The sequence below is a fragment of the Borostomias antarcticus genome, assembly GCF_949987555.1.
Source record: "Borostomias antarcticus genome assembly, chromosome: 8".
Classification (NCBI taxonomy): domain Eukaryota; kingdom Metazoa; phylum Chordata; class Actinopteri; order Stomiiformes; family Stomiidae; genus Borostomias; species Borostomias antarcticus.
The window spans coordinates 1010944-1077769 of NC_140241.1; the positions used below are offsets into that span (position 1 = coordinate 1010944).

A 66826-nucleotide genomic window follows, 5' to 3' on the forward strand; every position below is an offset into this window, starting at 1 on the left:
GCGATTTAAACACGTAGGGAAACACTTGTACTAAAACACTTGTACTAAAACACTTGTACTAAAACACTTGTACTAAAGCACTTGTACTAACCCATCTTGCAGACTTTTAGTCGAAGGTTCAGGATCCGTTTGCAGCAGCTTAGTCTCTCAACGGCCACAGGAAGGAAATGTGCGTGTTTTTGGCAAGATACAGTAATCTATCCTCCTGTCTGTCCTCTGATCCCAGACCTGCTGCGCACGTCCGCCTCCTCCACGAGGACAGTAATCTATCCTACTGTCCTCTGATCCCAGACCTGCGCTAAGCACGTCCGCCTCCTCCCACCGATCCCACCCACCGGGGGACTTAGACTAAGCAACTTCCACCACCAGGTTCAACATTCAAGGTTAATATTTGTTTACAGCTCAATACTGTCCAAGCCAGATTAGATACAGTGCATCCGGCAAATATTCACACCAAGCCTTATTCCAAAATGTATTGTTTCCCCCTCATCAATATCCTTCACACAATACCCCATAATGACATAGTGAAAAAAACATTTTTAGGGATTTTGCAAATGTATTAAAAGTAATCCATGAATATGTCAAAAGCATTCAAACTTTATTCAGAGTCGACTGTACACAGACTGCAGCACCTGGAACACGTGTCCAGCTTCAAGTAGGTTACTCTATTCATAAAAATAGCTTCTGAAAAGTCACAACACATGTTTTGAGAATCACTGTGACATAATTCATAATCTCTTGATTAAGTCCTAACTGGGTGGGAGACATCCAATGCCCAAACTCATACTAATAATAACATCTATGATCTATTACTGACACTGTTGACAACGGAAGACCCTGGTAAGGGATCAGACACACCTCTTCACTGCTGAGCACCGGAGGTGAAGAGAGAAGTGGAATGGTGTCTGTCTGCACACTCAGGATCAAATCAGATTCATTTATTTGACTGAGCTTTCGGTCCAAAGAACTTAGTCAGAGCAGAACACAAAGACAGAGGGTCCGGTTAGTCAGAGCACTCAGTACCAGAACACAACGCAGAGATGGCCTCCAATCAGATATAGTAACCCCTGCATCTAAGATCTGAACTGATCAGATATAGTAACCCCTGCATCTAAGATCTGAACTGATCTAAGATCTGAACTGATCAGATATAGTAACCCCTGCATCTAAGATCTGAACTGATCTCAGATCTGAACTGATCAGATATAGTAACCCCTGCATCTAAGATCTGAACTGAGGTAAATCAGCGATCAAACATTTCCACAAAAGGTGCCCGAAACAAGAACATCTTTTTTCCTTAAACATTTTTTGTAAAATGTCAGCATATTTTTACATTATTATTTTTACATTAACTCACAATGTTTAAATACTACAAAATAACAAGCACACTTTAACAGGTACTGGAGAGCAGGAAGAGCCTCAGGAAGGAGGTCAAACAGGAAGAGGGCTCCTGGGTTAGGGTTAGCGGGCGTTGGGTTGAACCAACGTCAGGAGTCATGACAGCAAACACCAGGAACCAGGGTTAGAAGGACACCAATTAAATCATAACGATTATGAAAGTATGACTCCAAAAAAGTTCTTCTTCTCCACACCCCCCCCCCTCTGGGGGAGGGTTGGACTCTTCCATGCAGCAGTGACTGTGTTCTGGTCGGGTCTGACGAAGGTCTTTAGATCAAACGCTCAGACAAATAAACGGACTTTCCCATCTGATCCTGAGTGAACAGAGACACCTTTTCACTTAGTGACACTTGAGACCTGTAAGAGGTTCATACTGGGACCGTTTACTGGGATGGACTTTGATCTCCTGGTGGAGGAGACCAGGACGTTCAGCTGTGAGAGAGTGAGGAGGAGGACCAGGAGAGACCAGGAGAGACCAGGACGTTCAGCTGTGAGAGAGAGAGGAGGAGGACCAGGAGAGACCAGGACGTTCAGCTGTGAGAGAGAGAGGAGAAGGACCAGGAGAGACCAGGAGAGACCAGGACGTTCAGCTGTGAGAGAGTGAGGAGGAGGACCAGGAGAGACCAGGACGTTCAGCTGTGAGAGTGAGGAGGAGGACCAGGAGAGACCAGGAGAGACCAGGACGTTCAGCTGTGAGAGAGAGAGGAGGAGGACCAGGAGAGACCAGGAGAGACCAGGACGTTCAGCTGTGAGAGTGAGGAGGAGGACCAGGAGAGACCAGGAGAGACCAGGACGTTCAGCTGTGAGAGTGAGGAGAAGGACCAGGAGAGACCAGGACGTTCAGCTGTGAGAGTGAGGAGAAGGACCAGGAGAGACCAGGAGAGACCAGGACGTTCTGCTGTGAGAGAGTGAGGAGAAACACCAGGAGAGACCAGGAGAGACCAGGACGTTCAGCTGTGAGAGAGTGAGGAGGAGGACCAGGAGAGACCAGTAGAGACCAGGAGAGACCAGGACGTTCAGCTGTGAGAGAGTGAGGAGGAGGACCAGGAGAGACCAGGAGAGACCAGGACGTTCAGCTGTGAGAGAGTGAGGAGAAGGACAAGGAGAGACCAGGAGAGACCAGGAGAGACCAGGACGTTCAGCTGTGAGAGAGTGAGGAGGAGGACCAGGAGAGACCAGGACGTTCAGCTGTGAGAGAGTGAGGAGAAGGACCAGGAGAGACCAGGAGAGACCAGGACGTTCAGCTGTGAGAGAGTGAGGAGGAGGACCAGGAGAGACCAGTAGAGACCAGGAGAGACCAGGATGTTCAGCTGTGAGAGAGTGAGGAGAAGGACCAGGAGAGACCAGTAGAGACCAGGAGAGACCAGGACGTTCAGCTGTGAGAGTGAGGAGAAGGACCAGGAGAGACCAGGAGAGGAAGACAGTATTACCTTCTCTATGATCCATCTAGCATCTCTATCAAGCTGCTCCGCCTCACGTATCTCCTCACCTCACTCATCTCCTCACCTCACTCATCTCCTCACCTCACTCATCTCCTCACCTCACTCATCTCCTCACCTCACTTATCTCCTCACCTCACTCATCTCCTCACCTCACTTATCTCCTCACCTCACTTATCTCCTCACCTCACTTATCTCCTCCCCTCACTCATCTCCTCACCTCACTCATCTCACCTCACTTATCTCCTCACCTCACTCATCTCCTCACCTCACTCATCTCCTCACCTCACTCATCTCATCTCACTTATCTCCTCACCTCACTCATCTCCTCACCTCACTCATCTCCTCACCTCACTCATCTCCTCAACTCACTCATCTCCTCACCTCACTCATCTCCTCACCTCACTCATCTCCTCACCTCACTCATCTCCTCACCTCACTCATCTCCTCACCTCACTCATCTCCTCACCTCACTCATCTCCTCACCTCACTTATCTCCTCACCTCACTTATCTCCTCCCCTCACTCATCTCCTCACCTCACTTATCTCCTGTCATAGTTGGATAGATTAATTCTCCTCATCATCAGAATCATCAGTTTTTTCATCAGCCTCCTCTATATAGTTCTCATCTTTATCATCTGTCTTTTCCTCATCCTTATCCTCCATTTTGTCACCGACCTCCTCTATATTGTTCTCATCTTCATCATTCGTTTTTTCCTCAGCCGTATCATCCATTTGAGCCTCATCCATTTCCAGAGTTGGTTGAGGTGCTGGATCCTCGTCCTCCGGCCTCCCGTCTCCCTCCCTGTCCTCATCCTCTCCGCTCTGCGCGTCGTCCTCCTCTCCCTCATCCTCGTCTGTTTCTGGCGCCGCCGCCACCTCGGGCCCCAGCACCTCCTGGGCCAGGGTCCTCCGCAGCAGCGCCCGCGCCTCCTCAGGGCTCTGCGCCTCCTTCTCCTCCTCCTCCTCCGCGGGGAGCAGACCGGTCAGGAGGAAGGAGCGGCGGAGCAGGTCGGGGCGCTCAGCCAGGCGGGTCAGAGGCTCGGCCAGCCAGCCCACCAGCAGCCGGACCAGCGACGCCCGCGACGCCCCCGCCAGCCCGCCCCCCTCCCCCGCCCAGCGCGCCCTGAGGAGGCGCATCAGCGCCGGGCGCACGCACGCCTCCAGCGGCTGCAGGCGGGCGGAGCAACCGGCGGGGACCACGGCGGGCAGGGTGGCGGCGGCGCCGAGGGCGGCCAGGAAGTGGGGGGAGGCGTGGTCGCGGTGGCCGTCCAGGATCAGCAGGGCCTTGTCCCCTGCCGCCGGGCGGCGCCGCCGCTGCCATACGCGAGACGCCCACAGGTCCAGCTCCTCCTCCCCGGTCATGCGCTCCGCCCTGGCTTCCAGGTGGACGACGGGGCTGGACAGGTCGGCGTCCGGCAGCGGTTCCCGCGCGAGGACCAAGGTGGGCAGCAGGGTGCCGTCCGCCAGCGCCGCCAGGTAGACGGTGAGCAGAGGTTCCCCGCCGCCGACCAGCCGGAGGGCGCCGTCCCTCCCCGCCTCGGCCCCGCCCGCCAGGCGCTCCAAGTCCACGAAGACGGACAGCTCGTCCATGGCTGCCACAGCGACGCGGGGGAGCTTGTGATGGTCGATGCTCTTGCGGGTGAAGGTGGTGAAGCTGCGGACGCTGTCCTCCATGTAGCGGTTCAAGCCGCCCCCGGCGCCCGGGCCCAGGCCGTGCCGCAGCATGAAGTCCACGGCCCAGTGGTAGGAGATCCGGAAGTGTCCGCTGAAGCCGCCCTCTCTGTGGATCTGGGACACCTTCTGGAAGAGGCTCTGCTCGTCCACGGGCAGCTGCTGCTCCCGCTGGGCCAGGACCCACTCCACAAGACGGTCCGTGGTCGTCGCTGCCTCGCTGCGTTCCTCGCCGCGTTCCTCGCCGCGTTCCTCGCCGCGTTCCTCGCTGCGTTCCCCGTCGTCCTCGCTCCTCAGCAGCCTCCTCTTCTCCGCCAGCCACTTGCGGATGAGCCGGGGCGGCGTGGAGAAGTCCGCCGAGGCCCGGCGGATCCCGGCGCACAGCGCCAGCAGGGCGATCCTCAGCTGGCGCGCAGAGAGGCCGTCCTCGCCCTCTCTGACCACCGGGGGCGCTGCTTGAGCGGGACGCGGCGGTGCGGGCGGCAGTGGTGGAGGAGAACTTTCCTGATGACGCGTCTCCTCCTCCTCGCCGCCTTCGACCGAGTCCGTGTCCACCTCCTCCACGGGGGCCATTCCCATGTCCAGGTCGTCGTCCTGGTCGTCGGAGGGGAGCGAACGGCTGCTTCTGCCCCTGTCAACAGACACATGGAAGAGACTTTCAAAGCTGGGAATAAATCTGATCAAAAGTGCATTGGTCTCTGGGATTTTTGCCAGGAATGTCACACAGACAACAGGATTTCAAACCTGTCATTACTGCAGATGGAAAGTCTTTCTTGAATGGGGGGTTTAAATCCAACTTTAAAGATGTTTCCTGTTGAATACAGTTCACAAAAGAGTTAAGATTATAGATTAAAACCATTCATCATGATCTACTGAACACACACAAACACACGCGTGTTGAGAGCGTCTGACCTGGGGTTCCGGGCGGGAGGCCGTGGTGTTCCCAGAAGCAGCTGGCGCGCTTGCAGAGGTTGACCTTGCAGACGCTGCAGCCGTACACGCTCTCGTGGCGCAGGTTATTCCGGTGGCAGGTGCGGCACCTGCGGGTCTTGGGCGTGAGCCTCACCATCCTGTGCGTCAACGACGACTCTGCGACGTCTCCCTGCGGACGCCAGGCCGACACCTCCTCCTCCTCCTCCTCCTCCTTCACGCACGCCTTCGGCTGCGCCTTCCTGGGCGCCGCGTCGGCCTTCTCGGCGGAGACGCGCGCGCGCCTCTGGGCGCTCTTCACCAGCTGGTTCCCCAGGCGCCGGCGGAAGGTGGCCTGGGCGAAGAGGCCGTCCTGCACCCACAGCGGCGGGTTGTCCTTGCGGCCCTCCCGCAGCACGATGAAGGCGTTGACCACGCTCAGGTTGACCAGGAACCAGAAGAGGCTCTTCCAGTGCTTGTCGTGCTGCAGGCCCCCCAGCGGGTTGCAGGCCAGCAGCTGCTTACAGATGTCCACGCCCCGCATGTTCTCCTGGAGGAGCCGGAAGGCTTGCGGCCGCTCGAGGGGGCTCAGCTCGCCCACCTTGGTCTGGGACTTCCTCCACACGGTGTCGGGGTCCCCCGGTTTGGCGTTGGTCGACAGGCAGCCCATCTCTTTGGCGTCCATCCAGCGGGTGGCCAGCAGGGGTCCGTGCTGCCTCTGGAGGAAGTCCCCGGGCTTGTCCAGCCCGCCCTGCTCCCAGAGCGCCGCGGGCAGGATGGGACTCTGCGCGGGGAAGGAGCTTGACGAGTAAACGCCCTGGTCCAGGAGCTTCTGCATGAGTGGCACGGAGGTCAGGGAGCTGGCCAGGAAGAGCTGGTGGTGTTTCTCCTGGAGGCCCTCCACCAGGGGGAGCACCACGCTGAAGCCCAGGTCGGCGTCCTCCTCCGCCCCCCTCTGGATGAGGAACCTGTGGCAGTAGCCCGACTTCGAGTCGCAGAGCAGCCACACCCGCGGGGGTGGAGCCTTGGGGTGGCCCTTGGAGGAGCCGGACTTTTCCTCCAGGCTGGGAAGCAGGGCGCGGTCGATGGCGAGACACCGCTTGGGCCGGTACGCAGCCCACATGGCGTCGCCCAGGACGCCGAGCACGGGTCTGAGGACACGCAGCCGATCGCCGCTGCTTTTGCCGCTGCGCCTGTCGGCAAGTAGACTCCCTATGGAGAGGTTCTGGGAGATCTGCTGGAAGCGGCTGATGGACATGGTGCGGAAGAAGATGTGGCAGCTCTCATTGTGCTGCCAGGACCAGTAGTGGGTCAGCTCCGGAAGGTTCTGGAGGCCCATGAGAATGCTGAGACCAACGAAGGCCCTGATCTCATGGACGGTGACGGGAACCCAGTTGAGGTCGTGCCGGCCCAGGAACTGGCAGGTCTTGACGTGGGCGTTGGTCTCGTAGGCGATGAGCTCCACCAGCTCTTTGGGGAAGAGGAGGTTGAAGTAGTCGATGGCGTCGCTGTTCTTAGATAAGCCACGTTGAGGGCCGGAGCTCGCGGTGAAGTTATGGGTGACGGGTACGGAGCCATCGACACCAGCGGGTAGAGGTTCTGTCCAGCGTTCTATTGAAGACCAAGCGGGCTTCTGCAAGTCGGCGTTCTTTCCCGGTTCCCCTTGTTCTTCATTTTGGCAGAACTCGATGTCAAAGCCCTGATATTCGGAGAGGTAATCTGAGGGGAAACACAACTGTTAGTCTTCTACTTCCTTCTGCCAAGATTTCACAATCTCTTTCTCATAAAACCATTTTCTAAAAGGTGTTCCACTAAGGGGTCCACTTCTACAGACATAATGTATGTAAACATAAAACCACATAACCAAACAGCATTTCACATTTCAGCACAAAATGAAAACATCTGCGCTAGAGTCTCAGGAGTCCGTTTGTCTGGTCCTATTTCCTGTGGAAACAGTGCTGTCTAGAGAACACGCTGCCAGATACTAACCCAGTTCTGGGTGAACTAGCATGGAGGAAAGACAGGGATCAGTACAACTTCATTGCTGAGGGGGGATTTTTAGCACAAACACAAAATAGCACAAAATACACAACTTGCAATTACAATAATCATACAATACATAAGCGTGCCAACATGCACATGTGATAGTAGGCAGTTATTGTTTGAACATGAACATGTGATAGTAGGTAGTTATTGTGTGAATATGCACATGTGATAGTAGGTAGTTATTGTGTGAATATGCACGTGATAGTAGGCAGTTATTGTTTGAACATGAACATGTGATAGTAGGTAGTTATTGTGTGAATATGCACATGTGATAGTAGGCAGTTATTGTTTGAACATGAACATGTGATAGTAGGTAGTTATTGTGTGAATATGCACATGTGATAGAAGGTAGTTATTGTGTGAATATGCACATGTGATAGAAGGTAGTTATTGTGTGAACATGCACATGTGATAGTAGGTAGTTATTGTTTGAACATGAACATGTGATAGTAGGTAGTTATTGTGTGCATATGCACATGTGATAGTAGGTAGTTATTGTGTGAACATGCAAATGTGATAGTAGGTAGTTATTGTGTGAATATGCACATGTGATAGAAGGTAGTTATTGTGTGAACATGCACATGTGATAGAAGGTAGTTATTGTGTGAACATGCACATGTGATAGAAGGTAGTTATTGTGTGAATATGCACATGTTATAGTAGGTAGTTATTGTGTTAATATGCACATGTGATAGTAGGCAGTTATTGTGTGAACATGAACATGTGATAGTAGGCAGTTATTGTGTGAATATGCACATGTGATAGTAGGTAGTTATTGTGTGAATATGCACATGTGATAGTAGGTAGTTATTGTGTGAATATGCACATGGGATAGAAGGTAGTTATTGTGTGAACATGCACATGTGATAGTAGGCAGTTATTGTGTGAATATGCATGTGATAGAAGGTAGTTATTGTGTGAACATGCACATGTGATAGAAGGTAGTTATTGTGTGAATATGCATGTGATAGAAGGTAGTTATTGTATGTCCATTGTTCAAGGTGCCTGGGAGGACACTCACCATTTCGTTCACAAAGGCTTCTGCCGTGGTTAGGGAACTGGACCAGGTGCTTGGCCATGAGGTCACCAGTAGAGGAGATGAAGCCACACCCACAACACCGTAGTTTAAAATAACTTTAGCGAGGGAGAGACAGTGAGGGAGTGAAAGAGAGAAAATGTTTGTAAAGAATTGACCTCTCTGTGAAAAGAACAGACATGACCAATACCATAACGCTCTTACCAGGGGGGCGGGCGTTTATGTCGGGGAAAGGATCTGAAGTCTGTCTGAGGTACATGGTTACTGCAAGAAAGAGAATCCACAATGATTTAACACTGCAGGTCAAAAGTGCTGTTGAGTCTCTGGGATGAAGGGGAGGGGTTTACATAATACAGCTGAGTCTTCCAGTTTGCCATTTCACAGGGCGAGGTGGAACTTCCCTCCATACACACACCCATACAATCTCCTCAGAGCAGAGGGCGATTTGGGCGGAGCTCTGGGACTCACGTGATCATGTGGTGGATGGAGCTCTGGGACTCATGTGATCAAGTGGTGGGCGGAGCTCTGGGACTCACCTGATCATGTGGTGGGCGGAGCTCTGGGACTCACCTGATCATGTGGTGGGCGGAGCTCTGGGACTCACCTGATCATGTGGTGGGCGGAGCTCTGGGACTCACCTGATCATGTGGTGGGCGTAGGAGCGCGAGCAGCAGGTGCTGTAGGGACACAGCAGGCACTGGACAGAGGTGGGGTAGTGGTCGGGGAAAGTGGACACCACCGTGCCGCACTCCATGCACCTCCGCTTGACCACATGGCCCACGCTGGGGGGGTCAAGAGACCGGTCAACCATTACATTAGTTATTTAGCAGATGCTTGCATTAAATTAATTAATTTAATTAAATTAAATTGTATTTAATGTAGAAAAAGCCAGTGTACTACTACTTGCCAGAACTCACAAGTGCATCTCCTTTCTGAAACAAGTGACTAAGAGCATAAACTAGTGCTGAAGGCAAAGTGCAAGAATAGCAAACTGAAATACAATAGGTGCTTAAGAGTGAGGATCGTTGTAGTTCTTCTTGAAGAGATGAGTTTTGACCAACCAACTTCATATACACACAATAATCACTAAGATCGGGCTAGAAATCGACACGCACACACACATGCACACACACACATGCACACACACACTTTCAACTGCCACACAAGCAGAAGTTAGGCGCTTTATTTCACCTCTCATCCTGGAACTTGATCAGCAGGTCCAGCGTCTTGCTGACGGACGTCTTCTTGCGGAGGACGAGGTCCAGGCCCGTCGGTCCAGCCTGATTGGACGCCAGGCGTCTCTGCTGTGTGGTGGTCTTCTGGCCCCCCAGGGGGCGTTCCTGGACGGGTTCTAGGGTTCTATGGAGCACCGGGAAGGGAGGCGGGAACTCTGTATCCAGAGGCATGAGGGGGTTCCTGTTTGCCCTGTTTAAGCTGGTTCCCACCCTGATGGTCACCTGAGTGGAGGAACAGAGAGACCATTCAATACAGGGTTCTCTATTCATTCAATACAGGGTTCTCTATTCATTCAATACAGGGTTCTCTATTCATTCAATACAGGGTTCTCTATTCATTCAATACAGGGTTCTCTATTCAATCTAACAATCTCCACCAATCAAAGTGTTCTTGTTCAAATGTTCCCTTCTCGTGTTAAGGAATGGCACACTGCATTATGGTCGACGTTCTTAAAGCCATCCATGTATTACGAAGGTGTGTACATTATTTCCTGCTCCACAAACAATGTTGACTTGCACACATTTAGAATTTGAACAATTTCAATTAGCTCACCTTGGCCCCGGGGGGAGGCCCTCAGGTGTGTGTTACAGGGCGTGTCTCACCTTGGCCCCAGACACCAGGTGTGTGTTTCAGGGCGTGTCTCACCTTGGCCCCGGGCGGAGGCCCTCGGGTGTGTGTTACAGGGCGTGTCTCACCTTGGCCCCGGGCGGAGGCCCTCGGGTGTGTGTTACAGGGCGTGTCTCACCTTGGCCCCGGGGGGAGGCCCTCAGGTGTGTGTTACAGGGCGTGTCTCACCTTGGCCCCGGGGGGAGGCCCTCGGGTGTGTGTTACAGGGCGTGTCTCACCTTGGCCCCGGGCGGAAGGCCCTCTAGCTGGCGCGGCTTGCGGAGCGTCTTGTGGTGCAGCGTCTTGTGCTCCATCAGGTCCTTCACAAACACAAACTGGAGCCGACATTTGTTGCAGTGGAAAGCTCTGCCCCTCTGAGAGAAACGCCACAAAAACAAGAATGTGTTTCAGTCTTAGGGTCACATCCGCATCTATTCAGTCTGTGGAAATATAGTTCAGTTCAGCCTACACCCTGCCATTTCCTCTTTTAAACACACACACACACACACACACACAATATATATATAAGGGCTGTCAAAAAAAATTCGAAGTTCGAAAAGAATTCGAATAGATTTTTTTTAAAAGGAGTTCGAACCTAAATTTGAGGGTTCGAATATTGTAATATCAATAAATAATATATTATTTATCAAAAATTATGCAGCGAATCGTGTTCATGCACGAAACGTTCATTTCCCGCGCTGTCAAAAACACCTCAGCGAGGAGTAACAGTGTTCACAGTACAATATTACAGTCAAGGGTTATTTTATTAGGCTATTATATTCATGAAAAATCTTTTCTTTTTTTTAAATACATATAAATTCGAATATCGTTCGAACTCTACTAAATTAATTCGAATATATTGAAACTCAATTTGATGGCACTTTTGACAGCCCTAATATATATACAGTATACTATACACACACACACACACACACACACTACATATATACACACACACACACACACACACACATACACAGACACACAGACACACACACACACAACGGGTAGTTCCGACCGTGCGTTGTGTTTGGACAAGAAGCATTCTGGGCCATTGGTATATATGATTTACACACAGTTTAAATGGTTAAACGGCCTGGGTGGTATTATAGCACCTCCTATTGGATGTATAGGGTCACCATTTGAAACTCCATAGCCACATGACAGCTTTAGGAACTAATTTTCTTGGTGGTTTTCACTAAAATCAATATACTGTAATAGACGTTAAAATAGTCGGTATTTATCTTACATCCGATGATGTAAACTGTTGTATAAAAGCAATAACACACAAGAAGTTGTGCTACATCATGGATATCAGAACAGCTGCTGCGGGCTTAGGCATGAGAGCTCAGCTCCAGGACCCAAGCCAGCACACACACACACACACACACACACACACACACACACACACACACACACACACACACACACATATATATAAAATTGTACTTTTTTCTATACGTGTTTGTTATTGTTCACCTGGTGTTGCAGGAAGTGCTGCTGGTAGGAGTTGTGGTTCTTGCTGACCTTCAGACAGTAGAAGCAGAGCAGATGGGTCGTGTCCCGGTGGCTCTTCAGGAAGTGGTTGTACACCTGCAGGTAGAAGGAGGAGCTGAACTCGCACACCTGGGGACACAGGGATGGGGGGGGGGGCGTTAAGGGACATGGAAGTCATGAATTTGGTAATGAAACGGTTCAGTCAGAGCGATAGTCTGACTGCTATACTCAGTCATGTATCAGGCTGACGGGAGGTCAGGGGTCACTGACCTGGCAGACGTAGGGCATCTCTCCTGGTTTGTGTGTGGCCTTCATGTGAAGCAGGAACACCGGCTCGCTCTCAAACACCCACTCACAGATCTTACATATACCTGAGTAGACAAGTTTGAGTTTTATGTGATCAATACTTGATCTGTATGTGATCTATACTTGATCTGTATTACATCTGGATTACACTGGGTCAATTTAAATCCATTTTAAAACAATATGAAACCAATCCTCTTATGTATCTCTGTATTGTCTGTTATGTTTCTTTTATTGCTGTAACTTTGTTTCTGCTTCTTTCTTGGCCAGATCGCTCTTGAAAAAGAGATTTTAATCTCAATGATGCCTATCTGGTTAAAATAGATTTTAATCTGAATGATGCCTATCTGGTTACAATAGATTTTAATCTCAATGATGGCTATCTGGTTAAAATAGATTTTAATCTGAATGATGCCTATCTGGTTAAAAGAGATTTTAATCTCAATGATGCCTATCTGGTTAAAATAGATTTTAATCTGAATGATGCCTATCTGGTTAAAAGAGATTTTAATCTCAATGATGCCTATCTGGTTAAAATAGATTTTAATCTGAATGATGCCTATCTGGTTAAAAGAGATTTTAATCTCAATGATGCCTATCTGGTTAAAATAGATTTTAATCTCAATGATGCCTATCTGGTTAAAAGAGATTTTAATCTCAATGATGCCTATCCGGTTAAAAGAGATTTTAATCTGAATGATGCCTATCTGGTTAAAAGAGATTTTAATCTGAATGATGCCTATCTGGTTAAAAGAGATTTGAATCTGAATGATGCCTATCTGGTTAAAAGAGATTTTAATCTGAATGATGCCTATCTGGTTAAAAGAGATTTTAATCTCAATGATGCCCATCTGGTTAAAATAGATTTTAATCTGAATGATGCCTATCTGGTTAAAAGAGATGTTAATCTGAATGATGGCTCTCTGGTTGATGGAGGATGTGAGGTGACGGGGGTGTGGTCCATGCTCACGGCTGATGTCGGCGGGGCCGTGGACCGTGTCCATGTGGCAGGTCCACTGCTCGGGGGAGGAGAACTGGCGGAAGCAGTAGTGACACGACCTCAGGGGGCTGCTCTCCCTCGTCTGGAGCACCTGGTTAGAGTGCAGCCACATGTGGCTCATCATGCTGCCAGGAGAGAACACACACACACACACACACGGGCGCACACACACCCGCGCACAGACACACACGCGCACAAACACACGCACGCGCACAAACACGCGCACACACACGCACACACACACACACACGCATACACACGCACACACACGCACACACACGCACACACACGCACACACACACGCACACACACGGACACACACACACACACACACACACACACACACAGAGCAGTGTCTTAGTACTCTTGCGAGACCAGTGCTATATAGTAATAAGGTAGTAGTGTGTATATAGTAATAAGGTAGTAGTGTTGAGACCAGTGCTATATAGTAATAAGGTAGTAGTGTGTATATAGTAATAAGGTAGTAGTGTGTATATAGTAATAAGGTAGTAGTGTGTATATAGTAATAAGGTAGTAGTGTGTATATAGTAATAAGGTAGTAGTGTGTATATAGTAATAAGGTAGTAGTGTGTATATAGTAATAAGGTAGTAGTGTGTATATAGTAATAAGGTAGTAGTGTGTATATAGTAATAAGGTAGTAGTGTGTATATAGTAATAAGGTAGTAGTGTGTATATAGTAATAAGGTAGTAATGTGTATATAGTAATAAGGTAGTAGTGTGTATATAGTAATAAGGTAGTAGTGTGTATATAGTAATAAGGTAGTCGTATGTATATAGTAATAAGGTAGTAGTGTGTATATAGTAATAAGGTAGTAGTGTGTATATAGTAATAAGGTAGTAGTGTGTATATAGTATTAAGGTAGTAGTGTGTATATAGTAATAAGGTAGTAGTGTGTATATAGTAATAAGGTAGTAGTGTGTATATAGTAATAAGGTAGTAGTGTGTATATAGTAATAAGGTAGTAGTGTTGGTGAGACCAGTGCTATATAGTAATAAGGTAGTAGTGTGTATATAGTAATAAGGTAGTAGTGTTGGTGAGACCAGTCCTATATAGTAATAAGGTAGTAGTGTGTATATAGTAATAAGGTAGTAGTGTGTATATAGTAATAAGGTAGTCGTGTGTATATAGTAATAAGGTAGTAGTGTGTATATAGTAATAAGGTAGTAGTGTGTATATAGTAATAAGGTAGTAGTGTGTATATAGTAATAAGGTAGTCGTGTGTATATAGTAATAAGGTAGTAGTGTGTATATAGTAATAAGGTAGTAGTGTGTATATAGTATTAAGGTAGTAGTGTGTATATAGTAATAAGGTAGTAGTGTGTATATAGTAATAAGGTAGTAGTGTGTATATAGTAATAAGGTAGTAGTGTGTATATAGTAATAAGGTAGTAGTGTGTATATAGTAATAAGGTAGAAGTGTGTATATAGTAATAAGGTAGTAGTGTTGCGGTACCCGATGTTGTCGATGAGCGTCATGTTGCAGACGAGGCACTGGAAGGTGGTGGTCCGGGGGCTGCCGCTGGCGGCCCGGTGTGTCCCCTGCCTGCTGCCGTAGTAGAAGTCATCCACGATCATGACCACCTTGGGAGCGCCCACCGGGCTCGGAGCTGAGGGGGTGTTCTCAGAGGCCGCAAGGCTGGGGCGGACCGCGGGGGTGCTGGTCTTGGTGCTGGTCTTGGTGCTGGTCTTGGTGCTGCTGACCGCGGGGGTGCTGGTCTTGGTGCTGGTCTTGGTGCTGCTGGTCTTGGTGCTGCTGGTCTTGGTGCTGCTGGCCGCGGGGGTGCTGGTGCTGACCGGGTCAGGACAGCAGAACTAGGGCAGGAGGGGAAGGCCGTTAGAATCCAGCCCTGGTTCTGCCCTGGTTCTGCCCTGGTTCTACGCCCAAGCGTACGCGTGGAGTACCGTACCTCCACAGCTGCGGACAGTTGTAGTTCTGTTTATACTACTACTACTTTCTGGGATCCGGAAGAGCGCAGGAGAACATGTTCCACACATACGCAGGAGAACGTGTTCCACACATACGCAGGAGAACATGTTCCACACATACACAGGAGAACGTGTTCCACACATATGCAGGAGAACGTGTTCCACACATACGCAGGAGAACGTGTTCCACACATACGCAGGAGAACGTGTTCCACACATACGCAGGAGAACATGTTCCACACATACGCAGGAGAACGTGTTCCACACATACGCAGGAGAACGTGTTCCACACATACGCAGGAGAACGTGTTCCACACATACGCAGGAGAACACGTTCCACACATATGCAGGAGAACACATTCCACACATACGCAGGAGAACGTGTTCCACACATACGCAGGAGAACACGTTCCACACATACGCAGGAGAACGTGTTCCACACATACGCAGAAGAACGTTTGAAATGAACAAATGAAATCAGCGGCAGCAGATCGAAGCATAGCGGCAAACAAGTCCACCGCTCACAGAAGACCTGAGGCCCGGACGTCTGGGCGGAGCCAACTTAAACACCCCCTGATGAAGAGATGCACATCAAGCGCACCCTAGCAGACTGAGTACAACCAGGGCTTCAGTATCAATCTAAGATGTCATCCAATAAAGGGACACAATTAGAATGTCTTAGCAATGATGATTTAAAATGCTCTCAGTGCAACGCTTGATGTGAGTGGGACACACACACACACACACACACACACACGCACACACGCGCGCACACACACACACACACGCGCACACACACACAGCTGCCTCAGCCTGCAAGTGAGCTCAACTCATCTTCTGACAACCTGGATTATATCTTTCCAACATGAGTGTGATTGTTGGTTTAATGGGAAGTTCTGTGGCTAACTGTGTTTGATTCCAAATATAAGATGATATTGAGGTTAACAGAGATATAGAACATATAACTGTGTTTGATTCCAAATATAAGATGATATTGAGGTTAACAGAGATATAGAACATATAACTGTGTTTGATTCCAAATATAAGATGATAGAGGTTAACAGAGATATAGAACATATAACTGTGTTTGATACCAAATATAAGCTGATAGAGGTTAACAGAGATATAGAACATATAACTGTGTTTGATTCCAAATATAAGATGATATTGAGGTTAACAGAGATATAGAACATATAACTGTGTTTGATTCCAAATATAAGCTGATGGAGGTTAACAGAGATATAGAACATATAACTGTGTTTGATTCCAAATATAAGATGATATTGAGGTTAACAGAGATATAGAACATATAACTGTGTTTGATTCCAAATATAAGCTGATATTGAGGTTAACAGAGATATAGAACATGTAACGGTGTTTGATACCAAATATAAGATGATAGAGGTTAACAGAGATATAGAACATATAACTGTGTTTGATTCCAAACATAAGCTGATAGAGCTTAACAGAGATATAGAACATGTAATACTTGTTTCTAATGAAACAGGTGAAATCAGCAGGGTTTATGGTTATAGTCTACACTTGTCTTGAAATTAGAGAAAAGCATTTGTAAGCGAGCTACTGCGCTTGATGCAGGTTTTACAATAATTATAATCGTGATTACCATTACATAATAACAATCATTTAAACATGCAAGTTTGAAGTTGATAATTGCTTTAAGCGTCCTTACACACAGATGTCCTTGGAGAGCTGCTTGCATTTTGAACTGAGTTCCACACCGACAGGGACAGACACGCTTCTGCTCAGGAGACGGAGAAACTGGAAAACAAGTCAACACCAGGGACAGTTAAACAGAAGTACTAGCAGTTCTCCAGGCCCATCTCAGCTAGCTCCTGGTTCATCTCAGCTAGGTCCTGGTTCATCATCCATGCCAACACACAGGTCACCATCCCCTGTACTGCTCTGCTGGTCAGACGCTGGTGAATAAGGCGGAAGGACCCGGAGACCCCCTGATCTAGCGATCCACAGATCAGTCTGGCCTTTTCCGTGAGAGATTCTGTTCACTTGTTTTTCTTGTTAAATTGTTGTTATTGAGTCTCTTTCTGTAATACTGCACTTACGGATGTGTTCATTCTACTAACATCAACATTACCACCTGTGCTTCGGGAGACTGTTTTGCCACGGGAACCAATCAGGGGCTGCGTTCTACTGGGGGGCAGAACAGCAGCTAGAACACAGTCCCTGATTGGCCCGGGCATAACGTAATGGGAGGATACTCGATGGAGATGGGGGAAGTCCAGACTGTGAAAGTGAGCTCGCCAGATCAGGATGGTCACACGAGGCCAAGGATACTTATCACCAATACGAGTGTTCAGACCTCACCTGTGTGGGTGTTCAGAGCTCACCTGTGTGGGTGTTCAGAGCTCACCTGTGTGGGTGTTCAGAGCTCACCTGTGTGGGTGTTCAGACCTCACCTGTGTGGGTGTTCAGAGCTCACCTGTGTGGGTGTTCAGAGCTCACCTGTGTGGGTGTTCAGACCTCACCTGTGTGGGTGTTCAGACCTCACCTGTGTGGGTGTTCAGACCTCACCTGTGTGGGTGTTCAGACCTCACCCGTGTGGGTGTTCAGAGCTCACCTGTGTGGGTGTTCAGACCTCACCTGTGTGGGTGGTCAGAGCTCACCTGTGTGGGTGTTCAGACCTCACCTGTGTGGGTGTTCAGACCTCACCTGTGTGGGTGTTCAGACCTCACCTGTGTGGGTGTTCAGACCTCACCTGTGTGGGTGTTCAGACCTCACCTGTGTGGGAGGTCAGGTGGGGGGCGGCGGTGGGCCGGGTGTACGTTGTGGTGGTGGTTCTGGTCAGAGTGGCACTGCTGGCCAGGCCGGACTGGCTGGTGTGGAAGGTGAGAGTGGCGGGAATCTTGATGGTGGTCAGGGTGGTGCTGGGGGGCACGAGGGCAGAGGTGGGTCTGACCTGGGGGCTCTGAAGCTGGGGCAGTACCTGGGCAGGCTGGGGCAGTACCTGGGCAGGCTGGGGCAGTACCTGGGCAGGCTGGGGCAGTACCTGGGCAGGCTGGGGCAACCCCAACGCAGATCTGAACAACTGGCCATCAGGAAGACCTATGGGAACCCAGAACAGGTTCACAGTTACCAACACAGAACTAATGTCATCGCAGTGTCTAGAAGTATACAGGATGTAAACTAGAACTGCTCTCACATCTACAGAAACAATATGATTTTTATATGATTCTAACCATTTAAATCTCTCTATTGGGGCTGTCAATTTAACATGTTAATTACATTAATTAATTATGCAAAAAGTAATACAAATAAAAATTAACGCAAATAAATCGCACCATGGAAAATGTTGAAAGTTAGGAAGAATTTTTTATTCAATCCTGTAGGAAACAAGCAGCCAGTGCAAAGATGCCAGGATAGGGGTGATATGGGTTCATAAGAAATAATGGGTTAATAATAAATTATAAAGTATTAATAAAACATTTGTAAGTGTTAATAATAACAAATGTTTGTTAGATTCTAAGACATTTATAAAAAACTCATTAACAGTTTATAAACTGGTTAAGAACGTTAATAAAAGCCTTATTTGTTTCTTATACACACTTATTAGCTGTTATGCACTTATTATGCACGTTATTATGTATTTTGCAGCTACCGGATATAAAGTGAGAACAGTGCCTCTTTAAGATGAATAAACCCTTTATTATGCATTTGTGACCTTGTCTGCCTTGTGTATTTTTATTACACAGTTGAAATGGTTAAAACACCTCAGTTTATATGTAATAGGTTTCCACAGGATCCAGGCTATGAACATTTATTTTTTTCCTAAGGCTGGCTTTACACAACTTTCACGCAACTAGTTGCAGGTTGCAAATTGCATAAAACATAATTTCCATGCAACTTGACAGTTACACAAAGCAATTAAAAAAAGAATCAGTCTCATGCAACTGATTTACCTAGTAGTTTATTTCACGAAACATTAGCTAGCTAGGTCATTTTCATCTGTCAAATTGTTTTCTCGCTAGATAGAGTAGTAGTAGTAGCAGTAGTTTATAATAGTAATAGTAGTAGTTTATAATATATAATATATAGTTTATATATTATTGCCTTTTCGATTTAGCTAGTTTGTCGAGTTGAAATCGGTTGGAAATGATTTATCAATTGTGACATCATCATCGGACACGTTATATCAGCGTTTTGATTGGCTGTTGCGTGAAACTAGTGCGTTGCAGAGGGCTTTACACCATGCAACTCAATCGCAACATAGTTTCACCTAAGTTTCAAGCAACTAAAGTTGAAGCGTGAAAGTTTCACAGTGTAAAACCAGCCTAATAGTGAATGAGAATTCACTTTGTTTTCTTTTAATTCGTGTATCCGCCCACCCACCCCTCCACCGAGTTTCGTGAAAATCGCTCTGGTAGTTTTTGTGTAATCCTGCTAAAGAACGAACAAACGAAATAACTAACACACACGACTGAAAATATATACCTCTGCCTCGGTAGTCCCCAGACGCAGAGGCAAAAAAGCATTAGCGTTTTGAATTTACCCTGGCAGACGGACTTCTCCCTCAGAGCCAGTTCGTAGAGCAAAAGCTTTAAGAGTTTGTCTATTTCGTGAATTGATCTGTTCTGGTCACAAGACTGTTCATTATCGTTCCAGCACAGTCTACCCTCACCTACAGAACTACAAAAGTAACTGTCTTAAGTTGAATGGGGAGAACTATTAGTGCCAGGCTGGCTTACTAAGTGTTCAACAGTGTACAGCTCTTTAGACAAAGATGGTGATGAGTTTGTGGGTTTAATGAAAACAGGTAATTACCAGTGAGCAGAGTGAAGGGCTGGAGGGCTGCAGCCTGCTGCATGTTCAGCACTAATCTCAGGGGGCTGACGGTGCTCTGGGCAGAACCCACGGTCTGGACCGGGAACCCCTGGGGGAGAATCAGGGTTCTTCATTTGAGGAAATGTTTCTTAAGTTTGCTCAACAAGAAGATACGAAATAAGATAAAAAATATTGTCCCACTGATTAAGTTTTAAGTTTAGTTTATTTAGTTTAAATGGGACAGCGTGCAGACATTGATCATTTCGTGGAAATAAAAAGATGGGTGCACACCAGATTTAGCAGGAAGATAATTTCCATCTGTAGTCCTAGTCATATTCTTCATTACAATGAGTATATTTCATTGGTTTGTAGTCATAGAAAGTATTTTTAAACATTGGTTGCGAGGAATTGAATTGAATGTGAGGAAGTGAAAGAAGGTTGATACCTGCGTTGTTAAGAAGAAGGGATGGTTGATGGCCGGGTGTTCGCCAGGGTTGAGCGCTGGCAGCAGGATGGTACCCAGTCCTGCAGGGGTTTGGGTCAGGATCAGCTTCTGCCCCGGGGCCATGCCTGCCGGCACCAGAGAGACCCCCGTGGGCAGGGGGGCCGAAGACACTACGGGGGCCATGGTGGTGGGCTGCACTGATACAGTCACAGTCACAGGAGCTGAGACAGCAGGGGAGAAGGGTGGTGAGGAAATAGTCACTCTTCCACAACTTAGTGTGAATTACAATCTAATAGACAATATTAATTAATTAGTCAAATAGTCAATGTTCGATTAGATTAGATTGATACTTTATTGATTCCCCTGGGGGGAAATTTAGTCATTGTTCGCTGTTGTCATTAGAAGTACACAAACTACGCTGTACTCACATGATGTAGTGGAAAGCAGTGTTGTAGTGCTCCCTACAGACAAGCAGCTTGCATTAAAGATGGTGGCCTGGGCGCACTGTGCAGCCGGTGGAGTGACGGAGGACACACTGACATGTGAAGTCTCAGGAGGAGATGGAGAGGCAGCACACCCTACAAGAGACACATGTCGTCTTTTAGTACTGCTTGAAAGGTTGAAATGTGTGTGTGGAAATCTCTCACCGTGGCAACAGTCAAACATTAACTCACTATTATCATTGACAAATATGACATCATCATCTTCCTCTACTTCATCATCAACCAGTTGCCATGGCTCCAGCTCCTCTTCCTCACACTCCATAAATAAGTCTGTGTCCATGTTGCTGCAAAGGAAAAGAAAAATCAAATATATACTATATTATATTTGGCCTACTTTTGCACCCTTCGGTTTTAACAAGTAATAATTGCCAATCTAAGTAAAAAATATGAATATGGCGCACATGTGCAGAACGGATTGAACAGCCGGTGGGGAATGGGTCCAGCCACCGCGTATGCACTGGGTGAGCAACAACTTTCACTGGAATGAATGAGCCGCCATCTTTGAATGCCGCGTACAGCGTTTAATACATCCATGATATGATATTGACGACTAATAGAACCAGCCCGATCTCACACATCTGGTTACAAATTACATGACCTTGCAGCATGCAATGCATAAGGTCGAATTCTGCATGCAGGTGATACGCCAAGACCAGGTTGCATTGTGGGTAGCAGGCACTGGGCAATGCTCCAGTATGCGGAGCGCATGCACTGAGGCCCCAGCTACACGGACATGGATAAACCTAGTATTTTCTCTGCGTTTTCACCTCCTGTCCACACAAGCAGAGATTGTTTTTGATTTGGGGAACTGAAAACAGGTTTTTTTAAACTTCCAATGTGGAAAATCTACCTCCCCCATGTGTCCATGGTGCTTGTGTCCACAGTGACACTAGCAAGTATAGCTAGAATGGTAGCTAGCTTGTAAGAACGCTAGTTAACAGCTAGATAGAACGCTAGCTAGCTAGTAAGAATGCTAAGGTTAGTATGAGCACTATCCAGCTAGTAGAACGCTAACTATAGCTAGCTAGCTAGCTAGCTAGTATGAACACTATCTAAATATCTAAATGTGCACCTGTGTGTGGTCCTGTCAGCTATCACGATTCAAGAAAACAAACAATTCCCAACTTTGATTTGTGAGTATGCATTGCATGCTCTAAATGGTTTGGGCATATTGCGCGCTGTAAAGTAGTGTGACTTGACTGGACAGGATTAATCTCCACACTTTGTTTATGCTGTGCTGTGCCAGAGCGGGAGAAGGTCTGGCTGGTCTCATTACCATGCGGAGATTGGGCGGGGGCGGGGGGCGCTGAATTTCCTTCAACCAATCAGAATGGTTTTGGGCAGAGCTATTGCGTCACGCTGTGAAGGGAACTCTGAAAACAGATAGCAGAGGGGGAGGAGTCTGGATTGAATCATTGTGAAGGATGAATCTGATTGGGCAGGGAGAATCTCCAATCGCCTAATAATGTCTGTTTATCTCCAAAATCTACATCTGGTGAGTGCGGACAGAAGAACGTAGGCTGCTCGCCAAATTTCCCAATAATCAAATTTCCCATTGTAACCGCTAGGCAAATTCAAAAGGGGCGGGGATAAAGTAGTCCCTTGCATGCAATGAGGCAGACTGGATAAAGTAGTTCCTTGCATGCAATGAGGCAGACTGGATAAAGTAGTCCCTTGCATGCAATGAGGCAGACTGGATAAAGTAGTTCCTTGCATGCAATGAGGCAGACTGGATAAAGTAGTTCCTTGCATGCAATGAGGCAGACTGGATTGTTAACTTGGGCCGGTTGATCTGTTAGTTAAATAAGTGATACTTTGTGGACTCTTTGTATCATATTTAAACTCCCCAGCATTCCAGAACACTGAACTCCCCAGCATTCCAGAACACTGATCAAGCCTCGCGAGAAACAACGAGACAACTTCCGGTGGAACCGCCGTGCATGCGCGCGCACTAACACAGCAACTCGCGTGTTGCGTGTCTACAGCCAGTGATCAACATTTCTCGTCTTACCCATAATTTATTAATACCTTTTCATGCCGAATATTAACTAATGTAGACGAGTAACTGTTAACGTTACAAACTCACCCTTCTGGATCCTTCTGGACCCTTCAATCCCTCAACCTCGGAGAAACAAGAAAAGTGTGAAATTCTACGCGCCAGTAGCAGAACCCATTTACTGATGACAGAGATGGAGAGGGGCGGGCTTCCCTTCTCTTCCAGGAGCACACATTGGCTGAAATGACTGTTGTCTCATTTCCGGTTTTCCAAGCATGTTCTGATTGGTTGTGTGCAAAGGAGCCACTGAGAGGCGGGGCGAGGTTTCAGAAAACACGGAAGTAGCTGTCCAGAGACAACATGCGACATTTGTCGAAATCCAGTGATAATAGTCTGTGCAACAATGTTGGAGTTTTTGCTACCTATTAAATTACTAAAAAAAGTTCTCCAGATAATCATGTTATATGTGCTGTAAAAAACAAACAAACAAATATCTTTTCAGTACTACATTTTATGCAAAAGCATACATATAATGCAGTCATATATTGAGACGTGTTGTGCCTCCATGGATGTTGCCTCATGCCTTCATCCTGATCTCGCGAGATCAGGGTGAAGATATTCTCGAAATTCTTTGCGGAATTGAGGCTAGTTAATACATGGACATTTTTGATATTGGACTTTGTCATTGCCCATACATACATGGATGATTCCTCAAGGCTACGATGAAGTCACTGTCAATTACCATTGATTTGCAGACCACATTGATTGTCACAATTGAATATTCAAAATCTGCCAGATATATACATTTACAGTATCTATAGTCTATTGATATGTACTGTATATTCACACTACAGGATGGGGATATGATAAGCAATACAGAGGCAAGAAAAAAAGTATACCATTATTATTATTATATGAAATGAAAGGTTGTTAAGTATCGTCTGCTCTTGCCATGATATGCGGCGTCCATACACTTTTATATAATATTATAAGGCAAGTTTTCATGACATTGAATGTTACGCCTATCATATTAACCTCCTGGTCCTGGACCTCCCTCCTGGTCCTGAACCTCCCTCCTGGTCCTGGACCTCCCTCCTGGTCCTGCATCCTCCTGGTCCTGGACCTCCCTCCTGGTCCTGCATCCTCCCTCCTGGTCCTGCATCCTCCCTCCTGGTCCTGAACCTCCCTCCTGGTCCTGCATCCTCCCTCCTGGTCCTGAACCTCCCTCCTGGTCCTGAACCTCCCTCCTGGCCCTGAACCTCCCTCCTGGTCCTGCATCCTCCCTCCTGGTCCTGCACCTCCCTCCTGGTCCTGAATCCTCCCTCCTGGTCCTGCACCTCCCTTCTGGTCCTGGACCTCCCTCCTGGTCCTGGACCTCCCTCCTGGTCCTGGACCTCCCTCCTGGTCCTGAACCTCCCTCCTGGTCCTGCATCCTCCCTCCTGGTCCTGAACCTCCCTCCTGGTCCTGCATCCTCCCTCCTGGTCCTGAACCTCCCTCCTGGTCCTGCACCTCCCTCCTGGTCCTGCATCCTCCCTCCTGGTCCTGAACCTCCCTCCTGGTCCTGCATCCTCCCTCCTGGTCCTGAACCTCCCTCCTGGTCCTGGACCTCCCTCCTGGTCCTGAACCACCCTCCTGGTCCTGCATCCTCCCTCCTGGTCCTGCATCCTCCCTCCTGGTCCTGAACCTCCCTCCTGGTCCTGCATCCTCCCTCCTGGTCCTGCATCCTCCCTCCTGGTCCTGCATCCTCCCTCCTGGTCCTGAACCTCCCTCCTGGTCCTGAACCTCCCTCCTGGTCCTGAACCTCCCTCCTGGTCCTGCCTCCTCCAGGGCCCTGAAGCAGGCTAGAGAGATTGTGCCTGACCCCTCCCACCCCAGCCACAATCTCTTCATACAACTCCCCTCCGGCAGGAGGCTGTGGTCCATCAGGAACACGACCCGCGCCACAGACAGCTGCTTCCCCACGGCCACCAGCTTCACCCACATGGCCCATGTCCCCGGCCCGTGTCCCCCCACTGTCCCCCGCCCGTGCCCCCCCCCCACACATGGCCCATGTCCCCCGCCCGTGTCCCCCCACTACCCCCCCCCCATAGCACAGGCCACATTCACATATCACTCTACTGTACATAGCACAGACCACATTCACATATCACGTCACACACGCTGTATACATTCACATTACACACACTGCGCTTTGTAGACTGATCACACTCCTTTTTTGTATACTGTTTTCTTTGTATTTGTATGTTGTGCTGCTCTTTGCACTGTCCAGTCTCATCCATGCACCCTGTCCAGTCTCATCCATGCACCCTGTCCAGTCTCATCCATGCACCCTGTCCAGTCTCATCCATGCACCCTGTCCAGTCTCATCCATGCACCCTGCCCAGTCTCATCCATGCACCCTGTCCAGTCTCATCCATGCACCCTGCCCAGTCTCATCCATGCACCCTGTCCAGTCTCATCCATGCACCCTGTCCAGCGTTGTGTCCATGTTATGCACCGTTGACCGAAACAAAGTCCTGGCAAACATGTTTCTGATGCTGGGTTCAACCCAGAAACCGTAGAAAAACCGGTTTCAGATTAACTTAACCCATTAACGTAACCCATCTGTTTCAGCTTGCCCAGGGCGGGGGGGTTAGAACGCTGACAGTTGCACCAACAGGGACGTCCCTCACAGTTGCACCAATAGGGACGTCCCTCACAGTTGCACCAATAGGGACGTCCCTCACAGTTGCACCAATAGGGACGTCCCTCACAGTTGCACCAACAGGGACGTCCCTCACGGAGGCACTGTCAGCGCTCCTTTGAGGAGTGAGTTTCCTCTCTCGCGTCCCAGTCGGTCACACGCACGCGAGGCTACATTACTTTTTGACAATTTATTTGGGGGCGGGAACCAAGCTAGGCACTGGCTCTTCTAATTGGTCAGTTTCAAGGCACTCACAGCCACACCTCCTTCCTTGTACTTTGATGACAGCTTCCGGGTAAGTGAATGAAAACTTTAACTATATAGCAACTACCATTAAAGTATATATTTTCGAAATATGTAAGTTTTGACAAACATATTGAGTAACATTACCTTTTCAGCAACAATAAGTAGCTAGTTGCTAGTTGTGATTATGCTAACATTAGCTGCCTATAGGTATACTGCCTGATGTAAGCCAGGATGGTTTCTTGTTTTATATATATTCCTATATTTTCCATAGGTAGGCTGCAGTACTGAGATGAAAACTGTGAAATGTCTCCATCACAGCCTGTTTCAAAGAGAATTATTAACGTTGGTTTAATGCTTTAGCTGGCAGGAAACACTAGTGCAATGCAGAGAAATCACTAATGCAGTGAAATAGTGTAGCAAAACATCCCAGCGGTGCACAATCATGTTCTCTTGTGTTTTTTGCTCCGCCCCGTCGCCCCGCGGGAAGACCTGGGATGTCAGAGAAAATGGCGAACCCAAAAGAGGTGAACTTTCGTCTTGAATGTTTATTACATTACAGCTGTTCCATTTGTGGCACTGTTTGTCTCAGTTAGGTTTCTTAATTTATCTCCTAGGACGAATTGCGCAACATGTGCCTGGATTTGGTGGCTACGCTAAAAACTGCGTTGAATAATCCAACAGGAAACGGTATGTATCATGACCCGGTGTTACAACGCTTTATGCGACCATCGTATTGTGTGTCCCTAGAGGGCGCTGTTGCAGGGCAGACTATGGCAGCCGCCTGAGAGGAACCCAGTGATGTCCACCTCATCACATTTGGTTGATTTTTATTAACACATCCATGATTTCTACTGACAATTCTCAATAAAAAACCTTTATGGTGGTCGCAGAAAACAGTGTGCAGCTCTAGACAACGTGGTTTGATTATATTACCGGTGTGTCGTTATTCCCGCTACATAGATACATTATGTTTTTGGAACAATTTATTGCATTTGTTATTAAATGTTGCTGCCATTATCATACAGTACCTATTCATTTACCCTGTAACACCAGTAACTACATGATGTTGTGAATGAATTATGTTGAATGCAGTTCAGGGACAGAGCAAGGCTCAGGCACCTAGCAGGACGAAGCTGGACCCCCCCCAGGACCCACCAGGGCAGAACTCTGTCCGTGTTTCTGCTCAGGCACCTCCAGGGACGGCCGTTCAGCTCAGCACGGCCAGGTTTGGAGGCTGCTGTTCATTTGGACCCGCGGTGGGGTAGCGGTCTGAGCATCAGGCTCTGGTGCAGCCGCCCACCAGGGACCGCCTCGCCAAGCACAATACAATAATAATAATAATAATAATAATAATAATAATAATACATTTTATTTGTAACACACTTTTTATTTAAAAATCTCAGAGTGCTACAGGTTTAAAAGCATAGCATAACAAAACACAACTGAACAAAAAGAACACAATTTTAACAGGTAAAGGCCTTTTTAAAAAGGAAGTTTTTTAGGCTTTAAAAGAGTCCAGGCTCTGAGCTGCCCTCGGCTGGGTGGGCAGCACAGATAGGGCCGGATCCACAGTTGAGTAGCATATATATTACAAAATATATATATATATATTTAACTTAAATTGTATTTGAAGTGAAAATATGAAATGAAAGAGTCTCTCTGGAAGTTTGTTTTCCACCTTTTTTTCTTGTGTGTAAAGGATAAACGCAGGGAGGAAGAGCACAGATGTTCCAACAAGAGCCCTCGGTGCCCCGCGCAGCGCTTTAACACCTGGGTATTTAAGAAATAATCAACCAGTGACATGTTGTACATGATCTGTACTCATCAAAGAGCACAGTGTTACCTCAGACCTCTGAAACAGTACTTCTGCATTTACATTTTGTTTTAAATGGATATTTAACACGGATGACAAAGGATGACATCTCTATACTTGTCAGTGTGACTGTTGAGGTCCTGAATTGATTTGAGTTTCGTTCTCTCAGGTGTCTCTCAGGGCTGTTTGAAGACAGGCAGAAAAGTAGTCCCCGCTCGCGCCTGTCCAAAAAAAGGTCAGGCCCCAAATCAGTGCCAGTCCAGTTCTGTCTCCTGCACCGGTCCTCAGACAAAACCCTGAGACCCTCGGAGGAGCTGAGACTCCTGCAGGCCGGGCTGGGCAGGAGAACCATCAACATCCCCGAGGACGCCGGACACAAGGAGGTAAGACCTGCTAGCACTGGTATTCACTAGGAGATATGACCTGCTAGCACTGGTATTCATAAGGAGGTATGACCTGCTAGCACTGGTATTCACTAGGAGATATGACCTGCTAGCACTGGTATTCACAAGGAGGTATGACCTGCTAGCACTGGTATTCACTAGGAGGTATGAGCTGCTAGCACTGGTATTCACTAGGAGGTATGACCTGCTAGCACTGGTATTCACTAGGAGGTATGACCTGCTAGCACTGGTATTCATAAGGAGATATGAGCTGTTATCACTGGTAGTGAAGTAGGAACTGGGATAAAAAGGAAACCCATTCAGAACAGAGTAAATCTTACATACTTGCTTTAAATCCATAGATTACAGACATTCTCTGTGAGGTGTATCCCAAGATGTCTAAACTGGAGGGGGCCTGGATGCTTCACAAAGCCATGGGTAAACAGACACATTCAACTTGCCCCCCCCCTCCCCCGCCAGAAAATGTATTGATCCTTCCAACAAGAGGGAGGATGATAAATCTTTCTGTCCTCTTCCCCCCCAGGAGGGTCTGGTCAGCGGAAGCTCATCCTGGTGTCCCCGGGGATGCAGGGGTACACGGGGGCGGGTCTGGGGCGGAGCGTGGGGAAGGTCTGCCTGTACATCGTTCCCATCCAGCACGCGCTGGACACCGCCCCGCTGCCCCTCCACGCCCCGGAGTTCCAGGCCCTGCTGAAGGCTCGCTGCCGCTCCTGTCAGCTGGACGTCCCCCTCCAGCTGCTCAGCCGCCATGTCAAGACCTGCGGCCGCTCCGAGGGCAGCGGGGAGGTGCGGCTTCGCTGACCAGACTACAACACTGATGCTCTCTCTCTGTTGGGACCAGACTACAACACCCTGATCTCTCTCTCCCTGTTGGGTCCAGACTACAACACTGATCTCTCTCTCCCTGCTGGGACCAGACTACAACACTGATCTCTCTCTCCCTGTTGGGTCCAAACTACAACACTGATCTCTCTCTCCCTGTTGGGTCCAAACTAACACCCTGATGGTCTCTCCCTGTTGGGTCCAAACTAACACACTGATGCTCTCTCTCCCTGTTCACTGGGCAGGCTGGGGTCGTCAGTGTGTCATCTCTTAAATTCAATGAAAGCATCTCTAGGATGGGGGGCCATGTCCCTGTCAGCTGACCCCAAACCTGCTAATAAGACAACCTTGTTTGACTGTTGCTCTTTGTAATTCCTCAGTCTTGATGTTTCATTTTATAGAGCCACTCCGATGATGACATCAGCATCTTGGATGGTGATGAAGTGGTAAGATATCGCAACAAATTAATCTAGAGATTATACATAGCATTTCATATTATTGAGACATAGATTTATGATCGTATTTCTGAAATCTATGATGTGAGCGACCTGTTGATGGTTTCCAGGCCCCCGCTGGTGAACAGCTGTTACCTGTGGAGAGTCAGGTGAGCAGAGCGCCACCGAACATCAAAGTGCTTCTGTGTACTTTCTCAAATATATGAGTGGATTTATTCCATAGCGGGATTGATTTCATGGATTGTCTTTAACGTGTAAGACCTTGGGTTTATAAGAAATAATGAACCAGTTACATGTTGTACATGGTCTGTATTCTACATTTTGTTGTTTTAAATGGATATTTAACAGTTGTTCTCATAGGTTGCGTGCCCATATTGCAATCAACTATTTCCGAAGGATCACATCTCCATACACGCCAGTGTCTGTGATCAGAGGTGAGAACATTTCTAAGTGTCTCACAACGTTGGATGCCTTTAGGATCCGCTTGCTCCATATTCATTTAGTATCCACTTGCTCCATATTCATTTAGAATCCACTTGCTCCATATTCATTTAGTATACACTTGCTCCATATTCATTTAGGATCCACTTGCTCCATATTCATTTAGTATACACTTGCTCCATATTCATTTAGTATACACTTGCTCCATATTAATTTAGGATCCACTTGCTCCATATTCATTTAGGATCCACTTGCTCCATATTCATTTAGTATCCACTTGCTCCATATTCATTTAGTATCCACTTGCTCCATATTCATTTAGTATACACTTGCTCCATATTCATTTAGTATACACTTGCTCCATATTAATTTAGGATCCACTTGCTCCATATTCATTTAGGATCCACTTGCTCCATATTCATTTAGGATCCACTTGCTCCATATTCATTTAGGATCCACTTGCTCCATATTCATTTAGGATCCACTTGCTCCATATTCATTTAGTATCCACTTGCTCCATATTCATTTAGGATCCACTTGCTCCATATTCTCAACCTCTTTGTAGGTTCAACTGATCTTCCCCCCTTTTAAAAGCTCTCGTACATCTGGACAGCTGATTCAGGTTATCTGTTCATGGAAATTAACGTTACATCTTTTTTTACAGCAACATAAATGGCCATGCAGATATGAGTGAGGACACCAGTGAGCCCGTCAGCAGGTCCAGTATGCCAGAGAGCAGGTTGAATGTGATTGGATAATGGCGCTCACCTTGGTCTGTGTGGAGCTGACTTGTCAACAATGTTGTTTTGCTGTGGTTGTGTAGTTTATCAGACATCCTGAGGTCACTGGAGAAGAAAGTGGACGCATCGCGGACGTTCACCATCAGCGTGACGAGGGAGGAGCTGTTTCAGAGGGGGCTGAAGCAGTGGACCCGGCAGAAGCAGGCGTCCCCCAAGAACCCCCTCAAGGTCTCCTTCATCGGGGAGAATGGAGTCGACCAGGGGGCTCTCCGGAAAGAGTTCCTTACTGGTGTGTTTCCTGTGAGGCCGGTACCAGTACCAGTGTGAATAACATCAGTACCAGTGTGAATAACATCAGTACCAGTATTAATCACATCAGTACCAGTGTGAATAACATCAGTACCAGTATTAATCACATCAGTACCAGTATTAATCACATCAGTACCAGTGTGAATAACATCAGTACCAGTATTAATCACATCAGTACCAGTGTGAATAACATCAGTACCAGTGTGAATAACAACAGTACCAGTATGAATAACATCAGTACCAGTGTGAATAACATCAGTACCAGTGTGAATAACATCAGTACCAGTGTGAATTACATCAGTACCAGTGTGAATAACATCAGTACCAGTGTGAATAACGCTGCTCTCACCTCTTGACAGAAATGGTGCGTGGAATTGAGACGTGTTTGTTTGAAGGCGACAGAGAGAGGGGCAGCAACCCTAAATACAGCATCTGTGACTACCGGGAGAACACCTTCAGGTATGCGCCAGTGTGTTTCACTACAGAGAAGACATTGTTTTGTTGACAACGGTCCAAAACGATGTCCAACAATGCCATTTTGTTCAAAATGATTTGCGTTAAAAACAGGACTTGTGGGGAGATTTTTGCCGCCAGCGTGGTGCAGGGGGGTCCCGCTCCCAACTTCCTCACCAGATGGTGCTACCACTTCCTGTGCCACGGGAAGATGGACCTGGAGGGTGCGCCCGACCAAGTGACCGACCCAGAAATTAAAAACCTGATGAAAGAAGTACTGAAAGACTTTCATACTCAACATCCATGCTTTAAAAAAAATCATGCATTTAAATTGATCAGAAAACGTTCTCCTTTGTCAATATCAAGGTTGAGTTTGTACTTCCAGGTGGAGAACGCAGGAGCAGAGAGGCTGATGGAGCTATCGGACGTGATTGTGGCGTGTGGCTACACCGGGCCGATTAACACCGACCGCAGGAAGGCCATCGCAGAGTACGTCCACACGGCACTAACACCAGTCCAACACTTCAGCATTCACCATCTCACTGTGAATCAGCACAGTATTCTTTCAGTGTGAATCAGTAGTATTATTTCAGTGTGAATCAGTAGTATTCTTTCAGTGTGAATCAGCAGTATTCTTTCACTGTGAATCAGTAGTATTCTTTCACTGTGAATCAGTAGTATTATTTCAGTGTGAATCAGTAGTATTCTTTCAGTGTGAATCAGTAGTATTCTTTGTGTGAATCAGTAGTATTCCTTCAGTGTGAATCAGTAGTATTCCTTCAGTGTGAATCAGTAGTATTCTTTGTGTGAATCAGTAGTATTCAGTGTGAATCAGTAGTATTCTTTCCTGACTGTGTGGTCAGTGCGGTGGCGCTTCACTCCCTGGTGCGTCTGGTCCCGATGCTGACCCAGCTGCGCGAGGGCCTGGCGCTGTACGGACTGGACCAGGCGCTGACCCAGCACCCCGGCGTGTGCCAGCAGCTCTTCCTCCCCGGACACCTGAAGGAAGTCAGTCATGTTATCAATGGTTTATTTATTTAATTAAACACCTCAGGCCGAAACAAAACAAACCATAAATGCAAATCTGCAGTGTGCAAATCATACAGAATGTATGTAAGCAGAATGTGTGTAATTCTTACCTTTTTTGATTTGCTGTTTCAGTATTTCATCTGTTTCTCTATTCTAGTTGAATGCAGACTTCCTGGTTCTGGTTCTGTCTCAGTATATGTTTGTGTTCTAGGTGGATGCAGACTTCCTGGTTCTGGTTCTGTCTCCTGGTCTCAGTATATGTTTGTGTTCTAGGTGGATGCAGACTTCCTGGTTCTGTCTCCTGATCTCAGTATTTCATGTTTGTGTTCTAGGTGGATGCAGACTTCCTGGTTCTGGCTCTGTCTCCTGGTCTCAGTGAGGAAGGGTCAGTCAGACGGCAGAGAGAGATGCGCATCATCAACTTCCTGCAGGATTTCTTGCAAACTCTGGAAGACGGAGGTGAGACCCTGCAGACATGAGCTTGTTCCTGTCTCTCTAATCACTATCACCTTGTTCCTGTCTCTCTAATCACTCCTCACCTTGTTCCTGTCTCTCTAATCACTCCTCACCTTGTTCCTGTCTCTCTAATCACTCCTCACCTTGTTCCTGTCTCTCTAATCACTCTTCACCTTGTTCCTGTCTCTCTAATCACTCCTCACCTTGTTCCTGTCTCTCTAATCACTCCTCACCTTGTTCCTGTCTCTCTAATCACTCCTCACCTTGTTCCTGTCTCTCTAATCACTCCTCACCTTGTTCCTGTCTCTCTAATCACTCCTCACCTTGTTCCTGTCTCTCTAATCACTCTTCACCTTGTTCCTGTCTCTCTAATCACTCCTCACCTTGTTCCTGTCTCTCTAATCACTCCTCACCTTGTTCCTGTCTCTCTAATCACTCCTCACCTTGTTCCTGTCTCTCTAATCACTCCTCACCTTGTTCCTGTCTCTCTAATCACTCCTCACCTTGTTCCTGTCTCTCTAATCACTCATCACCTTGTTCCTGTCTCTCTAATCACTCCTCACCTCGTTCCTGTCTCTCTAATCACTCCTCACCTCGTTCCTGTCTCTCTAATCACTCCTCACCTTGTTCCTGTCTTTCTAATCACTCTTCCCTCACCTTCACACTTGTTTTCCACCAGTTTGTATTTCCATAGCTTCCCTCATTTTAGATTTAGATGGGTACTGTCTCTTTAATTGACATGCAGAATGTCCAAGCTTCAGACTTCTAGTCTGGTGAACCTGCCTCTTCTCTTCTGCCTTTGCGCCGGCAGACATGTTGTTAATGACTCGTCTGTATTTGTTGTGTCTCTCTGAGAAGCGGCCAGCCAGGAGGAGGGGAGGCCTGTGGGTCAGAGGGGCGGGGCAGCTGCGCCCGGAGCGCCCGGCGAGGGGCGGAGTCTGTCAGTCCAGAGCTTCCTGCAGTGGGTCACGGGTCAGGCACACGTCCCCCTGACCGAGGCAGAGAGAGAGGCCTTCAAGATCAGGGTTCACTTTGACCACGACTGCGACGCCCGCTATGGGGCGCATAGTATTTGTTACCCCATTGTCAACGCGTGTGCGGTCGCCATTACGTTCCCCACACGCCACCTCCACACCCCGCAGGACTTTGAGACCAACCTGACCCAGGCCATCTGTGGGGGCTATGAGTTCAACAGGACCAGCGTCCCAAAGGTCACGCCTGGCCTTGAAATGGACTAAACCGCTCACTTTAGCTTGGAAATGGATTGATAACCAGTGATCTATTTTTGGTCATTATCCATAATTTGCATCCTAGTCTTCTCTTTAATGTTTGTGTTGCTTTCTGAAAATGTAAAATCTATCTTTTGCTTGAACTGTGCTGTGTTTCTATACGTTTCTACTGTTTATAAATAGCAATCTTATTCTTTATTACTGAAATCAAGATCCAATACATGGCAACAGCACCATCAGGTGATAATGCAAGAAAAGAGATTTTGTATAATCTCGCTCAGTTTATTACAAGTAATGGTGGAGTCGTACATGGACACACTTTTCTGCCATGTTTGGATTAGCTTAGTTTTTCCAGTGTTAAACTCTTAATAAATAAAATCTTAAGATTTAACGTTGGTTGTTGCATATTGTTTTTACATGTACACCAAAACAAACATTTTACCAATCAAAATGAAACGCATAACCCGACGAAGCAAAATCCAGATATCTACGGCAACGCAGGTAAAGTGTCCTAGTGTCCTTCTCTCCATGACGATCGATCAGCTGCTGGAGCTTCGCTAGTTGTTCTTCGTTCAGCGGACACTCAAGTTCAGGGACCGCAAGCACGCCGTCCACATCCCCTCCGTAGCCCGCGGCAACATCCCAGTCGATGTCCGGCTCTTCAATATCCTGACAGTCCAACAAGATGGGGAAATACCACCATCCGTTAGTCATGAGTCCATATTTACAACATCTCATCTCATCATTTCCATCCACATTTTTTGTAATTGAACATTAGCTGAAGATATCAACCTACAGGGTTTGTATTTCAGCGTAATGTTTTGCTATGAACAGTGTTGAGATATTTGTATTGGTGTTCCATAGTACAGGTGTAATAAGGAGTTAGTGAGTGCATATGGACTATATTAACATCTCCATCTTGTTACACCAGTTGAATGTGTGTATTACAGCCCAGTGGGCTACATATCTGGGTGATGTGTTTTTTTTGCTTCCCTCTGGAATATGTAGAGGTGGGTCGTATGCCCACCTCCCTTGTTCTCTGTAAAGCACATTGTGTTGCCTCTGGGTATGAAATGCGCTATACAAATAAAGCTTTGATTGATTGATTGATTGATACATCAGATTATTTTGGATTTGTAATTGACTGCCCCAATGTTTAAAAGGACTGTCTCACCTCGTCTTCCTCCGGGGGGTGGATGTGTTGCTTGTTGTTCCACAGCTGCTCTGGAGTCTCGTTCCTCTCTGGTCCCACGGGCCGCTGGTTCCATCCTTTAACGAACGCCTGCAGGTCGGCCCTCAGCCGGGGGAGGAACGCCCGGTGGACGGAGAACAGATCTGGACAGAGAGGAGTCACTTCACAGGTGAGCTTCTCAAACACACAATATTCAATTCATTGTGAGTCCCTTTTGTAAATATATCTCATTCATTGATGTTTTTTTCCCAGTATGTTTAAAGGGGAACGCTGCTGTCATGGCAAGTTTAGCTCAAATGTTGCTTTGTCCTCAATGAAACCAATCCGTACACACCAACATTTAACTGATCCGTACACACCAACATTTAACTGATCCGTACACACCAACATTTAACTGATCCGTACACACCAACATTTAACCGATCCATGCAGTAGTAAGCTAGCTCCTTTTTCCTCTGTGCGCGCACCCCCTTTATAATGGAGGTCTATGGGCCTCTGATAAAAACTATGATAATCATGCATTTTCAAGGCAGGAAGCGCCAGGAAGCCCTTTACCGGTCTCAGTAGAATGTTGTCTTGTGAAATGAATCGCCATCCCCATGTGTTGACGTGTTAGGCATGGCTAGGAGGATGTAAACAATCGTCTAGCTTTACCGCGGCAGAAGTTTACAGTGCGAAAGGTATGGTGTAGTGCGTTCGATGAAAATTGAGCTTTTGTTTCTATATTCGGTTTGAGAATGCGATATATTTTACATGACAGCATAATGCCACCGGTAAGATCACACCCTGCGCTTCCTGCCTTGAAAATGCATGTTTATCATAGTTTTTAGCAGCATGTCTGCCTGTGTTCAAAATTACGGCCCCTTAATTTGCTCCGCCTCCATGCCCTAAATTTACATATTATACGTTTTAGGCCTTTCGTTTGGAAACAAGTCGCTTACTGCCATCTAACGGTAGGAAATCCCTTAAACATATATTATGCTTTAACCAATCCAATCATGTTGAAATGGACCAATCATAAGAGGGCCAGGGCCTTGCTTGTCCTGAGACCCACTCGTACCTCTGGAGGAAGCATCCAGAAGATTGTCCGTCTCGAGGCTCTGGAGGGCGTTGGAATACTTTGATGTCACACATGTCCAAACATCCCGCCACAAACACTGAATCCTACGAATATAGAAATTAATATTTTATCAACCTCTTAACGATCATCAAGGATTTGGTAACATGACAAAATGTTGGTATCCTGTGATTTTACACACAGTAGACAGTTTATTATCTTGGTAGAAGTATCACCCAAACAAGCACCTGTGATTAAGGAAGCTTTTTCCTGACAGGAAGCTTCCTCGGTCGTTTCCCCAGATGGTGCGCATGTATCGGGCTATTTCCTCGTTCTCTGCTCCCTCATCTCCTCGGACCCTGTGACCACACAGATGACCAAACACTGTTCAAACCTCTCAGTGAAGTACAACACACAGAACTGGAGTGCTGTCAAAGTGTGTCTGTGTATATATATATCTATACATGTGACATTGATGAACATAAGAAACACTTGTGTTCAGAGTATATGCTTTGACCACTGGAGACCAGCTGAAGCAGGTGGGGTACTGGAGAGATGAGACCAGGACAGGGAGAGTAGAGAGAGACCAGGACAGGGAGAGGAGAGAGAGACCAGGACAGGGAGAGGAGAGAGAGACCAGGACAGGGAGAGTAGAGTGAGAGTGTTGGTGTGAGTAAACATTTCTGATAAGCCGAGCTGTGTTCAAGTTCTTTATGAAACTACAGCAGATGTGTGTGTGTGTGTATATGTGTGTGTGTGTGTGTGTGTGCAGGTTGCTGCTGGTCAGAGCTGACCTGGAGGGTATGCCGTGCCTCTCCACCGCTCTCTTGAAGGCAGCGAACGCTGTGGACGCCTGGTTGTCTGTCGCTGCCTCCAAGCACATCACCTGAGGGACCAGACCACATTTCAGACACGTACACTTACTAGTTTATAATATATTACACGTACACTTACTAGTTTAGAATATATTACACGTACACTTACTAGTTTAGAACATATTACACGTACACTTACTAGTTTAGAATATATTACACGTACTTACTAGTTTAGAACATATTACATGTACACTTACTAGTTTATAATATATTACACGTACACTTACTAGTTTAGAACATATTACACGTACACTTACTAGTTTAGAATATATTACACGTACACTTACTAGTTTAGAACATATTACATGTACACTTACTAGTTTATAATATATTACACGTACACTTACTAGTTTATAATATATTACACGTACACTTACTAGTTTAGAATATATTACATGTACACTTACTAGTTTAGAATATATTACACGTACACTTACTAGTTTAGAATATATTACATGTACACTTACTAGTTTATAATATATTACACGTACACTTACTAGTTTATAATATATTACATGTACACTTACTAGTTTATAATATATTACACGTACACTTACTAGTTTATAATATATAACATGTACAATTGGATTACCCTCTGGTCAATGCAAACATCAGGGAATTTGATATGTTTATGCAAATCACCTTAATGACCCTTCCTATCACATGGTAGGGGGATAATAGGGTGATAACTCAGAATAACAGCCTATACAAATATAGAAGTGGTATTTGTGTAATTTGTGACTTGTAAATTTGTAAATTGAGTATTGGAGTTTCTGTATCAAGCATAATCAAGCATGACTGTACTCTGTACATTACACGTGACAAATAAAGACATCTTGATCTATAGAATAACATTTTCTCCCATGTCAACAGAATGCATGTTACAGCAAGGCCTGGCTGTCAAACCTCCTGATGTATTCCAGTTTCCTTTCACTGTATTTGTCAACCATGCAACATGGCATGATCAGGTGTGCACCCAACAACTACACCCACACAGAGAACATCAAGTCACAAAAACACCCAGTGGAATAAAATCTTACCTTCCTGGAGTAGCAGTCCACTGCACCGAAAAGTACAATATTGTACCTGGTGGGCACATAAAGCACCACGTTACTACTTTACACCTGGAGTTCTATTCTAGAAATGTCATGGCATCGTAGCCTACTTCTGCTTTGACTGCTATCAGTGTCTGCATCATTATATTTAACAATAATGTTTTTATCTGTCCAACCGTACTGACCTAATCAGTTTGTGGTTGGTGTCCACATGCCACATTGAAAGAGGCCCTCTGACGGAGTAGGTGGTTCGCAAGCCCGATGCAGCCAGTCTGGACAGAAGCCCGACTGAGTCCACTCGATGCATTGACGCCGCCACTCTCCCCAACAGGGCGTGGATTCCCATGGACCCCAGCCGGCCTTTGACCTTCCGATATCCAGCCGTGGGCATTTCGTCTACTATGTGTTGGACTGCAGCATCCAGTTGCTGGTCGGTAACGTTGCTGAGGCTCTGTTTGGCCGGGAGACCGAACTCCCGCAGACGCCTGATGACCGTTGCGGTTGAAACGGACAGTAATTTAGCGATGCAGTCCACAGGTAGGTTAATGTCCAGAAGCTCCACCAGTCTCTCTTTCTCTATATTGTGCCTGGGACGCCCAATCTCTCTACCCGCGGCCTCAACGTCAGCATGTTCCACGTGGGCCATTAGCCGCCAGAGGAACTCCTGCACCGCCTGGATGATTTCCGGGGGGACGTTGACGTGCTTCGACAGTGCTTCCCAGAGGTACAGCTCTTGCCGACATGTGAACTCTAGGAAGTCCAAGTCAAGAGGCGTTCTGGAAAGAGCCGACTCGAGCTTTGTGATCAGCCTGGAGATGCTCTCCTGCCTGAGAATGCCCTGTAGACATGGGGAAAAACAACATTAAACTAGAAAGTACATTTCCTGGAGAAAATGTGAGGTGGGCTAGTTGCCGCAGATCTATGTAGCAGCAACTGCTAGTACTTCTATGGACCGGGCAATCTCCATGCACCCACCGGCAAAGACCGTGTGTCTCTCGCCCACTCAGGGGCAGAATTGTGGGGTCCGTGGTGTGGAGGGGAGACTCCGCCCCCTAAGGTCAGTGCCGGTTGGAGACAGTTTATCCCTCTCCGGGCCACCTACCCGCCCCAGCCGGTGAAGACCGTGTATCTCTAGGTCACTCTGGGGCTGAGTTGTGAGTTGTGGGGCCCGCGGCGTGGATAGTGGCGTGGTGGCGAGACTCCGCCTCCTCAGATCACAGCGGGTCGAGGGCAGTTCAGTGACCTCCGGGCAATCTCCATGCACCCACCGGCGAAGACCATGTGTCTCTAGCCCACTCAGGGGGTGAGTTGTGAGTTCCATGGCATGGATAATGGCGTGCTGGCGAGACTCTGCCCCTTCATGTCATAGCAGGTCGTGGACAGTGTAGACCGTGTCTCTAGCCCACTCACGGACTGAGTTGTGTGGTCCAAGGGTGTCTGTACCTTCGAGAGGCTGCGCATGCACCCAAATTCAAATCCCAACTGACACTCTGAACATTCCATCAATTATTTGCAAAGGGAAAGCATGACCAGCTTCAGACAGCTCCAGCTCAAAAAGTATAAATGTCAACGCTTAGATGTTTACATCATAGGAATCCTGGGAACCAGCTGAACATTTTGATGTATAATGTCCATTTAGCATAAAAACTGTAGGAGTGGTGACAGGTTAGAAAACAGGTATGAATTCAGAATTAGCGACTCAAAGCTAGCTAGCAAATGGTCATAACACAAACTAAATCTCACAGTTTAGATAATTACATTGTATGAATCAGCACAATCGTGTAAACATTTCGATGTATAATGTGTATGAGCTGTTAACTGCAGGATTGCCAGCAGTTTATAAAATGTGTGAATATTTTCAAAGCAACAGCTGCCATCCCTTAAAACATCAAGTAACTGAACATTCCACCAGCAATTTCAATGGTACAAAAATTACTATCAAGTTACTTTACTAAAAAAATATTTTAAAAAATTAATAAAAAATTGTAATGGATCCCTGAAACAGCTAATCATGAACATTTTGATCAAAAGAACAAAAGATCTACCTTATTTAGTAACACAAACCCTTTTATTCCACTTCATTTAGGATAAGTATACACCCTTGGCTTCCCATGCTGTTTTGCAAGTTAAAATTGTTCACATCTAGCAGTAGTTCATTACATGACTTCAGTGCTCTAGCTTGGGTGCGAACATGGAGGATTCAAAGCCTTGATCACAAACATCACAAATTTAAAAAATAAATAAATCCTGAAACGAACGATTTCTAGTTGCAAGAGCCCCTAAAACACCGAGAGTCATTTAGACAGTCCCCAAACACAGTAACCTGTCTTAATCATTTAGGAGATTAATGGAGAAAGTTTTGATCCATACAGATCTTAATGTCGCCAAGACCACTTCGCAGAGGCTTGAGGGAATCCTTGCACTTGACTTTTAAAGGAAGGTCGATTTGGACATCATTAGCATAGCAGTGAAAAGTGACATTATGATTATGTAAAACTGAACCCAGGGGCAGCATATATAAAGAAAATAAGAGGGCCTAAAATGGAGCCTTGGGGAACACCACAGGTAAGAGGGCTTGGTACACAGTCTTCAGCCCTGCCTGACTGACCAAATGTGCACCATCTTCCAAGTACCAGTCCAGTACATAAGCACTACAAAGCAGAGTATATACTGGACCCAGGAGTACTAATGCAGTCAGCAGACTATCACTGGATCAATACAACTGATCAATTAATGACACATCACAACAACACTTGTTAATATAATTTATTTAACATTAAAATATTCATGTTTTCCAGAGGGAAGCAAAAAAAAAACACAGTTCACCCATTTGAGCCAATATGAGAGAATCTGTAAAAAAATTCTTCCCTGACCTCTCTGAACAAGACAATCGAGCACGCTCCTGGAAAACGTTCAACTAGCTAGGGTATTCTACTGTCACAATTCATGCTTCACTTATTATACTTTTAGTGTTGAATTGTATGCATTATTTTCTATGTATATTTGATTCTTGATCTATTCTGTGCCATTTCTGTACCAAAATGTTCTGTTCTTTTAATGCCCAACTTAATATTGGGATTATTTAAATTTTGTTATTCCATCTCAAGGGATGTTAATCTGAAATATAAATACATGTTAGTGATAACAGAAACACATTATGAACTATGAACTCAAGGAGCATTATTCTATCCTGGAGTTTTACATCTGAAAAGGGAAGAGAAAGACATGTTAGCGGTTTCATGGAAACATTAAAACAAAACTATTATGCATGAAATAGAAAGCTGTATGTATTTCAACTATGTACAAATTATGTCTTATGTGCATTTTAATTGTAGAATTGTGGTCTGAAGGTAAATGTTAGTACTGTATCTTTTATTGTAAATTGAATGTAATTATGTGATGATGATGGAAATAAGTCCTGAACTATATCGTGTCTATCCCTGTCAGTGAAATATATTGCCACATCTTTTATCAATGTATTCTTCACTTTAAAAAAAAAAAAAAGAAAAAAAAAAAAGGTAAAGCTACTGTACTGTGTGTACGCTCAGCAACAAAAGTGGAGCAAAGTTGCTGGATGTTCAAGATGGCACTATTTGAAGAGGAGAGGCATACTCCTTTCCTTCATAGAAGCGAAACACTCTGTGACCCTGTTGTATAGTTGTCCACTGGACTTCAGTTCTTCTACAACAGAGGACTCCATGGATATCTTTGCCAAATGGTCAAGCCCCTCCTGTCCACGGGTGTTCCTGAGGTAGGTTTGTATCCTTTTCAGACAAGAAAAAGACCCCTCTGCTGATGCACTGGTGACGGGGATGGTGAGCATCAACTTCAGCAGGCTGAGGACCTCAGGCAAGGTGGCGGTCAGGTCCTCTTTGATCAGAAGCTTCAGAAGCTCTCTTGGTGGTTTGTGGAAGAAGGTGTCCCCATAGATCACCTGCAACTCATTCTTCAGCCTCTGCTGATCAAAGAATGGGTAGGTTTTAAACAGCCGAGAGAGCCCAGTGTTAGGGAAATTTGACTCGGAGAAGCTTGGAAAAGATGAATGATCCAGCACATAGAAGAAGTCCAAGTTCTTCACATCAGCAAACCTCTGAGACATGTGCAGCACAACCCCATCAACTACTTCATAGTACAGGCGTCGGTAGGAATCCATGGGGCCCTGGTCTTCCTGGTCCTCCCCCTTTTCAACTTTCACCTCAAAGTCCGACCAGTCACGGCGGCGACGTTTCCGTTGCCTGTCACTGGGTGTCCCGACTGTCTGGCCCGCTTCCTCATATATCCTGAGGAACCTCTCGTCACTGCGAATGGCCTTTAGAGAATCCAGCGTGCCTTTTACTTGCTCGTGACATTTTCTGATGTCAGGCGTCTTGCTCTGTAGGACCTGAACAAGTGGTTCAGTGATGCCAAAGATGGCTTGAAACACCCCGAGCAGAAAAACAAAATCAAAGTCCTCCAGCTTCTGTTTGAGGGCAGCGCTCTGAGCAATGGCTTCCTTATCCCATCCAGGCTCGGTCATAATCCTGTCAAAGGCAACGCACAGAGATCTATGACCCTTGTTTATGTTGTGCACAGCCCGACTTTTGAAGTTCCATCTGGTGTCACTGCCCTTTGGAGCGCGCGGGGATCCGTCAACATCACTGAGTAAGGCAGTTCTTTTACAAGAACTTGAGAAAAAGGTGTGGAACATATCAAGATGGGCAAAGAACAACTTTGCTGCTTGTATGTTACCAGTGCCCTGTGCCAAAACTAGATTGAGTTCGTGAGCATAACAATGAATGAACAGTGCATTGCGACAGTGGAATTTCACCAGAGCAGGCGCCCCACTTCCTGGCCCACTCATGCAGCTCGCCCCATCATAGGTTTGACAAACCAGTTTACTTGCAGGGCTGTAGTTCTCGATAGCTCTCATCACCACAGTTGTGATGGCCTCTGCATCCCTGTCTGAGCTCGCATCAAAAAAACCAAGAAAACGCTCGCAAATGGCACCTCTCTCATTCACATACCGGACGATAACAGTAAGCTGGCACTTGCATGAAATGTCTGAGATGTCGTCAACTTCCACTGCAATAAAAGGAGCCGTGCTGAGCTCCTTGTCCACCTCATCCTGGATCACACGAGCAATGCTTTCCATGATGTCATCTTGGATAGTGGCAGACATGCCGCGGAATACAGTGGAAGATCCAAGGTGCTCAGCAAGCACCGTGTCAAACTCTGCAAAAGCACGCACTAGCGCCACAAAGTTGCCCCTTTTTGAACTACTGGCCGACTCCTCATGGCCTCTAAATGCTTGCTCCTGGCGTGCAAGGTAGAGTGCGGCGATGGTTAGCTTCTTTACAAGCTCCCGGTTTTTTGTGACCTGAGCGTTGTGCCTCTGCACACTGATCACTGGAGCATCTTCGATCTTAACTCTCCCAAAAAGTTGAAGCTTGACTGCAGCACTAAGATGATTTTTGGACTTGCTATGCTTCTGAATTGCCTTATGAAAGTTGTTTAAATCATCATAGCCAGTTGTAACCCATGGGTTGTTCGGTGAGCAGGTTGTCAGGTCAAAGAGGAGACATGGCCAACAAAATAGCTTCTGAAGCTTAGCACTCCCAGCTAGCCACTCCGTTCTAGCATAATTTTCGTCAGAGAATGTTCTGCACCTACCTCCAGTTCTTGGTGTTCTCATCCTCTCAAGTGAAGGTGTGGGTCTCCCATCTTGTTTTATTTTGAGCTGCTTCTCAAATGGTAGTTTTGTGAAATCAGCTTTCAACAAATATTCAAGATCTCCACTCTCCATGTTGATTGGTTGGCTAGATAGCTAACGTGGGAAAAGTGATTGATAGGTGATGTGAATGGCGGTTTTGATTGGATAACATGTCCCAATGTTAAAATATCAATGGAAATTCCAATATAAGCCAGTCAGAGCTGGCATACCCTACATCCACTTTTAAACATTTTGACAAATCAAAGGTTAGTTTACATCTCGGCAGAAGACATTTATCGGAGTTTTGTATGTGTGAGCTAATTTTTTTATGAGTTGATTTTTCATTTGCCTTGACTTCCGTAAGCCAGAAGCCTTTTAGCTGGCCACAATGTTAGTGAACGACGAGCTAGTTAGACCGCCGTCAACGGACCATAACGTGGACTGTTTATTTTCATGAGGCCTGTAAGGGGCAACGGCGCACTACCAAAACAGAGTGAAGCAACGTGGCAGAATATAAGACGCAGTTAAGTCAAAGAGTCTGAAAGAAGGCACAAAAATAAATTTGTTTTTTTATGGGTATGCCAGGCTTACCCTAGCTTATAGGAGAAAACGCCTCTGCTAGCAAGCCATAGTAGTGTTAAGATGGTTAATGTTATGTTCCAACCAAATTTCAGAGTAGATAATTTGCTGGGTTGTTCGATGAAGCCATCAATCAGTATCACTTACATGTAAATCTCCAGGTGTCTCCACCACCGTTTCGTCCACTGTGTCTTCAACTTTGAACTCGTGGTCAGGACCCAGTTCTTTGAAAGCAAAACAAGAAAACGTTTTAAGAAAACAAGCCTCTGGCCAAACTTCATGATTTTTATGACGGTTGGCAAACAACTATTCTCACTGACATCTAAGCACATGCTGTCACATATCACTTCAAAATATGCTGCCTACGACAAAATATTCCATTTTGTAAAGGCCCTGACCAACCCGACATCAAAGAGTGGGTCGTTTGCCCACCTCCCTTGTTCTCTGTAAAGCGCATTGTGTTGCCTCTGGGTATGAAATGCGCTATACAAATAAAGCTTTGATTGATTGATTGATTGAAAGAACTAGCGCCGACAAGGACAACTGCTGTCGCCCTGCATCACCTCCTATTGCCGGTTTCAGGGCTGACAAGTTTCACGAAGCGGTGGTAGCACTAATATTAGTTTTCAAGACTCACCTGTCTCGGTGTGAGAGGTCAGGTCAGGGGTGCAGTCAGTGGGGGCAGCAGTGGGCCGGGGGTCCGTAGTGGTGGTGGTGATGGTTAGAGTGGCACCACTGGCAAGGGCGGACTGGCTGGTGAGGGCGTCAGGAATCTTGATGGTGGTTAATGTGATGCTGGGCTGCGCAAGGGCAGAGGTGGCTCCGACCTGGGGGCGCTGAAGCTGGGGTGATACTTGGCCAGGCTGGAGCGATACTTCAACAGGTTCTGACTTGGGAATCAATGTAGGTCTGAAAAACTGGCCATCAGGAGGACCTGCTATGGCAACCCAGAACAGGATCACAGTTACCATCACAGAACTAATGTCATCGCAGTGTCTAGAAGTATACAGTATGTGAACTAGAACCTACTCTCACATCTTTGTACAATGTCTGTGCAATTTTTAAACATGTAAATACTGGGGATGCGCACGCCACAACAACTAGAAGTAGACGAGGTAGCGGTGGTAGCACAAATATTAGTTTTCAAGACTCACCTGTCTCGGTGTGAGAGGTCAGGTCAGGGGTGCAGTCAGTGGGGGCAGCAGTGGGCCGGGTGTCCGTAGTGGTGGTGGTGATGGTTAGAGTGGCTCCACTGGCAAGGGCGGACTGGCTGGTGAGGGTGGCAGTAGGTATCTTGACGGTGGTAAATGTGCTGGGCTGCGCAAGGGCAGGGGTGGCTCCGACCTGGGGGCGCTGAAGCTGGGGTGATACTTCGCCAGGCTGGGGCGATACTTCGTCAGGCTCTGACTTGGGCACCAATGTAGGTCTGAAAAACTGGCCATCAGGAGGACCTGAACAATTTGCAACAGTTAAATATTAGCGACGTCAGGAAAAGTGAATATCCTAAATTGGTGATTTTCAAAATGACTAATAATCAAAGCATTGTTTAGCCTAATTATACATCTACTCTTGCATGTACTAATGCATTTTGATATTTAAGATCTTCAGCCGATAAATTGACTTTAAAATTTGCTTGCTTTTCGTAGGCTACCAGACACTTAGTTTTCCACTGCAGGTACTCCCCTCAATGTAGCTGGTCATCAGACATATTGTACTGTAACGTTAGCGGGCTAGCTAGCCAAGCGAACTTAGTTATGTAGCTAGCTAGCTTGCTAGGTAGGTAATACCTAGCCACCATCATATTGACTTAGCTAACATGACCTTATACTGGGTCCGCTCTTGCTAAACAACATTAGACTGGATACTATTAATCGAGTCACTCGAATCGTTTCAGCCATACTGTGTAGTGATAATGAGTTTGTGGGTTTATGAAAACAGGTAATTACCAGTGAGCAGAGTGAAGGGCTGGAGGGCTGCAGCCTGCTGCATGTTCAGCACTAATCTCAGGGGGCTGACGGTGCTCTGGGCAGAACCCACGGTCTGGACCGGGAACCCCTGCGGGAGAATCAGGGGTTCTTCATTTGAGGAAACATCAACGTTTCTTAAGTTTGCTCAACAATAAGTTGAAATCAGCAACAAACAAAAAAATATTGGCCCCATCTTGTTGCATTCTTCAACAATCGTCCAAATCAATGGTATATTTCATTGGTTTGTAGTGATAGAAAGTATTTTTAAGCCTTGGTTGTGTGGAATTAAATGTGAGAATGTCACTTCAATCAAAAGGTACTCATAGTTGCATGAGGGTTTCGCGAACATGGGCAGTGGGTTTTGAAAGCTCAGCTTTACTTATAGACAGTTTAAGAAAAATATTTTAAATGTTTATAAGCAGCTGAGCTTTCAAAACCCACCGTTCCCATGTTCCCGAAACCCTTGTGCAACTGTGAGTACCTTTGACATTTCTCTACAACACATTCCACAAGCTTTGCTTTGCCAATCAGGCCTGGAAACCTAATGAAGGACTTTTCCCTATGGTGGGATAAGGCACCGTAGACAGAGAGCGGCAGCTCGTCCAACATCACGTTGGCCGTACCTACAGGACCGAAAAGAGCCAAGAAGGTTCATACCTCCGTTGTTAAGAAGATGGGCTGGTTGATGGCCGGGTGTTCGCCAGGGTTGAGCGCTGGCAGCAGGATGGTACCCAGTCCTGCAGGGGTTTGGGTCAGGATCAGCTTCTGCCCCGGGGCCATGCCTGCCGGCACCAGAGAGGCCCCCGTGGGCAGGGGGGCCGAAGACACTACGGGGTCCATGGTGGTGGGCTGCACTGATACAGTCACAGGAGCTGAGACAGCAGGGGAGAAGGGTGCTGAGGAAATAGTCACTTTTCCAACACTTAAGAGTGAATTACAATCTAATATAGACTATTTATTTAGTCAGTGTAACTAGGTCATGTGTGCAAATCTCTCTCCATGGCAGTGGTCAAGCATGAACTCACTGTTATCATTGACTTCCATGACCATGGTGTCAGCTTCCTGCACCATGCCATCTTCCTGTACATCATCATCAAACCATTGCCATGGTTCCAGCTCATCCTCCACACACTCCATTAATAAGTTTGAATCCATGTTGCTGTATGAAAAAGCAAAGTCAAATCAATGTTTTGCACGTAATGACCATAGTGTTCAAAGTGTTCAGGGAGATTTTGTTGATCTGAGCCAGTTTAGCTAGCTATAATCAATGCAACACTGGCTGGCTAGCTAGCCACCATGTAGCTATGTATGCTAGCCACACTGACACCATAGGATTAACTTGACTCAAGCGGTTTATCTGAAGAGTTGGCGTGTGCCCCGATGCTCATGAACGCCCTGCCGCCATGATCGCTATGAGAACGGGATAGACTGGAATAAATCACACTACAGTGCTGTAGACTACATTAAGTACGAGTCGTTGCATGGATCCCTTCCACTGCAAACACTAAAGAATTATTACCTATGAGACTGCAGTTATAAATGTCATTGCCCTTGTACCATGTATTTTTCACACGTTTTACTGTAATTGTTGATTGCAAGTTCATAGCCTACATTCTCATTGTTGTCTGCATGCAACTGTTCTTCTATTTTTCTGTATTCTGCCACTGAATTACTGTATATGTTGTTTGTAAGCAAGGCAACTGGTATCGCCAACAATGGTTAACTTGGCTAGAACTACAAAGATGAGGGCGAAAGTGGGGTTTTCGCGCGTTCAACTGGGATATGACGTCACGCTGGGCGCCAAATCCAGAGTTCCGAAACAAAAGGAGCGCAGCGCAGCTCTGCCCCCTTGTGGCCACTTCATGTTCTGCCCCCTTGTGGCCACTTCATGTTCTGCCCCCTTGTGGCCACTTCATGTTCTGCCCCCTTGTGGCCACTTCATGTTCTGCCCCCTTGTGGCCACTTCATGTTCGTGTAGTTTTGCAAGGTCGCCAGCGAGGACCCAGACTCCGCCCCTTCTCCATACTGGGGACATAAAACAGTCAACTCTGGCTCTTGGTGGCTTCTAAAGAACAATGAACCCACTGATTTAAAACTTCATAATTCAAAGAGTTGTTTTTGACTGAGTGATAGGTCTACCGTGACCCAGAAATGTTTCATTCCCCATGTAGGCTAGGCCTGTCTATGGGAAACCCTTACCTGTGGCCTGGAGGAGAAAAAAAGTTGTGTTGAGTTACACACTAGTATTTGTTTACATAGTTGAATTCAATGAACCTATATAAAGTGATGTCTTATTGAGACAGAACACGGGCTACCATCATATTTAACCCCCCGCATCCCAGAACACGGAAGCCTCGCGAGAACACGGATAAAGCCTCGCGAGAACACGGATAAAGCCTCGCGAGAACAGTGTTTGCATCGCGTCCGGTGGAAGCGCGTCCATGCACGCGCACGGATAGCAGGCTACAACAACAACTCACGTGTTCCCCTTTCCATATACATGTCCCCCATAGGCATTGGTCAATTTTTCGTTAATTAATGCATTAATGAATGCATTTTTATGTCGAATCTTAACTCATGCAGACGGTGAAAAGCTACATGCTCACCCTGCTGGAGCCTCCAACCCAACGACCTCGAACCAGCAGGAAAACGCAGAGATTCACCGCGCTGCTCGGTGCACGGTTGCTTTTGAGCTGGGAAGGGGCGGACTTCCCCTCTTCCGGGAGATCACATTGAATCAAATTACTGTTGTCATTTCCGGGTTGCCAAACATATTGGAGCCACAGTCCGAATGTGCATACTACATGCTACATACTATATAGTAGCCTACACACTGCAACTCGCCTGCTACATGCTATTTAGTGCATACTACTCTGCACTGTATTCTGCACCATCCTGATCATCTACACAACATCCTCTAAGGGAGAAAGGCCTGGCCGGCTTCTTTGCAAAAACAATCAGTTGTCACTGTGAAAAACAAGAAGAAACGGACTGAGAAACTCCACCAAGTCTTTCTGCGTCACGCTTTTTAATCATCTGTGATCGGAGCGCATGACGAAACACCACAGCCCTGTTCTCAGGAGGAGGAGTTTTATTAGATTCATGGATGTAGCCTATTAATAGAATATAGATTAGATTACACCAGAGACCTGAGACAAACACATAACTTCATGACTAAACATGACTTTCCAATCTTTCATAGAGAATTTGATTCTGTCATGAATTCTATTCCAAGTCACCTCACTTCTCAACTAATGAGATGACTGGGAAGACTTTGCTTTTTTCCTCAGTAAACTTGAAAGATATAATCAGCTATTTTGAAAACAATGAAATTGGATGCTGGGATTTATAGTGATAGGAGTTATACTTCCGACCGCCCACCAGAGGGCAGCAACGACTACCTCTCTCCATAAAGCTACACTTGGACAGGTAGAGGGGGTTGTCCAATGACCCCCCCCAGGGTTGGTGGTTCGATTCCCGGTTCCTCCCGTCCATATGTTGACACTCAGGCACTGTTATAGAGTCTGATGGCTGCTGGCACAAAGGAACGTCTGAACAGCTCCGTATTGCACCTGGGTGGGAGGAGCCTGTGGGTGGGAGGAGCCTGTGGCTGAAGGTGCTCCCCATCTGCCACAGCGCTCTATAGAGGGGATGAGGGGGTTGTCCAGGATGGACTTCAGTTTGTCCCTCATCCTCCTCTCAACCACAGACTCCAGACTGTCCAGTTGTTGCCCCACAACAGAGCTGCCCTCCTCACCAGCTTGTTCAGCTTGTTTGACTCTTCAGCCGTGATGCTTCCTCCCCAGCAGGCGATGGCAAAGAACAGTGTTCTGCTACGACAGACTGGTAGAACATCCTCAGCAGCCTGCTACACACATCCAAGGACCTGAGCCTCCTGAGGAAGAACAGTCTGGCTGGCATCTTGCTTGGCAGCTGGACGCCACTGGTGTGTAAATGGGTGAATGAGAGGCCATGGTAAAGCACTCTGGATGAGTCCTATAAGCGGAATAGGATGGAAAGTCCTATAAGCGCTTTTGAAAGAAAGAGCCATAAGTGAAGTCCATTTTCCACGTATTTAGTCAGTAGGATTGAGTAGATTTTATGAGTGCCCTTCCAGTTAAATGTGCATTCAGATCTCTGTCACTTAGGAATGCATAGAAAACGTGTGTGAATTATTTTGATGAGATATTTAATTTAAGCATAATTTTGTGTTTTATTTGATGTGTTGGGATGTGGTGGTTATATCTTCAATCAATCAATCAATCAAAGCTTTATTTGTATAGCGCATTTCATACCCAGAGGCAACACAATGCGCTTTACAGAGAACAAGGGAGGTGGGCCCACCTCTACATATTCCAGAGGGAAGCAAAAAAACAGGAATCACCCGGGGGCCAGATAAGTGAGCTGTAAAAATTCTTCCCTGACCCCTCTCAACAAGGCGATCGAGCAAGCTCCTGGAGTATGTTTGTCTACCGGCTAAGAACACTTATAAAGCTATACATTACATTAAATTACATTTTCAGAGTAAGAGAGGCTAAAAACATCATGGGAGAGACATGGCAAATACTGGTGTGTGTTTGCTATGGCCTAGGCCTAAAGCCAGAAGTGGGCTGATGTGTGTCTGTGTGTACGTGTGTGTGTGTGTGTTAACTAAATGCTACGACATCCACAGCTGTCACGGGGGTATCTATCGAACTCAGGGTGGTCTGCTGGTGTCAGTGGGGCATCCACTGGACCTGGTTAGAGGATAGGAGGGAGAGAGAGAGGCACTAGGGGAGGCAGAAAACGGTTAGTAGCACACTGAGCTATTGAAGCAACACAGCTGTCAGAACAGAACAAGCCTGTTTCAGGATAACCAGCTTCTGTACACTACTTGATATACATACAGTGCATAGCAGGATATACACCAATGTATACAGAAGATTCACAGGTAGGTTTGAGGCTGCCTTTCTGTGTCTCAAGGTCCTGGCTAGTGATTGTAGGCTAGGTCGAAAGGTACGTCTTGAGGTCTCGCTTGAAGACCTCCGTTGTTTCGGCCCTTCTTAGGCACTCCGGCAGGGTGTTCCAGAGGTTGGGGGCATAGAAACTAAAAGCTGCCTCTCCGTGTTTCTTGGTCCTGGCTTCTGGAACTGTTAAAAGTTCAGTATCTTGTTATTGCCTGATTTATAAATGCTTACTGACTTCTTAATTAAATAATATAACTTCTTAAATCAATAACTGTCCAGATTATAATGTGCTATGACCTAATGACACACAGATTAGAAGTATGTACAGGCAACAAAAGACTGTGATTAGAAATTGCGTGTGTGTGCTGGAGTACCAGGGTTAGTTCTATTTTCTTTGTCTAAGCATAATGGATGGATGCCTGACCACGTTTGCGCATGTGCAGGCAGACCCGGTTTTTGTGGACACACCGACCGACCGCCAGGGCGCGCTAGAGAGCTGCAGTCACAGTGTGCTGTAAAACTGTCTGGGACTTTCTACCACTCCAGATAAAGTTCACTACTGCCACCGGGCTGGACAAATATCCTCCGGATGAAAAGGGCTCACTAACCGCCCCTCACCACCACCAGCACGCCTGCATCAGGCGGGTCGATTTCAGCAGATCAGAGTTGCATTTTCTGTATTTAGTTTATGAACTACAGTAAAGGCTATTAATGTAAATGGCAGTAAGTCTAACAACCTACAACAATATAGAAATAGCAGGGGTCTAGCTCTGGGTTAGCCTACATTAGACCCGGTCTAGCTCTGGGTTAGCCTACATTAGACTACAGGTCTAGCTCTGGGTTAGCCTACATTAGACTACAGGTCTAGCTCTGGGTTAGCCTACATTAGACTACAGGGGTCTAGTTCTGGGTTAGCCTACATTAGACTACAGGGGTCTAGTTCTGGGTTAGGGTTAGGGTTAGACTCCAGGCACGCATGTCCCCAGCAGTGCGCCCCCAGACGCGCATGTCCAGGAGAGCCTGTTGGAAACACTCTCGAGTGTAATCGCCTCCTAATCTGAAGACAGGCGCTAAGCCTCAGTTTAAGTTGCTTAAACCTATTCATAGCCTCGATCTCGGCAGAAAGCATCGTTGTCCACAAACCTCCTCAACTGACCCGATGAGAGGCGACCCCCCAGGAGCGTATTCGGTGCACCCGTGGCCCGGTGATCCCGTGCCGGAGGAGAAGATGTGGGATGAAGTTGATCTGTTCGCACCGGGGAAGTACTGCGCTGCCGTCGCGGTGACGCTCATCAGTAAGTCACGGTCATCAGTAAGTCATAAGAGCCTTTGTGGCTCTCGCCTCCCACTGAGCAAAGACACGTCTAAAAGACGTCTTTTAGATGTCTTTTTGTCTTTTTCGGACGTCCAAAGACATCCAATTAGGAGCCAGAATGAATGTTTTTTTTAGACGTTCAGATATTGGACCCGTTCTGCACGTCCACAGACGTCTTAGAGAGGTCCAAGCCAGACGTGTGAATATTGAGGGGTCCAGCAGACGAACACACGGGGTTCAGGACCCACGGACGTTATTAAGACATGATCTGAACGTCTCCCTGACGTGGCGTGTTTGCTGGGCTTTTGTGGTGTCTCATTCTGAACGGTGAGCAAAGTAGCATATATTACAGAGGAGCGAATACACTTAACATGGAGACGTGCGGTTCTAACAGTGAAATCAATCGCGCAGGCTTGTCAGAGCATTTAGGATCATATTCATTGCTGATATAATCAAATTCAAGGAGTCTCAAAAGTTCTTTGCCCCCACACCCCCCCTCACCGAGTCAGAAACACGTCACTTAGGAAAAGCAGATAATGGCGTTAAAAGCATTGTTAACAACAGCGGCTTCATGACAGGAACATCACATCCCTAGAGATCATTCACTCTCTCCCGTCAATATCTTTACAGTGTAAAACAGCACTCCAATTAGAGAGCACTGAGAAAACCAATCACTTCACTCTGTCTGTCTGTCTGTCTCCCTGTCTGTCTGTCTGCCTGTCTGTCTGTCGCCCTGTCTGTCTGTCTGTCTCTGTCTGTCTGTCTGCCTGTCTGTCTCCCTGTCTGTCTGTCTCCCTGTCTATCTGTCTGTCTGTCTGTCTGTCTGTCTGTCTGTCTGTCTGTCTGTCTGTCTCCCTCTCTGTCTCTCTCTTTCTCTGCCTGTTTCTCTGTCTGTTTCTCTCTCTCTGTCTCTCTCTCTTTCTCTCTCTCTCTCTCTCTCTCTCTGTCTCTCTCTCTCTCTCTGTCCCCCCCCCCCCAGGTCTGGTTCTGTTGAGGAAGTGGATAGCTGGAGGTTTGTGTCGATGTCCAGTTCGTCTGGAGGGAAAGACGGTTGTGATCACTGGCGCCAACACCGGTATCGGCAAGGAAACGGCCCGGGACATGGCGCTGCGCGGTACCCTCAGAACCTTCTCCTGTAGCCTCACACGCAGAACCTTCTCCTGTAGCCTCACACGCAGAACCTTCTCCTGTAGCCTCACACGCAGAACCTTCTCCTGTAGCCTCACACGCAGAACCTTCTCCTGTAGCCTCACACGCAGAACCTTCTCCTGTAGCCTCACACGCAGAACCTTCTCCTGTAGCCTCACACGCAGAACCTTCTCCTGTAGCCTCACACGCAGAACCTTCTCCTGTAGCCTCACACGCAGAACCTTCTCCTGTAGCCTCACACGTAGAACCTTCTCCTGTAGCCTCACTCAGAACCTTCTCCTGTAGCCTCACACGCAGAACCTTCTCCTGTAGCCTCACACGTAGAACCTTCTCCTGTAGCCTCACACGCAGAACCTTCTCGTCACACGCAGAACCTTCTCCTGTAGCCTCACACACAGAACCTTCTCCTCACCTAAACTAGTCAAACGTACTGTAGAACACACATGTACTGTAGAACACACATGTACTGTAGAACACACACATGTACTGTAGAACACACATGGACTGTTTAAGAGTTTAGTAACGCAGACGTGCATGCAGTCACATTCTTTGTTTGGCTGCATGTGTGTGTGTGCTTGCATGTGTGTGTGTGCTTGCGTGTGTGTGTGTGCTTGCATGTGTGTGCTTGCATGTGTGTGTGTGCTTGCATGTGTGTGTGTGCTTGCATGTGTGTGTGTGTGTGTGTGCTTGCATGTGTGTGTGTGCTTGCATGTGTGTGTATGCTTGCATGTGTGTGTGTGCTTGCATGTGTGTGTGTGCTTGCATGTGTGTGTATGCTTGCATGTGTGTGTGTGCTTGCATGTGTGTGTATGCTTGCATGTGTGTGTGTGCTTGCGTGTGTGTGTGCTTGTGTGTGTGTGTGTGGTTGCATGTGAGTGTGTGTGTGTGTGTGTGTGTGCTTGCATGTGTGTGTATGCTTGCATGTGTGTGTGTGCTTGCGTGTGTGTGCTTGTGTGTGTGCGCATGCTTGCGTGTGTGTGTGCTTGCATGTGTGTGTGTGTGCTTGCATGTGTGTGTGTGCTTGCGTGTGTGTGTGTATGCTTGCATGTGTGTGTGTGCTTGCGTGTGTGTGTGTGCTTGCATGTGTGTGTGTGTGTGTGTGTGTGTGTATGTGTGTGTGCAAGGTCAGGGATCATAGCCAGCCACCAGACTTCGTGTCTCTGCCAATGACAATCCCAATACAAGCAGCCCTGGTGATGAATGTCCTGCCTGTTTGCAAAGCTCCTCTGAGTGATTTCAGACAGCGTTCCCCGGGGAACCGGCCCGGCCGCCGTGACGTCACGTAAGCTCAGATCCTCTAATGTTCTCTGGTGGAACCCTCCTCCGCGCCCAGGAGGCAGGATTATGCGGGCGCTGAAGCCAGAGGGATCATGGACTCTCCTGTTGTGTGTTTATCCGCTGGGATGGAGATAGCGCTCTGATCTTGTGACCTCACGTTGTGTCATTCTGTTTTACGACGCAGCAGTCGGCTCTGCCCGAGGCGTGTTGAGGGACCGGGGACTCAACATCTCCACCGCGCCCCGGGGGCCTTCCAAGGCGTCGGCTCCACCAGCGGTCGTGATCGTTGCTCTCACACTGGCTCTCTTGTCCTTTGCTTTTTTCCATTTTCTAATAATGGCAAAATATAATTCTGCTTTATCAAGCAAACGAAGACACTTCATGATTCAGATTCTAGTCCAGTTGAGCCTGATGTTATCACTGCTTCATTAACAGCTGTCTTATTTTCTGCGCTGTTTTCCTTCCCAGCGCCGTCAATATGTTATAATGTGCCCCCCAACCAACTGTTACATCAGCCCGGGACGCAGCCCGGGTACAAAGAGAGACAAACAAAAACAAAGGACTGCAAACGAACAGATTATCAAGAAACGGCAGGAATTGGAGAGTGGCTGGCTGCTGTCAGGCGTAGCGCCGCGTCAGTAACGGTTCACAGACGTGCTGACGAGTGAGAGAGCAGCTTTGACCACAGGGCTCCTCTGTAAGAGACACCTCTGAGACTTCCCTGGTCAAACAAAGGTTTAAGGTGGTGATGGCGTGTGTGTTTGTGTGGTTCCAGGCGTGCGGGTGGTGATGGCGTGTGTGTGTGTGTGTGTGTGTGTGTGGTTCCAGGCGCGCGGGTGGTGATGGCCTGTGTGTGTGTGTGTGTGTGTGTGTGTGGTTCCAGGCGCGCAGGTGGTGATGGCGTGTGTGTGTGTGTGTGTGTTTGTGTGTGTGTGTGTGTGGTTCCAGGCACGCGGGTGGTGATGGCGTGTGTGTGTGTGTGTGTGTGTGTGTGTGTGTGTGGTCCCAGGCGCGCGGGTGGTGATGGCATGTGTGTGTGTGTGTGTGTTTGTGTGTGTGTGTGTGTGGTTCCAGGCGCGCGGGTGGTGATGGCGTGTGTGTGTGTGTGGTTCCAGGCGCGCGGGTGGTGATGGCGTGTGTGTATGTGTGTGTGTGTGTGTGTGTGTGTGTGTGTGTGTGGTTCCAGGCGCGCGGGTGGTGATAGCGTGTGTGTGTGTGTGTGTGTGGTTCCAGGCGCGCGGGTGGTGATGGCGTGTGTGTGTGTGTGTGTGTGTGTGTGGTTCCAGGCGCGCGGGTGGTGATGGCGTGCAGGGACCTGGCGCGGGGTACCAGGGCAGCGGAGGAGCTCCGGCGCTCCACGGGGAACGGGAACCTGGTTGTGCGCCACCTGGACCTGGCCTCGCTGCACTCCGTCAGGACCTTCGCCTCCGAGCTCGTCGCCAGCGGGGAGCGTCTGGACATCCTCATCAACAACGCCGGTCAGTCTCAACACCAAGGGACAGGAACAGGAAGGCCGTCGTTCGTTTGTTTGTTTGTTTGTATGTTTGTATGTTTGTATGTTTGTATGTTTGTATGTTTGTATGTTTGTATGTTTGTATGTTTGTATGTTTATGACAGGAAGTCACAAATAAACAACCACCATGGCATCAGGGCAGGGTAGGGCAGGTATCCCACAAGGCTTAGCAGCACAGCGCCAGGGCAGGGCAGGGCAGGTATCCCACAAGGCTTAGCAGCACAGCGCCAGGGCAGGGCAGGGCAGGTATCCCACAAGGCTTAGCAGCACAGCGCCAGGGCAGGGTAGGGCAGGTATCCCACAAGGCCTAGCAGCACAGGGCAGGTCTTCTGAAACGTTTGTGTTCTCAGTCACATGTAAACGATCCCCTCAGCTCTCTCGTACGGACGGGGTTCAGGGTTCAGGGCGCTGAGAGGTGAACGAGCACTTGATTGGAAATATTTCACAGGTAGTTAGGGCAGCTGTGAGGGTCAGTGCTGGGGTAGTTAGGGTTGCTGGGGTAGTTAGGGCAGCTGTGAGGGTCAGTGCTGGGGTAGTTAGGGCAGCTGGGGTAGTTAGGGCAGCTGTGAGGGTCAGTGCTGGGGTAGTTAGGGCAGCTGGGGTAGTTAGGGCAGCTGGGGTAATCAGGGTTGCTGGGGTAGTTAGGGCAGCTGGGGTAGTTAGGGTTGCTGGGGTAATCAGGGTTGCTGGGGTAGTTAGGGCAGCTGGGGTAGTTAGGGATGCTGGGGTAGTTAGGGCAGCTGGGGTAGTTAGGGTTGCTGGGGTAGTTAGGGATGCTGGGGTAGTTAGGGCAGCTGGGGTAGTTAGGGTTGCTGGGGTAGTTAGGGATGCTGGGGTAGTTAGGGTTGCTGGGGTAGTTAGGGCAGCTGGGGTAGTTAGGGCAGCTGTGTGGGTCAGTGCTGGGGTAGTTAGGGCAGCTGGGGTAATCAGGGTTGCTGCCGTCCCCCAGGTGTGATGATGTGCCCCAAGTGGATGACGGAGGACGGCTTTGAGACGCAGCTGGCTGTCAATCACCTGGGTCACTTCCTGCTGACCAATCTGCTTCTGGACAGCCTGAAGAGCTCCGCCCCCAGCCGGGTGGTCAACGTGTCCAGTATCGCTCACCGAGGGGGTAACAAGGGCTTTTATTATTCACCCTATTCATGATCACTCTGCTGGACTCTAGGAGCTTCGTTTCATTTGTAGTCCAGTCCATTTGTAGTCCAGTCAATTTGTAGTCCAGTCCATTTGTAGTCCAGTCCATTTGTAGCACTGGATGGTGGTTCATTGGTTCATGGTATGGATCTGCTGGTCTCTCTTTCCAGGGAAGATGGATTTGGATGATCTGTTCTTTGAGGAGAGACCCTACAACTCGCTGAGCAGCTACAGGCAGAGCAAGCTGGCTAACGTACTGTTCTCCAGGGAGCTGGCCCACCGGATGAGAGGTACGGAGCTCCCAGACTCCCCCAGGCGACGGTCACGTGACCGGGGTCATGTGACCTCTCCCCCAGGCTACGGTCACGTGACCGGGGTCATGTGACCTCTGACCTGTCCCCCGTGTTCTATTCTAAATGTTTCTATTTATTTCATTTTTTGACCCTTTATTTAAACTCAAAAGACCATTGAGACGAGCCTCATTTACAACGACATCCAGCATCAACCAATAAGCAAGTTAAGATACAAATACAAAAATATGTACAAAATATATCAACGGAGACAAAGGAAGAGGTGTGAACAGCTCAATAAAAGCAGCTGCAAACAGAGGAAAGAGGTCTAGTGAGAAGGTTTTAAACTCTGAGGGCACAAGGGAGTTCAACATGAAGGAACTCTGATCGGAGCTCCAGGCAGAGGGGCAGAAACGGACATTTTGGGATCTTTACGTGTCACGTCTAACCTGTTTGATCTACTCTCCCTCACTCCCCCCTCTCTGCCCTGTGTCACGTCCATATCTGTCCCCCCTCTCTGCCCTGTGTCACATCCTTATCTGTCCCCCCTCTCTGCCCTGTGTCATGTCCATATCTGCCCCCCCCTCTCTGCCCTGTGTCACGTCCATATCTGTCCCCCTGAGAGGCACGGGGGTGACGTCCTACAGCCTGCACCCCGGGGTGATCCGTACGGAGCTGAGTCGTCATGTGGAGAGCTGGTTCCCCCCGCTGAGGGCCCTGCTGGCCGCCCCCTCGCTGCTGCTCATGAAGACCCCCACCCAGGGCGCCCAGACCTCCATCTACTGCGCCGTCACCCCGGGCCTGGAGCCCCAGTCAGGCTGCTACTTCAGGTGAGCTGGCCTAGTACTAACCCTGACCCTAGTACTAGTACTAACCCTGACTCTAGTACTAACCCTAACCCTAGTACTAACCCTAGTACTAACCCTAACCCTAACCCTAGTACTAACCCTAACCCTAACCCTAGTACTAACCCTGACCCTAACCCTAGTACTAACCCTAACCCTAGTACTAACCCTGACCCTAGTACTAACCCTAGTACTAACCCCAGTAGTGACTGTAGTAACATGTTCTATGTTCTGCTGGTTCTGTAGTGACTGTAGTAACATGTTCTGTGTTCTGCTGGTTCTGTAGTGACTGTAGTAACATGTTCTATGTTCTGCTGGTTCTGTAGTGACTGTAGTAACATGTTCTATGTTCTATGTTCTGCTGGTTCTGTAGTGACTGTAGTAACATGTTCTATGTTCTATGTTCTGCTGGTTCTGTAGTGACTGTAGTAACATGTTCTATGTTCTGTGTTCTGTAGTGACTGTAGTAACATGTTCTATGTTCTGTGTTCTGTGTTCTGTAGTGACTGTAGTACCATGTTCTATGTTCTGCTGGTTCTGTAGTGACTGTAGTAACATGTTCTATGTTCTGTGTTCTGTGTTCTGTAGTGACTGTAGTACCATGTTCTATGTTCTGCTGGTTCTGTAGTGACTGTAGTAACATGTTCTATGTTCTGTGTTCTGTAGTGACTGTAGTAACATGTTCTATGTTCTGTGTTCTGTAGTGACTGTAGTAACATGTTCTATGTTCTGTGTTCTGCTGGTTCTGTAGTGACTGTAGTAACATGTTCTATGTTCTGCTGGTTCTGTAGTGACTGTAGTAACATGTTCTATGTTCTGTGTTCTGTAGTGACTGTAGTAACATGTTCTATGTTCTGCTGGTTCTGTAGTGACTGTAGTAACATGTTCTATGTTCTGTGTTCTGTAGTGACTGTAGTAACATGTTCTATGTTCTGTGTTCTGTGTTCTGTAGTGACTGTAGTACCATGTTCTATGTTCTGCTGGTTCTGTAGTGACTGTAGTAACATGTTCTATGTTCTGCTGGTTCTGTAGTGACTGTAGTAACATGTTCTATGTTCTGTGTTCTGTAGTGACTGTAGTAACATGTTCTATGTTCTGCTGGTTCTGTAGTGACTGTAGTAACATGTTCTATGTTCTGTGTTCTGTAGTGACTGTAGTAACATGTTCTATGTTCTGTGTTCTGTGTTCTGTAGTGACTGTAGTACCATGTTCTATGTTCTGCTGGTTCTGTAGTGACTGTAGTAACATGTTCTATGTTCTGCTGGTTCTGTAGTGACTGTAGTAACATGTTCTATGTTCTGTGTTCTGTAGTGACTGTAGTAACATGTTCTATGTTCTGCTGGTTCTGTAGTGACTGTAGTAACATGTTCTATGTTCTGTGTTCTGTAGTGACTGTAGTAACATGTTCTATGTTCTGTGTTCTGTGTTCTGTAGTGACTGTAGTACCATGTTCTATGTTCTGCTGGTTCTGTAGTGACTGTAGTAACATGTTCTATGTTCTGCTGGTTCTGTAGTGACTGTAGTAACATGTTCTATGTTCTGTGTTCTGTAGTGACTGTAGTAACATGTTCTATGTTCTGCTGGTTCTGTAGTGACTGTAGTAACATGTTCTATGTTCTGTGTTCTGTAGTGACTGTAGTAACATGTTCTATGTTCTATGTTCTGCTGGTTCTGTAGTGACTGTGCGGTGAAGGAGACGTCCCCTGAGGGCAGAGACGACGCGGCGGCCCGGAGACTCTGGGAGGAGAGCGCCCGCCTGGTGGGCCTGACCTGACCACGCCCCCTGACCTGACCACGCCCCCTGACCTGACCACGCCCCCTGACCATGACCCCTGACCTGACCTGACCACGCCCCCTGACCTGACCACGCCCCCTGACCTGACCCTGACCTGACCTGACCACGCCCCCTGACCTGACCACGACCCCTGACCTGACCACGCCCCCTGACCTGACCACGACCCCTGACCTGACCACGACCCCTGACCTGACCACGCCCCCTGACCTGACCACGACCCCTGACCTGACCACGCCCCCTGACCTGACCATGACCCCTGACCTGACCACGACCCCTGACCTGACCACACCCCCTGACCTGACCACGACCCCTGACCTGACCACGACCCCTGACCTGACCACGACCCCTGACCCCTGACCTGACCACGACCCCTGACCTGACCACGACCCCTGACCTGACCACGACCCCTGACCTGACCACGCCCCCTGACCTGACCACGCCCCCTGACCTGACCTGACCACGCCCCCTGACCTGACCACGCCCCCTGACCTGACCACGCCCCCTGACCTGACCACGACCCCTGACCTGACCTGACCACGACCCCTGACCTGACCTGACCACGACCCCTGACCTGACCACGCCCCCTGACCTGACCACGACCCCTGACCTGACCACGCCCCCTGACCTGACCACGCCCCCTGACCTGACCTGACCACGACCCCTGACCTGACCACGACCCCTGACCTGACCACGCCCCCTGACCTGACCACGCCCCCTGACCTGACCACGACCCCTGATCTGACCACGCCCCCTGACCTGACCTGACCACGACCCCTGACCTGACCACGCCCCCTGACCTGACCACGACCCCTGACCTGACCACGACCCCTGACCTGACACCCCAATCAGCTGGAGAACCTGAACCTGGACTCCAATTCCCCTCACTCAACTCTTTATAACCCAAGTGTTTTGTAAAATATCATAAAAAATATATAACGTAATATTTCTTACGACGTTCCAAGAATAAGACAATGTTGCAGTGATGAACCGGCTCTTCCTGATGATGCAGGCGGAGCGTGACTCATTCTGCCTGGCAGCGTTCAGGGGGAGGGTCACGTGACTCGTTCTGCCTGGCAGCGTTCAGGGGGAGGGTCACGTGACTCTAACCTCCACCTTGAGACGGGTCATTTACAAGGATCGTTCAGTGTTCAACACCATCAAGAACTTTTGGACAAAAAAAATAAAGAAATAAAGTGGTATAAAAGAAAATGATTTGTTCAGTGATGATCATTTGATTGGTTGATTGAGGTGATGGACATAGAAGTCTGATTTTGTCCTCTGTGTCCGTCATGAACAAGATTATTAATGATAGTCACAAAAACAGCGTGATAAGAACTGTGTATGCAAATACACGTCATGTAGACTTGAGTTCAGTTGATGGAGTTAGTTTGCTGGATTCCATCCAAACTCACTCAGAAGAATTTCATCTCCATTTCAAACAATGGGAATTGAAAATAATTAATAATTAGTTCTGATGTGTTGATCAGTTCCCCGAGCTGTTTGTTGTTCCTCCAGCCACTAGAGGGCAGAAGAGTACCAATACAAACTCTACTTCTGCTCCCAAGGTTGTTGCCACTCTGTGTTGAAGAGCAGTGACATTTAAAAAATGCAAGAGAACTCACAGAAAAAAATGATGAAGTGGCTAAATTAGACAAAGATTTTTTGTCTAATTTAGCATTTGCATTTTTCATCTAGAAGAACATGAACAAGTACTTTGAAACAGTGATGGTCACACACTTAACGGTGATAAGTGAAGAGTTTAAACAGCATGCTGGCCTCTGAAGGATGATCCACTAGTCTGGTCTGGTTAAACTAATGGGCTGTTCTGAAGGGTGATCCACTAGTCTGGTCTGGTTAATCCATCAGGCTGTTCTGAAGGGTGATCCATTAGTCTGGTCTGGTTAAACTAACGGGCTGTTCTGAAGGATGATCCACTAGTCTGGTCTGGTTAATCCATCAGGCTGTTCTGAAGGGTGATCCATTAGTCTGGTCTGGTTAATCTATCAGGCTGTTCTGAAGGATGATCCACTAGTCTGGTCTGGTTAATCTATCAGGCTGTTCTGAAGGGTGATCCACTAGTCTGGTCTGGTTAATCTATCATGCTGTTCTGAAGGGTGATCCACTAGTCTGGTCTGGTTAATCTATCAGGCTGTTCTGAAGGGTGATCCACTAGTCTGGTCTGGTTAAGCTAACGGGCTGTTTCACCTCCTGATGCTTCAGGGTCCCGTCTACCACAGCTGGGGTGACACACGGGTGAGGGGGGGTCAAACCTCATGTGATGGTGAGTGGTGGTGGTCTTATCTGACCAGTGTTCAGGGAGGAGTGTCCCGCCACGGCGTGAGCAAGACAACGCCGGCTCTGGGACAGCAGGGGGACATTGAGTGGATCAGGAGTTTGTTCCTACTTCTGTAACCTGCACGCTGTCCAATGTTGTCAATGTTACCACGACGGAAATAAAGGGATTCTGATCCTTCTGTAACAGGAATGAGAACGACGATGGGCCTGATTGATGGTCCCATACTGAGCTGATCCTAGATCAGTTCAATCAGACGTTGACTTGTTGTGGACCGTCAGAACTACTGTACCAGGCTCTGCTCTTATGCAGTCAGTCCTTTGTACAGAAAGCTACCATCACTTCATTCCAATGCTGTATTTTCACCCCTTTTTATACTGTATAGAAAATTGTACTTATTGTGTAATTTGTATATTTGTAACTTGTAAATGTGTAATCTGTAGATTGTGTATTGGAGTCTATCTGTTATTGAGCATCATCTTGGAATCATGTACACATACGTTACATGTGATAAAGAAGTCTTGATCTTGATCCATCATGGCCGCACCACGGCCGCACAGTTTGAAGCCCTGAAGTCTATTACCTGTGTGAGTGTTTGTTCAGTAGAGAAGGGAGAGAAGGGAGGCTTGGGGCCGCGTTCTTCCCCCTGACTGCTTCTCAAACACTCAGCAGTGAGGTGTGTTAGTGCCTCAGTACCCCCTCACCCCCAGCCTCCCTGGAGAGGACAGAGGCTCAGTACCCCCTCACCCCCAGCCTCCCTGGAGAGGACAGAGAGGCTCAGTACCCCCTCACCCCCAGCCTCCCTGGAGAGGACAGAGAGGCTCAGTACCCCCTCACCCCCAGCCTCCCTGGAGAGGACAGAGAGGCTCAGTACCCCCTCACCCCCAGCCTCCCTGGAGAGAGGCTCAGTACCCCCTCACCCCCAGCCTCCCTGGAGAGAGGCTCAGTACCCCCTCACCCCCAGCCTCCCTGGAGAGGAGAGAGGCTCAGTACCCCCTCACCCCCAGCCTCCCTGGAGAGGACAGAGAGGCTCAGTACCCCCTCACCCCCAGCCTCCCTGGACAGGACAGAGAGGCTCAGTACCCCCTCACCCCCAGCCTCCCTGGAGAGAGGCTCAGTACCCCCTCACCCCCAGCCTCCCTGGAGAGAGGCTCAGTACCCCCTCACCACCAGCCTCCCTGGAGAGAGGCTCAGGACCCCCTCACCCCCAGCCTCCCTGGAGAGGAGAGAGGCTCAGTACCCCCTCACCCCCAGCCTCCCTGGAGAGAGGCTCAGTTCCCCCTCACCCCCAGCCTCCCTGGAGAGAGGCTCAGTACCCCCTCACCCCCAGCCTCCCTGGAGAGGAGAGAGGCTCAGTACCCCCTCACCCCCAGCCTCCCTGGAGAGGACAGAGAGGCTCAGTACCCCCTCACCCCCAGCCTCCCTGGAGAGAGGCTCAGTACCCCCTCACCCCCAGCCTCCCTGGAGAGGACAGAGGCTCAGTACCCCCTCACCCCCAGCCTCCCTGGAGAGGAGAGAGGCTCAGTACCCCCTCACCCCAGCCTCCCTGGAGAGAGGCTCAGTACCCCCCTCACCCCCAGCCTCCCTGGAGAGAGGCTCAGTACCCCCTCACCCCCAGCCTCCCTGGAGAGAGGCTCAGTACCCCCTCACCCCCAGCCTCCCTGGAGAGAGGCTCAGTACCCCCTCACCCCCAGCCTCCCTGGAGAGGACAGAGAGGCTCAGTACCCCCTCACCCCCAGCCTCCCTGGAGAGGACAGAGAGGCTCAGTACCCCCTCACCCCCAGCCTCCCTGGAGAGGACAGAGAGGCTCTTACCTTTTATAGACCCTGCTGGACCCGGAGCTGCTGCCTCAGTGCCTCTGCTCTGCCCAGCTTAACCATCCTCCTCTAGGACCCTGGAGCCTCAGTGCCTCCGCTCTGCCCAGCTTAACGATCCTCCTTCAGGATGCTGGACTGCAGCCCACATAATGACCTCGGATCAATGACTGAGTGCCAGGGTGGAGCCCCTTAACACACACACACACACACACACACACACATAAATACATACAAACGCACGCACGCACGCATGCACACACACACACACACACACACACACACACACACACACACACACACACACACACACGCACACACACACACACACACACACACACACAGCTGCCCCAGAAGGCCTATGGGTTCTAAGCTAATGCAGTCTGGGCTGTGAGAACATTGATCAGGTAATGGGGGTGGCACCAGCTTGACTCACCACCTCACTTACCGGGCCATTCTAGAACCTTCCGTCTGGCCCCGCACTCCCCGTCTGCCCCTCTCTCCCCCCTCTCTCCCCCCGGTGTACAGTAATATAGGTACAGTACCACACAGTAATACAGGTACAGTAACACACAGTAATGCAGTTACAGTACCACACTTTATGTGCTCAATCAACAAACAATTATAATCATAATCCTGCTAACAGACAGACAGACAGACAGACAGACAGACAGACAGACAGACAGACAGACAGACAGACAGACGCCCACGCCACCCAAAACATTCCCTCTCGCCCTGTCTGTACACACTATACACTATAAACACTAGGACACACTATACATGGTGTACTATATCCTAGGTAAGCTGACACTAAACACACTAGATATAGTGACCCTATCCACTTGAGTGGTCCTGTGTGATCCTAGCGTACTCAGCTCCGCCTGCCTGGTCCAGTCCGTCCCTCAGGGAGTCACGAGCCCGGAGGAGCAGATCCTCGTTAACGCGCCAGGAAAATGCTCGTTAGGCTCGTTAGGAGCACTAGCACAGCTGTGTAGGGAACGACCTGGTTCTGTCCCTGTTCTTCCTGGTTCTGTCCCTGTTCTTCCTGGTTCTGTCCCTGTTCTTCCTGGTTCTGTCCCTGTTCTTCCTGGTTCTGACCCTGTTCTTCCTGGTTCTGTCCCTGTTCTTCCTGGTTCTGACCCTGTTCTTCCTGGTTCTGACCCTGTTCTTCCTGGTTCTGACCCTGTTCTTCCTGGTTCTGTTCCTGTTCTTCCTGGTTCTGACCCTGTTCTTCCTGGTTCTGTCCCTGTTCTTCCTGGTTCTGTCCCTGTTCTTCCTGGTTCTGACCCTGTTCTTCCTGGTTCTGACCCTGTTCTTCCTGGTTCTGTCCCTGTTCTTCCTGGTTCTGACCCTGTTCTTCCTGGTTCTGACCCTGTTCTTCCTGGTTCTGACCCTGTTCTTGCTGGTTCTGTCCCTGTTCTTGCTGGTTCTGACCCTGTTCTTCCTGGTTCTGTCCCTGTTCTTCCTGGTTCTGTCCCTGTTCTCCATGGTTCTGTCCCTGTTCTTCCTGGTTCTGACCCTGTTCTTCCTGGTTCTGACCCTGTTCTTCCTGGTTCTGACCCTGTTCTTCCTGGTTCTGACCCTGTTCTTGCTGGTTCTGTCCCTGTTCTTGCTGGTTCTGACCCTGTTCTTCCTGGTTCTGTCCCTGTTCTTCCTGGTTCTGTCCCTGTTCTCCATGGTTCTGTCCCTGTTCTTCCTGGTTCTGACCCTGTTCTTCCTGGTTCTGTCCCTGTTCTTCCTGGTTCTGACCCTGTTCTTCCTGGTTCTGACCCTGTTCTTCCTGGTTCTGTCCCTGTTCTTCCTGGTTCTAACCCTGTTCTCCTGGTTCTGACCCTGTTCTCCTGGTTCTGACCCTGTTCTCCTGGTTATGTCCCAAGTGTGTTTTAAAGGGATGTTAATGCGTCTCTGAGGAGATGGTTTGCGCAGGAATGAACGCTGCTCAGATGCTGAGTAATGATTCTTTTGTCTGTTTATGTTCCTAAATATTACATGAGTGAATCATGAGTGGACGCTGTCGGATGCTTCAGTGCTTCAGTCTGTCTGGTGCCGCACGTCGTCAGAGGACAAAGACGGGGGTTAATTGGGGACGACAGGACACAGAGAGACAAGTGTCTCTCCACAGCG

The 66826-nt window shown here is 47.9% G+C and overlaps 5 protein-coding genes across 6 annotated transcripts in view; 1 reads left to right on the forward strand and 4 right to left on the reverse strand.

Moving 5' to 3' along the window:
* selenbp1 (selenium binding protein 1) overlaps window positions 1-231 on the reverse strand; it is a 12539-nt gene extending 12308 nt beyond the window's left edge. The window contains exon 1 of the mRNA XM_084441794.1: window positions 92-231. Within this exon, the coding sequence (XP_084297920.1) occupies window positions 92-95 (4 nt within the window). The 5' untranslated portion in view covers window positions 96-231. The remainder of the gene's footprint in view (window positions 1-91) is intronic.
* Window positions 232-3404: 3173 nt separating this feature from the next.
* Window positions 3405-24819, reverse strand: pogzb (pogo transposable element derived with ZNF domain b; the record flags this gene model as incomplete). Its single annotated transcript, XM_084441975.1, has 17 exons — window positions 3405-5142; window positions 5256-5322; window positions 5424-7139; window positions 8488-8600; window positions 8707-8766; window positions 9141-9284; window positions 9694-9959; window positions 10584-10718; window positions 11824-11970; window positions 12112-12212; window positions 13115-13269; window positions 14622-14957; window positions 16916-17069; window positions 17852-18175; window positions 19892-20000; window positions 20337-20533; window positions 24729-24819. The coding sequence occupies 17 exons, from the start codon at window positions 24817-24819 to the stop codon at window positions 3405-3407; spliced, it is 5853 nt and encodes a 1950-aa protein (XP_084298101.1).
* A 9416-nt stretch (window positions 24820-34235) lies between these two features.
* Window positions 34236-39556, reverse strand: LOC311312107 (uncharacterized protein; the record flags this gene model as incomplete). Its single annotated transcript, XM_084441976.1, has 8 exons — window positions 34236-34585; window positions 35091-35251; window positions 36169-36272; window positions 36414-36524; window positions 36960-37051; window positions 38081-38126; window positions 38281-38933; window positions 39539-39556. 8 exons carry the CDS (start codon window positions 39554-39556, stop codon window positions 34355-34357), a joined length of 1416 nt encoding a protein of 471 aa, XP_084298102.1. The 3' UTR covers window positions 34236-34354.
* A 1412-nt stretch (window positions 39557-40968) lies between these two features.
* On the reverse strand, window positions 40969-49026 carry LOC311311934 (zinc finger MYM-type protein 1-like). Of its 2 annotated transcripts, none has more exons than XM_084441753.1 (8): window positions 48937-49026; window positions 47356-47489; window positions 46988-47202; window positions 46310-46418; window positions 45518-45814; window positions 45001-45297; window positions 44511-44587; window positions 40969-43898 (listed from the first exon to the last, which is right to left on the reverse strand). In XM_084441753.1, exons 2-8 carry the CDS (start codon window positions 47483-47485, stop codon window positions 41685-41687), a joined length of 3339 nt encoding a protein of 1112 aa, XP_084297879.1. In that variant the 5' UTR covers window positions 47486-47489; window positions 48937-49026; the 3' UTR covers window positions 40969-41684. The 2 variants fall into 2 exon arrangements, with proteins under 2 accessions (XP_084297879.1, XP_084297878.1); XM_084441752.1 differs by having other exon boundaries at window positions 45001-45300.
* A 4546-nt stretch (window positions 49027-53572) lies between these two features.
* On the forward strand, window positions 53573-60574 carry LOC311312109 (retinol dehydrogenase 13; the record flags this gene model as incomplete). Its single annotated transcript, XM_084441979.1, has 6 exons — window positions 53573-53705; window positions 56305-56496; window positions 57481-57642; window positions 57836-57955; window positions 58581-58785; window positions 60478-60574. Exons 1-6 carry the CDS (start codon window positions 53693-53695, stop codon window positions 60572-60574), a joined length of 789 nt encoding a protein of 262 aa, XP_084298105.1. The 5' UTR covers window positions 53573-53692.
* Window positions 60575-66826: the final 6252 nt, after the last annotated feature.

Excerpts from the sequence above, each read along its gene's own strand:
- LOC311311934 (XM_084441752.1), bottom strand. The coding sequence starts at position 47,485 with ATGGATTCAAACTTATTAATGGAGTGTGTGGAGGATGAGCTGGAACCA. Across the intron at positions 45,815-46,309 it reads GCCCTTCACTCTGCTCACTG|GTCCTCCTGATGGCCAGTTT; the intron begins GTAATTACCTGT and ends CAAATTGTTCAG. Across the intron at positions 45,301-45,517 it reads GACCTCTCACACCGAGACAG|CAGGTCCTCCTGATGGCCAG; the intron begins GTGAGTCTTGAA and ends GGGTTGCCATAG.